Below are 72,089 nucleotides of genomic sequence, written 5' to 3'. Positions count from 1 at the left end.
TATTATTTGTTCTCTCAATAAGCAAGAGGATTAAATAGGAGAAGAAGAGAAGCAGGAAAAAAGAGAAGGGAAGGGGAGGAGAGGAGAAGGATAAGAGGGGAAGGGAGTGACAGGATGGGAAGAGCAGAGGTAGGATTCACATCACATAAGACCCATTAGTGAAATATTTCACAAAGTATGGAAATTGGTTTCGAAAACTTAGCATTCTCCCCGATAGACACAGCTTAATTCTAGGAGGTCTTAGTATTATATTACATAGTTAAAAACTTAACTTGGATGTGTCATATAGAACATGGAGAGGCTTAAAGGAAGAGAAATTCATTAGACTCCCAAGGACTTTTAATATGATAAATAAACTACATCAAGTCTACTTTATGACTGTGTTTTCAAAAGGGTGTGTTTTATTATAATCAGTTTAAAATACTGGGATAGTTATTATTTTCGTACTGATTCTGCCTGCCTGCCGGCCAGCCAACACAGCACCTTCTCTTATCTATTTGTGTATGTGTTTCCATAGAGGAAAAGCCAAGTCCTGTAAATTATCTTATAAGACCTTAGAGTACTTTAGGAACACCGCATTTATGATAATTTATAAATATTAATGACAGCGAGGGCAGAAGAGTTCCTGATTCAAAGGGGAAAAACTAACATTTTCACTTGCATCTCCCAGCAAGATCTCCACGTAACAAAAGCCATCATTGTCCGGAGCTCTCCTGGATGCCCGTATATCAGAATCCCCAGAGGAGATGCCAACTTTTGACTCAGCAGAAAGATTGATCCCTGCTGCTGGATCCTCCCATTTGGAATAATGTTCCAGACGGTTTGTGCTACCACTCCCTCTGCTGAATAAATACATGAATTCGGCTTTAATGATGTGTCAATCATTCCTTAATGTGAAATTCCCAGAAATGTATGATAGAAAGTCTTTGTCATTTTACAAGAACCAAGAGTACTTTACGGCTTTCATTCTTGGAAGACACCTCATGTCTAACATTTCACACGCATAGCCCGTGGGGGTCTCGAGCATGGACAACGAAGTTGCAGAAGGAAATGTGGTTGGGGGAATATGCACCCCAAAGAGTTCCCATGCTTCTTGCTTTAGGCTTTAAACATTCATTTGAGATGGCTGGCTTAAGCTTCAGGATAAAGAGGAAGTACTGGCATGGTTAGGGTTAGTGCCAACCATCATGTTCCTGTTAGGGTGGGGCCTTGAAGAAAACTGTAAAATGTAAAAGAATAACTAATAAGCCAAAAATATCTTGTAATTGTGAATATGTATATGTGTGTATATGTACATCCATGTGTGTATGTACATGCATGCATGTGTGCATGTATATACACATATGTGTGTATGCATATGTATATACGTGTGTGTATGTACATGTATGTGTGTATTTATGTGTGTGTGTATGTGTGTGTTTGTACACATATGTATGTGTATATAAAACTAGAAGTGGCTTTGGTAACAGTCGAAGCATAAGCTGCAGATTGTATTGCTAAGTCATTTGACTGGTACTCAGTGAGTTGCCTTTCTATGAATTCTTCCCCTGTCTTGAAATGACTCCTCATAGTTCGCATCCAATTTAGAGATGCATGCATAGGCCGTGGGTGGGATAATATTAACCACTTGGTTCCTCAGGAATGTGGTGACCCTTGTCTAAACAGACTGACACTTGTACTACGCGGATTTTCATGTCACTGCTGTTGCTCAGACTGCTTTTGGATTCCTCACTAGGGGAAAAACGTATTCCTAATACAGAGCTTCAGCAATCATGTGCTCAGATTAATCTGTCATCACGGCCCTGACACTCGGCAGCAAACGTTTAGAAACTCCGTTTTCCTGGCTCCTGAACAACCTTTGGCTAATGGAAGGAAGGCAGGTAAGGTGAGGCCCCTGGGTTATATATTTCTGAGAAAAAAAATGTAGGTTTATCAGATAACATAAATCAGAGAAAGTTGAAATTATTTTGAGAGAAATATGTTTTGGAAAGTTTTTGTAAGAACAGCATAGAGAGGTCTGTCATCAGCAAGGTGTAAGTCATTCATAATTAGGATTTTCTGAGCGATGACTCACGTCTCCTGGATAGACGAACACAAAAGCAATTAGTAGGGTGTGAATTATTTGGTTTCTAAATGGCCTGACACTTACGACAACCAAATTTAGATTTTTATCTGTCCAGTGCCGATTCAATTAACATTTTTTCTTAGAATCAGTGAGAAACTTAAAAAAAAAGAAACAATTTAAACTTAAAAATTCTTATACATTCTACTCAAAGAAAGAGAACATGATAGAAAGATGTGGTTCTGGGGCAGGCAGAAGGTTCTGTCTGATGCCCAGCACCAATGGAAAAAGCCGAGTTTAGTGGTATATGGAGTTGGAGAGAAATAGAAGAGGATCCTTGGAACTGACGGACCAGCCAGTCTAGCCAAATAGGGGAACTCTGGGCTTAGTGAGAGAAAAAATCAGGTGGAGAGAAATAGAGGAAGAATTCTGACATTGACCTCTGGTCCCTACACGTCTGTATGTGCACAAGGATCCTCATGCACATGCTCACACATAAATGAATACAACACAGACAGACAGACAGACAGACAGACACACACACACATACACACACACACACACACACACACACACACACACACACACACACACATGCACACACGTGGTTTGGATACGAAGCCACCAAATAAGGCATTTGGTTTGAGTATGCACATCTAGTATAATGCTGCACTTCCATCCCTTTGCACTGTGCCCATGCGAAGCAGAGTCCTGGTGAGTTATTTGCTCTGAATTCTGCAGAGATCACTCCACACACTCAAGGTTGTCTCATTTCCTCACTTGAGCAAAATTTATAACCTGAATGCACACACTGACATAAGCATAGAGAACTGAGGACCACGAAGAGATTAAGAAATTAATCACATCCCCGTCCGTGGTTCGGTCCCTTTGATTTATCTGAGAGTTTACCTGCGACAGCGCGTATGACAGACAGCATGCTGTTTAGAAGCAATGTCTTCGGAATGCAAATGAGCAGGATCTCAATACAGACCCTATATACTTGCATTTGGGTGACCTTGTGCTGTTCAATTGTCCCTCTATGCCTCACTCGATTACTTCACAAAGCTCTTGTGTGGATGAAACAAGCACAGGGCTTAACAGATCTTAAACTTGTTGAATTTGTCTTTTGTGTTTTGTTACCAAGTCACGGGTACCCAGCAAACTGTGTGGTGTATCATGGCTGCTTATTGAATGTCTGGTGAATCCTCGCATACAAGGTTTTTCGTGGTTCCCACTATATAGTAAGCAACTATGACAGAGACAATTGCCATATTTAGGGCCTTTGAGAATATCTTTAATGATTTCCCAATGCTTTTGGAATAACTCTCAAATTCCCATAAGGCCTTTCATGATCTGAGTAGTTTCTGTGTTTCTGTGATTATATTTCTATCTTGAGTTAATCTAGTTTGGTGTTCTCTCTCTCTCTCTCTCTCTCTCTCTCTCTCTCTCTCTCTCTCTCTCTTTTCTAATTGCATTGCTCTTTTATATTGTCTCAAGTAAGTGGAACTGCCTCCTACACTGAAGCCATTGAATTGCTGTGTTTTCCCATTCAGTCTCCTAGTCCTTCTACTTAGGAATTCTTTCACAAGAGCTACTTGGTCAAAGGGCCACAAACCTTCCATGAGTTGTACACTAGCCTACTCCATGGCATGGTGGAGCAGGAGGTTATGATTAGCTTCTTGCACACTCAGCTAGTTCACATGGATTGGCATAGTTGAAAGTTTTCTTGTGTCCTGGCTGGCCAGCAGTTGGGGCAAATCTCTCCCACTTGTGTCCCGAAGTAAGCACACAGAGGCTTATGTTAATTATAACTGCCTGGCTATTAGCCCAGGCTTATTACTGACTAGTTCTTATACTTAAATTAACCCATAATTCTTATATATCTTTAGCTACGTGGCTTGGTACCTTTTCTCAGTTCTGCCTTGACATCTTGATTCTTCTGTGTCTGGCTGGCAACTCCTGACTCAGCCTTCCTCTTCCCAGAATTCTACTTGTTTCTTGTCCCGCTTATACTTCTTGCCTAGCTACTGGCCAATCAGCATTTTATTTATCAACAAATCAGAGCAACACATATTCACAGCATACAGAATGACATTCCACAGCAGATTGGGACCTGGCTGGTGACTTTTCTGATACTTTTCAGACCTTCTTCATTCCCACACCTCCCATCTTCATCTATAGGTACATAATTATAATTCCTAGTATAAATCATGTATCATATAATACCACACATATTCTTGCTTTTCTGATTAAACAGTGATTGCTAAAGTTACTAGAAATAAGAAGTGTAAGGACTCTCAGAGTATCAGAAACATAAAGATGAGTATGTGGGGCTCATTCTCATCTTGGAATTAAGGCTTAAATGTTCCTTCCTGTGGCCAGGGACACCAGTAATAACCAAAAAGTTATTTTAATGATCATCTGGGGCTATTGTAATAAAGTACCTAACAGAGAAAAGGATTTTGAATGAACTTAAGACCATTCATAATACATTTTAATAAAAAAAGTGGTTTAGAATGAAATTAATTTCTTGCTTATAACTGTACAAGAAAATATGTGTGTGTGTGGGGGGGTGGTAGTGGTGTTGAGATTCTAAATTACCAAGTAAGCATACTGGATCAAGGTAATAGAGAGCAATGTTTGATCCAGGGGGAGGTGGGAAGAAGGTATGTTTGATTGTACTGAAATTTGTTGGTAAAGGAACATCATGTTCTGGGTTCATGTGCCTATGAGGAGGAAAACTGGCTGTGGTTGGTTAACTGAAGAAGACTAGACTCAAAGATCTCCTACACCAAATCAACTCAAAATTCCACCACTTTCTTTTTATTTCTTTTTTAAAAAATAAAATTCAGTGTGTGTGTGTGTGTGTGTGTGTGTGTGTGTGTGTGTGTGTGTGTGTGTGTATGTGTGTGTGTGTTTACCTGCAGATGCCAGAAGAGGGTACTGGATCCCTTAGAACCAGAGTTGCAGAGTTTGTGGCCCACCTGACATGGGTGCTGGTAAGCAAATGCTGGTCTTCTACAAGAGCAAGTGCTCTTAACCACTAAGCAATCTCTCCAAGCCCACCAGAGGTTTCTTAATGTCCTATGGGTGAAAGTGTCTAAAGGCACAGGGAATGCTAGAATGCTGGAGACATTTGTTATCTAAGATATCTTTTCGTTCATCTCTTTATCTTGAGAAGATCCAGAAGTCACTCCCTTCACTGGCGTGGTGCAGAACTGAAAGAAATATATTAATGAGCCTCCTCAAGGCCGGTGGTGAGAAGCAGATATGATTTGGAGACGATCCCAAAGGTTCATGTGTTAGAAACTTGGTCCAACACGTGATGGTGATACCAAGAGCAGACGGGACATTTAAGAAGATGAGAACCAGGAAAGTCTTGTCTCACCTTTGCCTTGGTTTCCCCTCTCATCATATAACCACTCCCTCCAGTGTGCTGCCATCCACCATTAAACAAACCCTCACCAGAATGGGTATGATGCAGTTTTGTATTTTTAGGCTCTGAAATTATAAGCTGAAAAAGCCTCTTTTCTTTACAAAGTATTTGTCTTCAAGGTTTCCCCATCGAGCTGGAAAACTGACAGTTAACAAGTAAGAATAAACAGGAAAGAAACTCCTCCCTAAAAGTGAACTGCTGGGATCCAGTGGTAATGATGGGAACAGCAGGATGTTACCAGCTGAGCCGCAGCACATGGTGATTACAATGTGTGGATATGATGATTGTATCGGGCAGCAGAACCAGGGCACTCATTAAGATAACTTGACCAACAGAGCTACTGACCTTGGGTAGATAACAATGATATCCCTAGAACTGAAGTCCATTGGCAGACTACTCAAGGCTTAAGTAGATGAATAAATGAAACCCATATTTGATGAAAAACGATCCCAGATCATCCTAATGGAATGTTGGGATCAATGCATCAACTAATTCTGATGAGGGAGGGCAGATTCGGAGAATCTTGAATCAAAGGGAAATCAGATCATGTTGAGGAAGGATCCTGCTATGAGGTTATAATTTATAGAGTGGCTAGCCCCTACTCTTTAGTGTACCCCAAGGGACCTATAATCACAGGATGACAATTCATTAGGGAAGTATAAATAATGAGGTTTTTAGGGAGTATTAAGCACTGTCTTTAAAAATAATATGAATTTCTGGAGTCTGTCAGCAGTGTGGTCCACATTCAGAATAGAGACGTACTGAGGTCTGAGGTCAGGTGATTGATGAGCATTGGCGTGGGCCTTGAGTGTCTGCAAACACTTGCTACGAGTTAAAGAAATTATATAGTCAATATTATTCATATTGGCATGATGATACAAAATGCTGAAGCCAATAGAACTGGTTTTTCAGACAAAAGTAGCAACCCCAAAATAATTCTGCATATGTAGAGGAATTGCAGAGATTATTGGTAGTATCACATGCCTGTATGATACAGAAGTAATGATTCCTCAACTTGTTTGACTCAACTTTTTTAATTCAACTTCCTCATTTAGTCTATGCAAAAAGACAGATGATTTTGGAGGAATGCCCGCCCGTGAACTATGATAAACTTAATTGACTTAACTTCAGTAGTAGCTACTGAACAAAAATGGGATTTTTATTGCTGGAGTAAATGAATGCATTCTCCGTCTTCTATAGACACAGATATTGAAGTGGCGAATGCTTTATCCTCATTCTATATGCTATTCTGCTATCCCTAGAGCAATTTGCATTCCATGGGCAGGGCTACTATTACATCATCATTATCCTGTCTCAGGGCTATAGCAACTCTATAATTCTTGTTTATAATTTTACTGTCAGGGACTTTGATCAGCCCTTTATTCTAGGTGACATCATATTATTAGTCCATTACGTTGATTATATCATCTTGCTTGAATCTGGAGAACATGAAATAGTAGCAATTTAAGACCCTTTCAATTACGAGTGACTTTTTGGTGTGTATGCCAGAAGACAGAAAATTCTTATAAAAATCTAGAGCTCTTCTATGTTGGAGAAAATTTCTAGGGATGTACAGAGAAGTTCAGCAAATGTTGGTTGAATGAGTGATGGTTGCTTTGTATAAAGTGAGCATCTGATTTTGCTGTTATCTCTCATTATACATTTGATTGCCGTTGGTCAGTCCATTAAGCAGCTCTGTGGAGATGAGAAGTAGGAAGGTACTTGTGGAATGTTAGTGTTGGTCCTGAGGTTTCAATGTCCACAGTGAGGCCAGTGAATACTAATAGATACTACTAAATGCCAAACAAATACATTTTGTTCAGTGGATAATATAAAAAGTATAATATAATATACATACAAATCTTAATATCGCTTCTAATCAGTTGGATAGAAGTTAGCTAACAATGAAGATACACTTTTGCCTCAGGTTATAAACATTGAAAAGGGTGGCAGTCATGTGCTTATGATGATCGCAAGGTCAGGAAATGTAGATTTTTTTTGGGGGGGAGGGCAATTTTAGAACTCAGAAAAGATTTGTACAGATAGTGTGAACTGCAGATTTCTACTAGGTAACTATTATATAATAGTGACATTCATATGGGTGCACAAAATATGAGCAAGTATATATGTCATGACATTGTAGTGTTAAGAAATTGTAGCCAGGTCTAGTAGTAATACCAGATACCAGGAGACAAGGCAGGATGATTGCAATTTCAAGACCTATTTGGGTTACAGACTGGATTCATAGTCACCTTGGACCACTTAAATGAAATCCTGTCTCTAAATTTGGAAAAAGTTAAAAAAGAAGAGTCTAGGTGCTACAGTTTCAATGTTCAGTTCTTGCCTGACATAGGCGAGGTCCTAGGCCCGATCTCTGTTACTCCAAAAATAAAAATGGAATCAAATAGCATATCAATAGACATAGTTAATGAATTTATGGGTTACAAATACTATGCATGAGCACTCAGTATCTGTTAGAATGTAGACCATATTTATTTACCGTATATCTTTAAACACACTTATCTCTAAGAACAGAAAAGTTAGTAATGTATACGCAATCATATTCCCTATTTCAAAACATAACACACAAAACGGATGTCTGCAGGAATCTGTAAGGTGTCTTCAACAGTATTAAAGTCTGCCTCCAGGAAGGTGAGCTGCGTGAAGCGTGGCAGTAATGTTTTCATCTTTTTCCATTACCTAGTACCCCCAAAAATCATGTCTGTATTTATTCATTTCATAATGCAAGGATTCAGATCTGAGAAAACAGAACTTCCTGTTGCATGTCCAAATTTGAGATAATGAAAATTTCTCTGTCCCTCCCCTCTTTTGCCTCACTTTCTCTTTCCTTTCTTCCTCTCTTTCTCCTCTCTCTCCTATCTTTCCCTCCTCTCTCTGTCTCTCTCTCTGTCTCTCTGTCTCTCTCTCTCTGTCTCTGTCTCTCTCTGTCTCTGTCTCTCTCTGTCTCTCTGTCTCTGTCTCTCTCTCTCTCTCTCTCTCTCTCTCTCTCTCTCTCTCTCTCTCTCTCTCTCTGAGGTCTCACTCTGGTCTCACTCTGTAACCCTGGCTGGTATAGAATTTATGAACTCACGATTATTCTGCTTCCGTCTACTGGTGGGATTGCAGGCATGCCCCACCACGCTCTTCGACCCTCTAGTTGACTCTTAATACTTCAGTGATAAGATTATTTTCATATGTTTCAATTAAGGGAAAGAAAACAGCGGAAAAGCCGAAGAGAAACTCTTTCTTCCTAAAGTGGTAGTTAATGGATTCTTTTGAAAAATAGAAATGTTTACACTTACATTTCTTTATCTTTTGGTTAAAAGTGACTAGAGAACCCCTGGTGTGATGATTTGAAAAATAAATATCCCCCATAGTCTCAGGCATTTAAACACTGGATCTCCAGTTGGTGGCACAGTTTGGGGAGGCTTAGGAGGCGTGGCCTTGCTGGAGGAAGTAGGTTACAAAGGGTGGGCTTTGAGAGCGTAAGGCCTTGCCTGACTTCTAGGCCCCTCTGTTTTGTTTCTTGCTTGTGGTTCAAGATGTGAGCTCTTCGCTTGCTGTTCTAGCTCCCATGCCTGCTGGTCCAGCTCCCCCACCACTCTATGCCTGCTGTCTGCCTTCATGCTGTCTCTGTTATCATGGACTCTAACGCTTGCAACAGAAATCTCAAATAAATTCTTTCTTTCATAAGTTGCCTTGGTGATGTTTTTTTTTAATCACTGTAATTTAGGAAAATAATTAATACATCTGAGAAAGTGACTTAATGCAGAAAATCCTGCACTAATAAAGTGCCAGTTGCCTGCTCTTATGCAGGATAACCAATAAAGTAGACAGGCAGACAGCTTCTTTAAAGATTTCATTGTTTAAAAGATTACCCTGTTGGAAGAGGGGATGAGGGATAGAAGGATGTGTGTGTGTCGGGGGGGGGGGAAGCGGGAAGAGGGATGAGAGGGGGATCTGTGGTTGGTATGTAAAAATGAATAAAATTTTTTTTTTTAAGATGGCTGAAACTGTGGTCTGGATGTAAAATAAATAAATAAATTTAATTTGAAAAAAGATGGTTGTGTTAAAATGATAGGCAGGATGGTGAGAGAAAAGAAACATGGAAAGGAAGACAGGAAGTTTGTTTCTGGCTCCATGTTCTGCTTTTACCTAACCTTGTAAGACACACCGAGTATCACAGCCTCTGGCTCTTCACCTGAGAGTCGTGTTAATAACCTCTCTCTCTCTCTCTCTCTCTCTCTCTCTCTCTCTCTCTCTCTCTCTCTCTCTCTCTCTCACACACACACACACACACACACACACACACACACACACACACATTCCGCCCTTCCTCGAGAGGTTGACCTTTTAGCTCTGTGAACTTTCACATGAGAAGGCATTTCATAAGCTCTACTAAAAAAGTAAAGCCCAGTATTGTATATTTTCTCCCCACCCTGTGTTTTTCCTTCTTAGTTCTTGAGGCAATGCAGAAATAATAGTAATGAGTTTTGAAAAATATTAGATCAATATTTAATGTCTTCCATCATCTGGGTTATAGATTCCGTGGCAGAAGAGAACATATCTACTTTTTATTCCTGTTAATTTTTCATCACCAAACGTAAAATCTGTTTAATAGGCTGAGTGTGGTGGTGCTGATCTTTAATCTCAGCAGAACTCAGTGAGTTCTAGGCCAGCATGGTTTACATACTGAGTTCCAGGCCAGCTGAGGGTATGTTGTGAGACCTTGTCTCAAGGAACAAAACAAAGAAACAAACAAAAATCTGCTCAGTAAACACATGCATGAGTGAGGGAAGAAATGAAAATCAGTTGTTTTTACTCACGGGAATCTGTGTTTTCAGGTCACATATAAATAAGCTCACTAAACAGATGAGCTTGTGTAAGAAACTCGAAGTCACCAATGCCCCAGATTTGGAGGTGGGTAATTCTTGGATAGTTGAGAATCCTCCCTCTGCCATCTGTGCTCAGGGGACTTCCTAGGATAGAAAGGTCAGAATCCAGTTGCCGCACCTCTGCCAGGCAGTAAAACACTCCCAGGATTAGCTGGCCCGGGAGTCTGATGGGTGGCTGGAGTCAGGATCCTGGCTTCCTGAAGTTCTTAGAATCCACCAGAGTGCTTGAAGGGCTGTTGCCTTTGAAGTAACACAACAGGTGAACAGCCTCTTTTGCAGCCTCAACTTGTTTTGCTAAAACAACAAACATTTAAGTAGCAGTAGGATAATGAGATAGTTTATTAGCAGATCAAATCAAACCATATCCAAAGGGCTTCCCTAGATGTCTATTGATGGAAGGATTTGCAAAAACGTGATCTATTCCTGGGACTGAATTTGGCGTGGTAGGTGTAGTTTGGTCCTCAGTTAACTTGTAGGGAAGTTCTTTAGTGTAAAGGAATCGCTCCAACATGCTGTCATTAGATTCCCTTTACTTCCTAAGCAACTTTCTCTGAACTTCACAGTAAGGGTAAACAGGCAATTCTAAAATTAAACGATAGGAATCCTCTAAACCAGCTTCCAGCTCCAGGTGGTAAAAATCTTAAAAAATATTGGATTTTCTTTTCTTTTTTTTTTTAACAAAGGGGAAGTAATGACTTTTTGAATCTTAAGAGGTAGTGAAAATATCTTCGAAATGTCATAAGCTTCGAGAGTCATTTAAAATGCACCTAGTTCTTTTGCAGAGGATGCACAAACCTGAAATTTCTCAACTGGATATTCTAACAAATCTGTTGAAAGGAAGAAAACTAACTTGGAAAAGACTATTAAAATTAAACATTAATGTGTGTGTGTGTGTGTGTGTGTGTGTGTGTGTGTGTGTGTGTGTGAGAGAGAGAGAGAGAGAGAGAGAGAGAGAGAGAGCCACCTTTCCCTCCCTCCTCCTTCATCCTTTGCATGAAGCCGGTGAGGATTCAGTCAGCCTTGTTTGTGGTTTACATTCATTCTGTCACCAGATGGTGCTGCACTGTACGATGGTGCTGTGCGCAGCCCTCTTCTGGCAATCAAAGAGTTGTGGTCTTTTTAGAACTCACAGTTAAGAGCCTGACAGCTACTAAGTAGAAGGTGGGTTTCCTTTCCCATCAGCCTGTCTATATTTCTACCCCTCTATGCACCATGCTTTATTTTCCCCTCGGTCTTCTAACCTAGCTTCTTTTATTGTCTTCCAATGTATTATTTAACATTATTCCATGATAACAAAAACCACTCAACTGTTTTAAAATTGTTTTATTTTCAAAGCGTGCCAGGTTTCTTTTAATTTTTGCAATCTGCGGGCCTTACCGAGGTGACATTTCTACTTTGTTGGACATGTCATGGCAATTGTGCTAATTTTTGTTGTTATTAAGGTCAAACTCACAAAAGATCATGCTTTCCTAGAGTTTAAATGATCATCAAAGTTTGTTTTAAAGGAATCATTGTCCTGGTAAACTTTGCTAACTTCTTAAAGTACAAAGTACACTCATGAGAGGAAATGGATTGTAAGTGACAAAACACCAACTATCTTTTATTTATAATTTATGAATAAAACTTTTTCAAAGAGACTATTTTAAAACAAATATATGATCTTTTTTATATTCTCCACTTGGTTTGTTTAGTATGTGTATCTGTATGTCTGTGTGTGTCTCTGTGTGTGTCTGCATGCATATGCATGCACATGCATGCAGGTGCCCGCAGAAACCAGATGAAGGTGCTGGATCCTCTGGAACTGGAGTTATACTTAGTTGTGAGATGGCAATGTGGATGCTAGGAACCAAACCCTGGTCCTCTGAAAGAGCAGCAAATGCCCTTAACTACTGAGCCATTTCTCTAGCCCCTCTGTAGGCCTTTCTAAATGTATATTTAAAATACATTACACAAAGTCAGTTTGATCTTTAAACTATTGTAGAAACTAAGTCCTCTCTGCAAGGTTACAAGTCCTGCCCACAGATTCCAGGCATTTTAGTCAATTCTCACATCAGATACCATGCCCCGTTATGACTTACACTGATATATTTAATACACAGTAAACCCACCTCCCCTTCCTTTTTTTTTTTCATCCAGACACCTCAAGAGCAGGTCTTTCCCTTTCTGGCCGAATCTCTTCTCTGATTCTCTACTATTTTCTCTGCAAGGATCCTGAATGCCTACCAAGGAATAGACCCTGTGGCATTACTCACTATAATTGATATTTGATGGTGTAGTTTTCTTTTCTCTTTGTCTTTCACGATTATAAGTAGTTCTTTTTGTGCTGGTGTCCATGCATGTGTGAATGAGTGTATGTGGTGGCCAGAAGACAACCTTAGCTATCACTCTGCATGTGCCCTACACCACCCCTATTTCCTAGAAAAGACTGCTCTCTGGCCTGAGAGTGTAATTTAGACGGATGATTGACAAACCCCTGAGGAGCTACCTGTTTCTGCTTCCTTAGTACTGGGAGTACAAGTGAGCACCGCATGCCTGGCTGCTTGTGTGGCTCAAACTCAGGTCCTCATTTTTACAAGTCAAACACTTTACCAACTGAGTTATTTTCTCAGCCCTGGTCAAAAAAAAAAAAAAAACCTCTGCAGAGAGAGGGGAGCAGGACTCCTAACAATAGTTATGATGTTCTAGTTTTAGTATTAATTGATGACAGGAATATCTGGTAGAGCAATCATCCGAACTTCAATGTGCTCCATGACATATCTCTGGTGATTAGCATTCCATTCCCTTGCATATGTCTGGTGACTAGCATTCCATTCCCTACTGCAGGGTTGGCGTACGGGTTTCCATCAATGAGTGAGAACATATGGCATGTGTCTTTCTGTGTCTGGCTTGTTTCTCCCACCATAATATTCTCCAACTTTTACTGAAAGCTTTTATTGCAATGTGTTCAAATATTGAAAATATTAAAATGACATAAGTAGTAACTTCTGTCTAATTTTCCTGTTTGGGAGAGAGGGTTATTTACTTTGAGTAGTCCCTGAGGATCACAATATGTTCTAGGATGATTTGCATAGCAATGGTTTATGTAGTACTTAAAATTACCTCTTTTGGGGTACATTTATTTTTTTATCATTTTCAATAGAACATAGGGGTGACAGAAAGCTTCATGATGTTGCCTACGGAGAGACTGAATACAGCAGAATATATGTTTGCAGTAGAATGTACATAGATCACTTGTGGAAGACATAATTAAAACAATTAGGCTTAAAAGATAAGACAGTTTTCTAGGGATTAATGACGTAGACAAGCTGCTGGTGGTGAAGACAAAAGAAAAATCTGCAGCCCTCACGGCTTTCTTCTGAATTGCTTATCAGTCGGATATATTACTTGAAGGGTGGTGCTTTGGAGAGAGGGTGTGGCTTGAGGTATATCCTTCCAACAGATAAGAAATTTAAGACACCAATGGAGTCATCCTCAGATTCACAGTAGATGAGTAAAGGATCCTATGAGGTCATTGTTAGTTATTTGGCGGCGCTCTTACCCTGTGAGGAAATGTCACGAAACACAACAGAATCCACTAGTAAGAGTTTTATTAAGATAAGAGAGAGAGAGAGACAGGTGTGCTCAGGCCTGCGGAAAGACACGTGCATAAGGAGAGAAGCCGGGAATATGGCGCCGGCTTATAAAGGCTGGGCTGCACCTGTGTACACAGGCTCATGTGACTACTCCATGCATGCACATAGATCGCATGGTTGCGCTGTGTGCTTTACGCAACCATGCAAAGCCACGGGGTCCTGGTAACCTGAGATGTTTTGACCTGGAAATGGCTATTTTGACCTGGAAATAGCTAGGTGGAAGTGTCTAGGTCCACCGGGCATGCCCAACTGTGGGGGCATGTTGTAAATCTATCAGTCATACCATGGGAAAACATACAGGCATGACTAGATTTCTACAACCCATCTACCTCCAAACAAAGACAACCTGAATACATTGCAAATAAGGCCACGATCCTATGATAAACATACATTCAAGTATTCTACAGACGTGAACTTCATGTGGAGTTCATGAAAATCTACTACCAGGGAAGCGAGGGGAGAAGGAGTCAGTCAAGTCTGCTGCCAGTTTAGTTCAGCATCCAATTTTACGGTTTCTTACCTCGGTCAGTTGGAGAGCTGTCTTCAGCAGTTAGAGGGACTCAGCCCTTTCAGGGGACTGAGGTCAGTTTTTCCGCACTCACGACAAGAGGCTCACTATCACTTGTAACCTCACCTCCAGGGGGATCTGATGCCCTCTTCTAATGAAATTTTCCCAAGTCCCGGCCCTGAGAAAATTCCTCCCAGAGTCCTGGGGAAGACGCTACGTCCAGTGTGAGGTTATCTGAGGGGAAAGAATCTACGTACACCATGCTCTTTGCCCGTTTACTTTTTATTCCTCTATGACAAAATTCTATCTATCCAGTTTCCGTTCTGCCCTGAGTCTCAGTTCCTCTCTGTACCTACTTTTCCTGTCCCCTCACAGCCCTGGTAATAACTAAGCCCTTATGCTTTTGATCTCATCTTTGTCCTCTGTTCCTTTGACCTCCATCTTTCCTTCCTCTTCTCCTCTCCCAACCTGATTCACCTACAATCTACAAGAAACTATCCCTTGCTCCTCACTCCCCAGCCTGAGCCATTCTGCTTTATTATCTACAGAAACTCTCCTTGTTCTTTCTTTCCTGGCCATACGACTCTCTGCCTCCCTCTGGAATTCTGCTCCAGTCCTACTGCACCTGGTTATGCACCTGGTTATTGTCTTTTCTCAATTGCTCTGGAATGCCATTTTCCTGTCTGGGGAAGGGAGGTCTGAGCTTCATTTGCACAAGAAGCAAAGCTGTGCATCTACAGCCTGCCTGTTTCCTAGGCTCTGTGGAGGGTGGTGGTGGTGGTGTTCATGTTCGTGTTTCCTAGTAGATCAGCAGGTCTGAGAAGCTGAACTGTTTGCCAATATGGTTTAGCAGTATATGGCCCACAAGAATTTCATAGCAGAAGACAGCTGAAATATTAAAAGCTAAGTAACACCAAATATTCCATGATACATGGCTTCCTCTAGAAAAATGCCTTGAAATTTCTAGGTATAGCTCTAATGTGGTGATATTTTATTTGTGATGAAATGTGATATTTTATTTGTATCTTAATGAATAAAGTTGCCTGAAGATCAGTGGTCAAATAGCCATTAAGGAGAAGTCTGGTGGTGGTAGCACACGCCCTTAATCCAATCACATGGCAGGCAGAGTCTCTGTGTGGTCAAGGACACAGTCAAGCATGGTGACATGAGTCTTTAATCCCAGTACCAACCATAGAGACCTGGAGGTCTGTATAGACAGGCAGTGACGAGGAAGTCATGTGGCTGGGCTTAGAGTCAATCAATGAGAAGGCAGAACAGAAAGGCAATAAAAACACAAGTCAGGCAGGAAAAAAGTCTCTCTGGGGAAGCTACTGCTGGTGGTAAGCTAAAGCTAGTCATGGCTATTGCTCTGATCTCTTTGACTATTTCCTCTGTATTTGGCTCTGTGTTTCTTACTTACTAAGATTGTTTAGAATTTCGGCTATAGCTGAATCTCTATAATATATTCTTACGGCCTGCAAAACTCTTCTAAACTCAGTTAGCACGTGTGCATGCACATGTACGAGCATGTGTGCACATGCACACACACACACACACACACACACACACAATTTGCTACCAATTCAGATATCAACTTGTAAACACTGAAAGAAAGAAAAGGGGGGTGGGGAGAACGTAGCATCATTTGTTGATCAAATCTCTACCTGATCATTCATTTCCCAAAGTATTTTCTTTCTTTATTTCTCTCTCTCTCTCTCTCTCTCTCTCTCTCTCTTTCTTTTTTCTTTTTTTTGAGTTGATAAATCCCAAAAGCATTGTTTTGTGTACATGAAGACAAGGATCAAATTTTCCTGGTATGGCAAGATGTCTTCAACATCTGTGTTTATCTTAAATATCATACAGCACTATGGGGGACAGAGTGAAAATGAGTTGAATTCTGACACAACCAATTTCATCCCACTTCACTGTATAACACAGCTGATCATTCGCAAGAACCTTAGCTATATGTATTCTACTTTTTAGTTCTATATTTCAAGGTAACACAGTAACTATTTTTGTGAGTTGTCAACATTATCTATAGTCGTCTAGTTGTGAAAAAAGATAATTAGCTCTATATCCTTTCTCTGTCATTCCTTACATACTTAGACTCTTTTTAATTTTTCCTATTCCCTAAACAGCCTAAGAGGTGTTTACCACATGGATTAAAAAAACTCACATTTATATTATCATTATTATTTATAAAATGTTATTTAAATATCATCAGTATAGTGATTTTGTATATTGTTGATTTGGAGATTTTAGTTCTGCCTGCACTTTCTACTTTCCTGACATTTTAGTTTCTTATAACCATCATTGGCTTATCTTCTAATTCTCGGAGGACCCAAATTCCCCATCTAATACATTTGTAAAATAGATGCCACATTGTTCTTTGAGTTCTGTCTCTTGGAGCCTTGCATGCTCCAGCTCCATGAGACTTTTCATTTCTAGGACTTTCGTTGCTGTTTCCTCTGAGGCAACTTCTTCTTTTTCCTTCAGTTTTAGAGTGTACGTATAATTACATCATTTCTGCCTTCCCTTTCTTCCCGCCCACCCTTCCCATCTCCCTCCTTTACTTCTTCTCAAGTTCATGGCCTCTTTTTCTTTAATTGTTATCGTTATACATATCACACATATATATGCAAAAATACATAAATCCAACGTGCTGAGTCCGTTTAGTATTGCTTATATGTATATGATTTCAGTGCCAGTCACTTGTTATTATGTAATCTGTTAGGGGGCTCATCCCTGGGAAAGATTAATTATCCCTCTCTTAGCGGCCGTTAGTTATCTGTAGGTCTTTGTTTAGGGATGGGGCCATGTCCCTTCCACACCAGCATGTCTATCAACGTCGTTATTCTTTAGGTCTTATTAGGCAGACATGCTATTTAGGTATGATGGGTGTAGCTTCCCTAAATTTCTAGAAGACTCAATCTCACAGCAGACTTCCTAGTTCTGGCTCTCTCTCTCTCTCTCTCTCTCTCTCTCTCTCTCTCTCTCTCTCTCTCCCTCCCTCTCTCTCTCCATATATATATGCATTTTTTATGAAGTAAAATTTTTTATTCATTTTACATACCAATCAAAGATCCCCCTCTTCCCTCCTCCCGTCCCTCCAGCTTCTTGGTCCCAACGCACCCCCTATTCCCTCCTACAAGAAGGTGAGGCCTCCCATGGGGAGGTACATTTACTAGAGGCAGGTCCAAGCCCCTCCCCCGGCCTCAAGGTTGTGCGAAGTGTCCCATCATAGCAAGTGGGCTCCAGAAAGCCTACTCATGCACCAGGGATGGATTCTGATCCTGCTGCGGGGGTGGGGGGCTTAAGCAGATCAAGGTACACAACTGTCTCGCTATGCAGAGGGCCTAGTTCAGTCCCATGCAGGCTCCACAGCTGTTGGTCTAAATTTCTTGTTTTCTCACTAGCTTGGTTTGGTTGTCTCTGTAGATTTCCCCATCACGATCTTGGTGCCCCTTGTTCATAGAATCCCTCTTCTCTTTCTTCGCCTGGACTCCTGGAGCTTGGCCTGGTGCTTGGCTGTGGATCTCTACATCTGCTTCCATCAGTTACTGGAGAAAGGCTCTGTGTTGACAGTTAGGGTGTTCACCAATCTGATTACTGGGGTAAGCCAGTTCAGGCACCCTCTCCACTGTTGCTAGTGGTCATCCTTGGGGATTCCCGGGAACTTCCCTAGCACCCGGTTTTTCTCCGTCCTCATGATGTCTCCCTCTATCAGGGTATCTCTTTCATTGCTCTCCCACTCCATCCCTGTTCCAGCTCGACCATCCCGTTCCTTTACGTTCTCATCCCCCATGTCCTCTGGCTCTTACAGCTCTCTTTTATCTTCTGTAGTGTTACCTGAGCCCTAGGCACAGGAGTTGTGTGTAGATGTATCGGTTGTGTGTAGATGTGTCCGTTGAGGCTGGGAACCCTACGATCAGTTAGTTGTTCTCTGCACGTTGACCAGTTGTGGTTTTCTGCAATGGTCTCTGCTGTTGAAGCTTCTTTGACGAAGGGTGAGAGCTAAGCTCATCTGTGGTGTGAGGACCCATTTAGAATGCAGTGAGAAATTAGGCTCACCTAGTTAAGTGTCAGCAGCAGGTTCTCCTCTAAGATCCATGACCTCACTAGCCTCAGGGGTAGTTGATTCGTTTTCTAGTACCAAGAACGAGTTTCCTCTTTTTTTTTTTTTTGAGCGGACCTTGAGTTCAATTAGATCGCTGTTGGTTACTGCCAAGATAGGGCACCTTTAGAGGTAATTGGCCAAGCTGGCCATTGCTGTGGTGTACACAGCTCGTAGGTGTCACACTGGGTAGGACTATTGATTGCCTCCCTTCCTCGGCAGCTTGCATAGAACCTCTGGTACTATAAAAGGAGGAGGCTTTGGGGTGAGATTCAGCTTGATTCTCAGGATTCCTGTGTCCAAAGTACGTGGTATCTTCAGCAACAGAGGTTTACTTCAGCCTCTGGGAAGAAACCAAGAGCAACAGCTGCAGACGCTATTGGTTTGGGAGACTCTACTCTGCTCAACAGCTGGAAAGGAGGTTCCTCATGCCTGGTACTGACTGGGCTTTTGTTATATGGGCTTCTTAATAAAGGACCTCAGCCGCCCTTCACTTCTGTTCTGAATCTCCATGCTCCAGTTTTTGAACAGAATCTTGATATAGAACCTTGGCTGAAATGGAATGCACTATGTAGGTCAGGATTTCTGCTTCTGTCTTAGAGTGTGGGATTCCAGGTGTTTGCTTCCGCACCCAGGTTTTCCTCATTTTGGTGGGAAATAGTGTGCAATAAGTTCCAGTTCCAGAAGGAAAAGAAAAGAATAGTTCACAAGATGAATATGTTGAGCCCAAGCCCAAAACATGCTTACTTTCTCCTGTCATATTGAGATTAATAACAAATAGATGGGCTGAGTACAGATTTATATGTGGGAATTGGTTTTTCTTTAAGACCTGTAAGCCACTGCGTGACGGGCTTTACCTTCCAGCTGCAGTCAACGATTTTTTTTTTTTTTTTTTGGTTTTTCGAGACAGGGTTTCTCTGTGTAGTGTTGCGCCTTTCCTGGAACTCACTCTGTAGTCCAGGCTGGCCTCGAACTCACAGAGATCCACCTGGCTCTGTCTCCCGAGTGCTGGGATTAAAGGCGTGCGCCATCACCGCCCGGCTTGCAGTCAACGATTTTATGTGGTATATTGTCTAACTTTCTTTCCTGGCTAAAGTTTTTAGGAATTTTCTTTGTCTATGGTGTTCAGTCATCTCACAGTGAGGTCCTTAGTGTGGGTCACTTAGAAAAATCAACATATGCACCCTTGGAAGTACCCCCAACTTAATAATTCAAAATTTCAGTTCTGGTCAAATTTCTTGTCTGTAGTTTTAATTTGTTCTCTCTCTCTTTAAAATCTGTCTTCAAAAAATCATATTTCTTATCTAATTTTCTTATTGTTTTCCCTTGTGGTCTGTCTTTTTTGTGCCATAATATTTGAAATTTCCATATACTGTCTCAAGGGAGACAAATAAATATCTATTCACCACCAGGAGGCCACAAGTGACAGATGAAGTAATTCCCACCAAGTCTACCTGGCTGAACCAATGAGTTCAATTAATGTTACTTGCAGGAGTGTGAACAACTTTCAGACAGCAGCAATCATTAACTGCTTATCTATCCTTGGGAAGGGGTTGTTCCATGACAGAGCATCCATGGGCCTAATCTTGTTCAGATTTCAGGTGGGTAATCATGACTGCTGAGAGGTCAAGAGGGTAATAACTATTTCGTATTCTGGGCACATTGTTCCGTAACACCATAACTTTATATGCATAAACTTTTAATTTATGCTGTCATAATTTCCATTTTCAATGTTTATCCAATGATCTTGGGCTGTTTCTTTAGAAATGTTAAGATTTTGCTCTCATTTGATGAATGCAATCTGTGATGATTTCTTAGTCAATTTTCTCCAGATTCTATTTTATCTTTTCCTCCTCTCCTCCACATCTTTCTCTTCTTTAGGACTATGCATTTCACCTTTGAGACTTTGGTGGTTCATAGGAAATTGCTATAATGGTTAAATGATTGAAATTACACATTTTTAAGTGACCAATGTAACAAAACACTGAAACACTTGATATAGAAGACAGATCCTGAAACTTGAATCCTTTACTACCTAGACCCCTAATTAGCCCCTTGGTGCCCATCTTTACCTCAATTGTCCTTTTAAAAAAGTTTTTAAAGATATATCTTACTTTATGTCTAGGGTTTTTTGTCTGCATCTGTTTCTGTGTACTGAATTGATGCCTGGTGCCCTTAGATCCTCTGTAACTGGAGTTGCAGACAGTTGTTAACTGACATGTGGATGTTGGGAATCGAACTCAGGTCCTCTGGAAGACTAGTCAGTGTTCTTAACCTCTGAGCCATTTCTCCAGCCCCTATCTGGTTGTTCTTAAACACTTAATTATGGGCCTTTACTTGTCTTGGAGTAAATAATGATTAAGGCCTAAGAAGGCAGATAAGGGAAGAACATCTAGGAACAGAGCGGTTTGCTTAGAACTCCCAGGCAACCCCAGCTCTCATCTATCCCACAGGTTAGAAGGACAGGCAGTTCCTAAGCCCTCTCCAATGTTCTGTGCACGCATTAGCTTGCTGCTTTTCCTCTTTGCCTGAACTCACCTGTATGTGTCTAGATCATGAATTCTACTTTGCCGAATGTTGACTTTTGTTGTTTTCTGTTCCATGTTGTGCTATATGCTCTTGTAACCTTCTACTTCTTTACAGTTTTATTACCGTAGCTCATTTTTGAGGCAGAGACTTATGCATGTGTTCCATTCTCTATATTGATGCTAATTAGTTAACACAAACCCCCAGGGCAATGGTTTACCTAAGCTATCCAAGAACTTGCAGATTCAGAACTAGACTCCTTTTTCTCCAGCCTCGGTATAGTTTCTGCTATAACGTTAGTTCCCAGATTAAGTCCTTAATTCACAAATAACTGAATTTTTATTCAAAACTTACCTCTACCTCCTTAAATAATTCAATATTCAAAAGATGACAGCAAGTTAATTCCTTGGTATAATGTTTATCTAAAGTGTTTTTTTTTTTTTGATAGTGGAGAAAATAGATGATTTTGTTACATCAAAGACAAGTGTTTTTCCCTTTAGACACTTATGAGAACACAGCATGTGAGCCTTGTGATTGGTAGGATCTCTTTTCCATCTCTTCTTCACGATATCTCCCTGTATTACAATAATATCATATTATCATAACAATAACTTGAGACTGTTTACCATAATAAAATGAATTCTGTAACTAAAATCAATAAATACAGAAAATATCAGAAGAACGACTCTTAATACTAAAACAGATGTAGCCATGGTTGCCATGGTTTCATGTATCTTTTAGGGCTATACAGAGAAAGATGGAAGGGAGTGAGTAGAAGGAATTTGCAAAAATAATTTTATAACAACAGAATATTTAGAGAAAATGTATTTTATTTAATTATACTTGAAAGGAATATAATAGACAAAAGGGGGGAATCTTACTTGTTTTTGAACTTCAGCTAAACCATGGCCTCCCTTACCACACAGAGGAAGCATTAAGAAGGAGCCTTTTAAACTCTTGTTTCAATTTTACTCACTGAGAACTGATTCTCTTCTACAACATTTCTCATCCCCTTTAAAGACCTGCTTGGGAATAATGTTCAAAAGTTGCGGATCCTAAGACCAAACTGCTGTAATCAAGTCGTTTCTCCACCATGCATCAGTTGTAGGAAATTGGGCACAATGCTTAAACACCTCATCTTCCGGGTCTCTCGTCTGCGTCGGGAGACTAATAATGCTCAGGCACTCAAAAGTGCATTGTGGGAACCCAGTGGGTTCTCAGAACACTTAAGGGGAAAAAAGCTAGTGGGTTTTCATCTAGTGATGCATGCTCTCATTCACTCTTCTTCAGGCTCTTTCAACTTTTTTCTCGTCAGCTGTCTTAGTTTGGGGGCTAGCATATCGTACAATGTTCATTAACTCTTTAGAACCCTTGAAACTCACCTTACATTTTCTAGTTGTTTGACTTGTGGGTCTATGTGTAAATTCAATCTGCATGGCCAATTCTTCTGCCACCGCCCTTTCATTTCTTAATTCTTTGATTTGTTTCATGAAGGCTTGGTTTCTTTAACCCTTTCATGTCTCAGAATCCCTCTCCCAGCTAAGTCATCAAGTATCATCTCGATCATCCAGCTCCTGGCAAGATCTTCACCTCTACCTGCCCTTTCTTAGCATTTTCAGAATGTTCATCTTTCCTATCTGACCTTGCCTGCTTCAGTCTACCCTGAATACAATCAGAACATTTTTATCCTCTGATGTAAACTTATTTTTACTTCATGAGGATCCTGACTCTTTCCTCCAGAAATATGTTGTTGGGTGAGGCTGTGAAGTGTTTTTGAAGTTATAATGTTCAGGAAGTATGTAATGGAATGTGGAGATGATCTCTAGGCTGAATTTCTTCTTCACCCAAAACCCATTTTCTAGCTAGGAAATATTATGTCCTTTCTACACCAGGAAACAACTTCTCTGCTTGTCTTTTCAAAATGTAAAGTGTATTTTAGAAACACTTTCCTACTTGTATGAAGGTTTGAAGATCTGGAACTCTGTAAATGAATGGCTTTGAGCTGGAAATTTAATTTAGATTCTTAGATAATCGAGTTTTAAAAAATATAACGGTATTGCTGGAATCATTTTTGTTTCTTGAGAAATAAGTGCCATTCATTTCTACCATGCACTGTTATTCTTGGCCCTTTCAACTGACAAGGAAAGAAAAAGGGTAAAGCATAAGGAAAGGAAAGGGAAAGAAGGAATAGATAAAGGAGAGATGGAGAAAGGAAGGGGAAAAAAATTTAACACACGCAAAACACCCTCAGTAGAAAGCAAGAACAGTTAATATCCTGCTCATCATATGAGCGCTTCTCCTTACCTTGTTACTCATAGAATAATGGCAGCAACTACAGCTATTTGTTGAATTCTTTCTGTTTTCCAGACACAGAACAAAACATCCTGTAAGCATCAGCTCATCTAACATCCATATTGGAGTTGAACACGTAACAAGATATCACGTGACTTGCCCCATTTACCCAGGCAGTAGGTATCACAACCAAATCTCGAACCCGAGTATTATACCTGATACTCTCATCCTCTCCACTCCTCCACAAGATCTCCCATCTCTTGCCATTAAATAGCGAATTCAAATGCAACAATATCCTTCCAAGATGAGTTAAGAAACGGTAAATATTTGTGGTTATGGTTCTTATTTCCTCCATTGAAAAACAGACTGTGTTTCACAGTTTTAAATCACAACCACTCCATTAGTACTCAGGTTCTGCAGTGGGAGGGTTTGGAGTTTTGCCACCAAACACCCTCTAAAGTAAAAGTTCTAGCCTAAGAGCAATGGTAGGACACAATCAATCAATTAGCATGAAGCTGCCAGTCTTGAGTGGTGTAGGAAACATAATACATACTGCTGACTACACAAATTCTGAATTATTTTTAACACTGACAAAGCCCCGAGTTTTCATATTTAGAAGTGTTCACAAATAGTCTCTCTAATTTCTTTCACTTCTTTTGCAAACAGGCAATAATGCTATCACCTGACAAACCACAGCCAGAAGGTGTTTGCTCTAGATCCCCTCATTTTCTACCCAGTCCAAATTTATGGGAATTCGGGGGTAGACAGTATGTCCCCTGGACTGAAACTTATAGACTCACTGCATTCTTGGGGATTTAGGGCCCCTGGCTATAAATGTCGAAACTCTGTGGAGCTTAACTACAAAGTGAATTTACTGATTTGTGCATATGTAAATATTTAGGGCACTGGCACCCAGGTATGTCTGGATCTGTATAATCCAGGAATGCAATCAGGAAGCTATTCAGGTCAGGTAGCAACTTTATTTTCTCTGTGTTCTTTGAGTCCCTGGCAGGCAATATTTAAGTTGGCCAAGGGGATTTAGATTTACGGTATGTATTTAGCTTAGTAACACCGTAACATCAAATGTGCCACTTCAGCTGATGTCCCTAGATGCCCATCATTGCCACCTTTTGTTCAGGAATCCATCCCTAAGTCAGTGTAACTGAATACCCTGAAAGGTGACACAGGGATGTCACTTCAACTGAAGAGGTATGTCTTATTCCACCACTGTGTTGATGCTACGACATCAACAATTTCACTTTCAAAGTCTTCTTGGAGTGGGGGATTTCAATCACTCTCACCCAAACCCCGTGTTGGGTGTCATGGTTAGTTTTCATTGTTAACTTGACATAACCTGGAATCACCTGTGAAAAAAGCCTGAGTGAGGAATTATTCACCTCAGGTTGGCTTAGAGACAGGCCTGTGAGTAGGGAGATTGTGTTGAGTTCCTTAATGGATGTAGTGGTGTTTGCTCCACCCATGACTGTGGGCTATATGGCCCAAAGGAGGTGGTGCTTCCTGACCTTGTACTGACCTCTTATAAGAAGGGGGGTCATATCGTCTCTTCTCCCTGCTGCCTTCTCCCATTTATTGATTTATTGATTTATTTAATCCTAGCATGATCAGATTGCAGATGACCTTGGAATTGAACCTGGTTCCTCTGGAACACAAGTCAGTGCTCTTAACCACCGAGTCACCTCTCTCCTCTCTCTTAATTTTTTCTTTTAACATATAAGAGGTCACATACAATGGCAGGAAGTACCGCCTCCTTTGGGACGTGTAGCCCAAGGTCACGGGTGGAGCAAATAGCACCATAAATGGATGTGGGAAGACTTACCTTCAATGTGGGCAGTGATGTGGGATATCCTTCTGTATGTTGTGAATATGTGTTGCTCTCATTGGTTGATGGATAAAGCTGCTGTGGACTATGGAAAGGCAGGATAGAGTCAGGAGAGAAATCCAAACAGGAGAAGGAGGGTAGAGTCTGGGAGAAGTCAGCCAGTGACCCAAGGAGCAAGATGTCAGCAGACTGGTAATGCCATGGCCACTTGGCAATACATAGATTAATAGGAATGGGTTAATTTAAGTTGTAAGAGCTAGTTAGTAATAAGCCTGAGCCATAGGCCAAACATTTATAATTAATATAAGCCTCTGAGTGATTATTTACAAACAGCCAGCCATGGGACAGGGCAGGACAGAAAAGCCTCCATTTACAGGGTAGCACCTCTGGTAGCAGCCCAGATTTAAAAAAACAAACCAAAACAAAACAAAAACATGGAAGACAGAAAGCTCTTCTTTTTTGATGGCTTGATCTTGCTTCTCACTGGTGAGTTCTATATCCTATCATTGCTGATTCCTTTGCTGATGTTAGAAGCAGATTCTTTGCACTGAACTATTAAATACCAGCAGCTCTCCATGAGCATTCTGGTCTGTGTAATTACTGGTTCTTGACCTCACCAGTGTGAGACAGACATGGTTGGGCTACTCCAACTCTACTGTATAAACCAACCTAATAACCCTCTTGTAATATATATTCGTTTTGTCAGTTCTGTTTCTAGAGAATTTGGATGAATAGGCAAAGTAGAAGAGATGATTTCTATTTTACCAGCGTTGGTCAAATAAAACAAGTTTAACACAACGGGACTTCTGTTTAAACCAAGTGACAGAGACATACAGTAATGTCGCCAACCTCTCATTTTATTGACATAATAATACCAGATTACCTTTGATCAATTTATTTTAAGTTTACTTTTCAATGCCTCATCATTTTCAGGTGCAAGCGTAGCTGGTATTAATAATTTCTCTCGGCTATATTTGGGGACAGAATTTAAATCACCATAGAAATTGGAGATAAAGTCACTTTGCAGTAGGGATTAAGCTGTCTAGGGGAGACTTAGGAAATCTAAGAAATATCATGGCCAACTTTATGCATCTTCTATTCCCTTCCCAGTTAGTGGTGAGGGCCCATGTCTCTTGGAGTTGACTGGTTGTTTGATGGAAACAACCTGTGTGCTTCGTATATGTCAACAGGGAATTCAAACCATTAGCAACTGAGCCAAGCGCGGTCTATGGCAAGCACCAGCTACTCTGTTTCTGGTACAATAGTGAAAAGTAGGAGATGAGAATAAATGAATATAAATCATAAACCCAGAAGGATAGCAAACATTTATCTAAAGTAATAAGACACAAAGAGCAATTTTAGCATGCATGGTCTATGCAGCCAAGAACCGTGTATCAGTGAAAATCAAATAGAAATTGTGGAGAAGAAAATTCTTCAATGCCTAAAATAAGGAAGGAAATGCAAATGCAAATGACTTCTGCCATGCTTATCTTCACTAAGTAGGAATAATAGTCTCCAACTTGTATGGCTGTTGGGAGTATTAAATGAGACGACACTCTCTTATGCCAGGCTCAAAAAGTCCTCAATAATTCTGAGATAATGTATAGCATTTAAATGTCCTCTTATGCTGATTTATGTGTGTGAAAGTAAACAAACAAGAGAAAAACTCTCATGACTGTACCCAGGACCTTGTCACCAAACTTTAATTTTCCCAGAAAGTTCTAGTTATTCAATCACACGTGTGCCAGCGCAAGTGTTTCCCATACCCATTTGATGAAGCTGGCGAGGATAGAGCACTGACAGCATTCTGTGTCCCAGGGGAAACTGTAGGTAAGTGTTCCCAGGTTAACCAGAGTCCTGGGGGTTGAGGGCAACAAGGGAAGGGAGCATGTCCGTGATGCCACAGTACTGCAGCTCTGCCTAGATCCCCGTCAGATGCCAGAGGGTAGCCTGCCAACTCCTGTGGCACTTGAACACTTTACAAAGCTGCTGTGGGTGACTAGAGGGATACCTGCGTTTAGGGAAAACACCCTCTTAGCAGCTACCCTCCTAGGAGCCTCCGCTCCTCCCTGCCTCTGTCCCCATTCCAAGCCGCCATTAGTAGTCCTGTAGCCATTCACCTGTCTAAGATACATTTTCTGAAGGTCTTGATTGATGCTCTTTCTGTGTAAACAAGAAAAAAAAAGTCATGCAAGGAAGTTTAGCTTGCCCCTTCCTATTTCTTACCCTCTGCACCCCACCAGACCTGAGTAAATGCTAGGTTGTCTCTGTGTGCCTTGCTTCTATGAGCCAGGTGCAGGCCCTTGTAGCATCAACCTCTAGGACCCCCAGAAGTGGGGTTTTTATTACTTCTATTTGCCTCTTCACTTCTGGCCCGGCTCTCCTCGACAGCACAATGAGAGAAACTTCAGCAAGGTAAATCTGGCATTTCACTTCACGGCTCACACTGTTTAGCCGCTCCCCCTGAGCTACAAATTCAACGTATAATCCTTCCAATGGCCTCCGATAATCTGAGCGACGTCTCCCACTAAGCCAACTTCAGTTCTTGGGCCCCATCTTCACACCAGTTGGACCTTGAACTTCCAGTCACTTAGTTTCACACAGTTCTGCCATTCTCTCTGTCCTCTGAACTTACATCTCCTTCCCCTCCTGTGAGGACCCTCTCCTCTTGCATTCCTACAAAACATAGGTTCAGCTGAAATGCTCCTGTGTGTGTGTGTGTGTGTGTGTGTGTGTGTGTGTGTGTGTGTGTGTGAAAGCTTTCTAGATTTTGAAGGTTTTTAATCAGTTATCTCAATTATTTAGTGAAGGCATTCATTTATGCCTTAGTTCAATATTTGTTGAGTCTCTAGTAGGGACTGGGCCCTCAAATGTTCCTTCCATTTTGTTCCCAAAGAACTTTCTTATTCATTATAGCAGTGTCCTTATGATGCTGTGATTTGTTTGTTTTGAATCTATTAAAAAAATAAACTTGAATTCTCCAGAGGTCAAGAGCTATCTAAATCTTTTTATCTAATCCCCATGACCTAGAAGAGTGCCCGGCACACACTTGATTCAAACTCAATAAATACCTGCAGAGGAAAGGGCCTGAGAAGGAGAGGAAATGGGAGGCACCTATGTTAGGCTGTGGGAACAGGGATCCGTAATGGAAGTCACCTGCACTGATTCCGCCAAGCACTGACTTCTGCTCTCTGTTCCTGCCCCCTTGCAGAGGAGCACCCGGTCGCTCTGACCTTCTCTTTCCTCATTTCCCCTCCAGCTTCTGCATCCAATAGCTCTTCCCTCTATTTGATTGACATTGCTCATGTAACATGCAGAAGAACGAATGTACTAACTCTATTGAATCGCTTATTACTTAGGAGAGATTTGGAGTGAAATAAAATCATAAAATATCAAGCTCTAGTTCACAGGTCTACAAGACTTTAGAGAGCCATTTTTTTTCTTCCTTTTAAGGAAGACTTAAGTCACTTTCTACATTATCCTTGTCCTTCCCCCAAGCAGTAAGTGGCTAACTGCCTTCCATGATGACTGATGACTAACGTTATCTCTTGGTTATGTAGGTTTGTGAGAAGATGGCTAGGTCGATTGTGTATTCTGAAGAAGGTGAGCTAGACACCAACATTTCTCACTCTCTGCAGCCATACCTCTCTTATAATAATGGAATGTCCTCTTAAATCTGGAGCCCAGGTTAGTCCTTCCTCCCTTAGCTTACTTTTGTTGGGCCTTTGGTCTCAATAATGGAGGAAAATAACTACCAGAGACTTTAACATAGGTGTCTCCTTATGGGACATTAAAAATTCTTTGTAAGAAATGGTTATATAGTTGCTTTAGTAGGATAAAATTTTCCTAGTTGAGCTGACTACCTGTAAATATTTAAAATATATAGTAAAGGGGGCTGAAGAGGTGGCTCAGACATTATGGCATTTGATGCTCTTCCAGAGGACCTTAATCCCATTCCCAGCACTCCTACTGGGTGGCTCACAACTGTTGGGTGCATGTGTCTCCAGTGCCAGGGGATCTGACACCCTCTTCTGGCCTCCATGGGCCCTCAGATGCACATACACATAACACACTCACACATAAATAAAAATACATCTTTGAAGACTTATTAGATAATAAATAATAGAAGTCAAATGATATTTTTTTGAAAACCGAGCCATAATATAAAAAAATTTAAGAACAAAGAAAAAATGCAGGCCTTGGGATTTAGCTTACTGGTAGAGCACCTGCTTAGCATGTGTAAGGACCTGGGTTCAATTGCCAGGGCCATTAGGAGTATTTTGTAAATATAAGAATGGGTGTTTTGATGTTCTCAAGAAAATTAAAATTACAATACAATTTTATGTACAACACATTAGAAAGTTTAAATGCATTAGCTGTTGTACATTAGTATTTGCATAGTGGTACATTTATGCATTTAAAATAACAGTGTGTATTGTTACAAACATTTGGGAAAATGATCACATGTTAAAAATTTGAATTTTTATTCAGTAATCTCAGCTTTAGAAAATGTCCCCACAAATTAAGAGTAGATTAGATCAATTTTGTGTGAATTTTTTGTTTTGTTTTGTTTTTGTATTCATAAAGTCCTTGGAGTAAAACAAACAAATAAACAAACAAACACAACAACAACAAAAACCCATACCCTGGAATATCATGCAGCCTCTAAAAAGAATGAATAAGAACTATAGTTATTTATGGAGAATTTTCATCATCGGACACAATTGTAACAGTATTGTTGTTTTTATTAAACACAAATTCCCTATGTTTTAAACTCAACATTTGATGTGCTTCTGAAACTGGACTGGTGCCTGTTAACCATCCTGAGAAGATGACTGTGTGATTATAATGTCACAGAGAGAGGATTGTGCCTCTAAATCATACCTAGACATTTTGGTGTCATTGTGGGCGATGTGAGCTAAAAGAGAAGATGGTAGCACATAGGTGAAGGAGAGACCAAGAAGACAGTGGAGAGAAAACACCTGCCTCCAGATGCAAAATATACCACCTTGTTATAGGAAAAGTTTAATGTGAGTGCAGGTGAGGGATACTATTTTTTCATTTAGTCCTTATGGAAAAATCTAATTAATTTCTACATATTTTGGGGTAGCCACTATACTTTGTTAATTGAGAAAAAGGACCCCCAAGTAATGTGTAGGATATGATGCTTTTTGGTTGTATATCTGTGTGTCCACATGTATGGAAGCATGTGCATGTGTTAGTACATAAAGGGAATTAAATGAGAGAAGAAAGCAATAAAAAACAAGTGTAATTACACTTATTTATTTTGTGTGTGCACAAGTATGTGTGTGTGTGTGTGTGTGGTGTGTATGTATATGTGTGTGTATGTATATATGTGTGTATGTGTGGTGTGTGTATGGTGTGTGTGTGTGTGTATGGTGTGTGTGTGTGTGGTATGGTGTGTATGTGTGTGTGTGTTTATGTGTGTGTATGTATGTGTATGTGTGTGTGGTGTGTATGCGTGTGTGTGTGGTGTGTGTGTGTGTGTGTGTGTGTGTGTGTGTGTGTGTGTGTATGTGGGGGTCAGAGGACAACTTTCAGGAGTCAGTTCTCTCCTTCTACCATGTAGGTCCTGGTGTGGAACTCAGGTCCTCAGGCTCACAGTGTATAATATCAAGAAAAGATCAGTGCAGTTTGAACCCATAATAAAACATCTGTAGCACTCACAAATAGTTGGTTCTGCAGTTGTAACCAACCACTGGGCCACTTCCATAGGTCTCTTCCTGTAATTAATATCAAATATTTGTTAATATTTTGAAATACACAATGGATGATTCACCTCTGCTGTTAAAAACTCTCTTCTTGCCGGGCGGTGGTGGCGCACGCCTTTAATCCCAGCACTCGGGAGGCAGAGCCAGGCGGATCTCTGTGAGTTCGAGGCCAGCCTGGGCTACCAAGTGAGTTCCAGAAAGGCGCAAAGCTACACAGAAAAACCCTGTTTCGAAAAACCAAAATAAAAATAAAAAAAAAAAAAACCTCTCTTCTTACAGTTAAGATACCATTAATTTTTGAGGTTGTGTGAGAATGTCATGTTATCGATAATTTGTATTTCAGGAGAACAAAAGGAGAGCACAAATGATTGTTATAAGAAAATGCAGACCCTGACAGGATGGGGAGCACTCCAGCGAGGAGAGGGAGCAGCAAAGAAAGAGCCAAGGTTCCACAGCCCCTGACTACCTCTCATTTTGTCACAAACAAATATGTAGAGGGTTGGCCTGTGTAACATGAATCTTAAAAAGTCTTATAATGTGATGATATTTTATTTGTGCTGAAATGTGGTGATATTTTATTTGTGCTTTAATAAATAAAGTTTACCTGGAGATCAGAGGAAATAGCAAGCCATTTTAAGTAAACAAAGAAGTCAGTCAGCGGTAGCACATGCCCTTAATCCGATCACTTAGCAGACAGGATCTCTGTGTGTTCAAGGCTACATTAGGGAACAGAGCCAAGGTTGGTGACACACACCTTTAATCCTAGTACCAACCATAGAGTTCTGAGGCATGTACAGACAGACAGAAAGTGACAGAGATGGCCAGGAAGAGGAAGTGATGTAGCTAGACAGAGAGCAAATCAGATGGCAGAACAGCAAGGTATATAAGCCTGGGTAGACAGGAAGTCACTCGCGTTTGGAAGCTGCAGAGTTGGTGAGGTAAGGTTGGCTGGTGGCTTTCCCTATTTCCCTGATCTCTCTAAGGCTTTCACCCTATATTTGGCTCCATGTTTTTTATTTAATAAGACCATTCAGAAATTCATCTACATTATAATAAAACCCAGAGTCAGATATTGGGGTAAAAGCTGAAAGATCAGAGAAGAAGAACAGCCAGCCACTAGCTTACCTCTACAAAATCCTCAGCCTAAAGAGAGTGAGTTCCTGTTTCCTCACACTTTATATACCTTTCTCTGCCCTGCCATATTACTCCCTGGGATTAAAGGCATGTGTGCTTCCCAAGTAAAGGCATGAGATCTCAAGTGCTGGGATTAAAGGTGTGTGCCACCACTGCCTGACCTCTATGTCTAATCTAGTGGTTGGCTCTGTCCTCTGATCCTCAGGCAAGTTTATGAGGGTACACAATACATCACCAAGGCCTCACCACCCAGTGGCATGTTTCCTGGTCCTGTGGTGGTAACAGAACACAAAAATCTCTGCTATGATCTGACCCAGTCTTTGGGCAGGAAGGGAACCCAAAATAAACCCACTGTGGGATTACCCCACCTTCTCTAGTTCTTCCGCAACATCAAGGTAGGGAGAGAAGGGCGGCGCCACAGGGCCAACTGAGAGCCTTACTTGAGTCCAACAAACTGTCTCCTAGTAGGGTGATCTCTCCTTATTTTTCACCTACTTTGCATACCCGACAATGAGAGCCCACCTAAACCTACTAAAAACCTTAAACTCAGCATCATTACTGGCAAACCACTAGATTCGCTTTTGGGATTTTCCTTTTTGGTGGCAAAGAGTTTTCAGTTTCACTCAACACATCCTTTTTTTTTTTTTTTTTTTGCTTATTTTATTTTTTTATTTTGCAATACAATTCAGTTCTACATATCAGCCATGGATTCCCTTGTTCTCCCCCCTCCTACCCCCCTCACCTTCCCCCCAGCACCGCCCCCCCCTTCCCACCTCCTACAGGGCAAAGCGTCCCCTGAGGACTGAGATCAACCTGGTAGACTCAGTCCAGGCAGGTCCAGTCCCCTCTTCCCAGGCAGAGCCAAGCGACCCTGCATAGGCCCCAGGTTTCAAACAGCCAACTCATGCAATGAGCACAGGACCCGGTCCCACTGCCTGGATGCCTCCCAAACAGATCAAGCCAATCAACTGTCTCACCCATTCAGAGGGCCTGATCCAGTTGGGGACCCCTCAGCCATTGGTTCATAGTTCATGTGTTTGCTAAGAATGATGTCTGGTCTCTGTCACTTCTTCTATCATGAAGTCATACAGAGCTCATCAAGGAGCTGTTCCCTTGAAATCAAAACATTTCCTCCTAGAAAGAGGTAGTCGTAGGACTAAGGAAGCTCAAAGAGTTACAAGACTCTAGAAGCTGGCTCCCCATGTTATACAAGTCGTAAACCATAGCTGGGAAGAGGAGATTCTTTTCCAGGGAGCTGCCTACAGTTTGGACACTGAGTTCCAAAGGCACAGCTTTCATGAGTTGTCACTCAGGCTGAAGGTGGGCGTGGTGGTGTTTGGTAATGTAGCTGCCTTTGAGTCACTTATGTTCCCGTAATTGACCCCATGTGAACTCATTGGTTTGCCAAGTTAAGACTTGAGTGGAACCCTTGCTTTATTCTATTGTCAATGGCATAACTGGGGTGAAGAGACATTTGTTCACATCTACCCAGGAAATATCAAACAACATCTCTGAGCACCAGGAGGGAGGGAACTATGAGGTCAGATGTTTTACCTGAAGAACTAAGTATTTGCAGGAAAGTACTGTTGGGGATGTTAAGTTGTCTGAGTTGCCTGGGTTGGATTGTCTATTCATTTTCACTTCTCTACCACAGAGGATCTGATCACCTAGCTGAAAAAATTACAGGCCTATGTGATTTTAATTATTAAATGGGTTAAAAGCAGCGTTGTAGCCTGGCTGTAAGTATAAGTATTGTTGAGATACTCCTTTGGGGTTTTTGATAAAGGAAAGATTTAGGAGGTTACCAAGTGAAGAGGTTGGAGTATAATCTCAAAAGGGGGAAAGAGACAGGGAAAGGGGAATTTCCAGATATATGCCAAGTATTTCCACTTGACAGTTTTGCCTGGGGCATATCCTGTGTGTCCTTATCTGGGCTCAGATAACTGGACGCTCAGGCCAAAAGGCTTGTCTTTTGTTCTGCATGATGGAGCCCAGGCTGCCCTAAGAAAGACTTCTGAGAGTTCATTGAGGAGAAAAAAGCAAGTAGAGAGAGGCTGCTCTACCAACATGATCCCTTACAAAATCTTTCTTCTTAATTTTGTTTCTCAGATATAGTTTCATTGTGTTTATGAGTTCCTTTAAAGTGTTTTCATTATCTCTCCTTTCTTCTTTCTTGCTCTAAGCATTCTTGTTTTTATTGATTTTGGACTTTAACCACCCTGCATTTTGTGGGAAATGGAGAGAGTTATAAGAATTAGTCAATAAATTCCTTGCTAGGACAAAGGAAAGACATTCAGCAGAAGGTTATGGCCAACCCATTTGCCTCCATTCTCAATTTACTGTGCTCTAGATTTGGTTTAAGTAGTGGATAAAGGTTTTTAATGGTTTTAGGAATGCATATATATAGATACTTATCACAGGAATGTTGACATTCTAAGGGAGGATTTTATTTATTCATTCAGCAAGTATTTATCAAGTAATGAGTATTGTTAGGTGCTAGGGAAACTGTAGTGAAAAGACAGAAAAAAATGCAAAAATGTAGATACCCTAACCAGTCCCAGGCACCATTAATTTTATGTGGGAAAGAGGAAGAATAAATGAATAAACAAACCATATATTGAACATCATAGGGGAGAAGAGAAGATGAAATGGATTAGATAGTGGCTGTCATGTAGGAAAAAAGGGTGTATACATTTACATCTGGAAGAAAATCTGAATGCAACAGGGAGCCAGGCAGCGTGATATTTAGAAGAGTCCCTTTGTAGATAGAGAGATCAGCAAGGACCAAGGACCTGGAGGTCTGAGCGTGCCTGAAATAAGTGCATGGAGAGCTAGTGGCTGGGTGGCTGGGGCAATGCGATCAGAGAGGGGTCAATGTACGACCTTGAGAGTCACCGGAGGGATTTTTGTTTTTTCTGAATGACAGTAGGAGGCCATGGAGTTGTGTTGAGCAAGGCTGTGACATCATCTACTTCGACTACATCAGTTTGGCTGCCTTGAGAAGAGATTAACAGAGAAAACCCAAAAGGAAAAGAGGTAAAGAAGAAGGCAACAGAGTGGAAACAGACACCTAAGAGGCTGAGACTATAAATGTTCCAAGCAATGCTCAACCGTGTCAAGAGGTTGCCACAAGGGTGGATGAGTTTGCCTTCTTGGCAGAGAGGAGAAGGTGATGCTCTGACAGAGACCGTTTTCAAGAAGATGGGACTTGACAGATTGGGTGAGGTCTTTTCAGGAAATACTGGGATGGAAGGAAATAGAGCAAGTAGTATAGCACAATTTTAAAGTATCAGTTTGGTATAAATGAGCAGGTAAGGAGAGTAAAGGCAGAGTAGAGCGGCAGGGGGATGGGGATCTGAAATCAAGCAAAGTGCTTTGATTTGCTTGTTTCATGGAAAAAATTTGTGACATGTTCCTTGGAAATAGGAGATAAGTGATGATTCAAAAACCATTGGGGCAAACTGTTAAATAAGGTAGATGGAATGGGGTCTAGTGCATACACTTGGAGAAAGAAGTATAATTGGAATTAGGTGAGAAAAACAATCCGTTACAAAATAGAAATGCAAAGTACTTGGTAGAGAAACACTAGTAAGGAGATATGGACATTGTTTTATTGCAAAAATATCAACAGTGAAATCTGAGGTAAGGGGGCTGGGCAGAAAATACAGAGAAGTGTATGAAAGATGTTGAGACTTGGAGGAGAAAGGTTAAGTGTTAAGATGGTGTTTGTTTTCAGTAAGGGGGAGGTAAGTTGAATGGAAATGCATGCTGGGATTTGATGAGTACATGCTAGGCCTACTCTCCCAATATGGTAATCATGCATTTTAAGTACAACAGATCAACTCTGTTGCGTGTCTTGTCAAGTCACACCTGGGCTGCTCTGAGTCAGGCAAAGAATAGGAAGAAGCTGTCATCAGGATAAACAATGGATGGGACAATGACAGACAGGCAGTAATATTGTCAGGGGAATGTGTGAGATCATGAAAAAGAGGATAGTTCATATCTGTTAGACTGGGTAAGGAGGGAAATGGAACTGTGAAGATAGAAGATGAGTAAATGTTGGCACGATTGATCTCCCAGTGCAAATGAATATTTTTTTGCAAGCATTATTAAAGAGATTAACAAAGAGGGGTGGTCACAACCCACAACCCAGGCATTTCAAGAGGAGGTTATTGATATCTAGCATTAAGGCAATAAGAGGATCTTCTACCTGACTTGGGACCAGACGGAAGAGGGAGATGAGGATAAAATCTTTGTACTCATGGAAGTTAAGGACTAAGAACAAAGACAATGAGAGAATATTCAGTCATGGGAGTCTACACAGATACAGAGCTACATGGATCACCAATCTTGGAACAACTGCAGAATAGTGTTGGTATCAGAGAGCAACTTGCTACACTTTCACTTAATGAGAGCCAATGGCCTTAGGTTTTGCAAATGACTAGAATGAGGGTAGTGGGTATTCTGTTGGGAAGTTGTCAAATGGCATGAACTTCAAAGGAGCTGGTATTCTTTTTTAAGGAAAGTGGATCTAGTTTCATGGAAATGCCAACACGAAACATCACAATACTATGTGTAAATTAGATTTACAAGATGTAAGAGAAACAAAATGCTACCCTCTGAAGTGCAAAAGGGAGGTAGTGTTCACAAGTAGAAGCAGGCATTAGCCCAAACAGGAAAGTAAGGGGAACAGTCATAAGGAAGAAGGAAGATCAAGTGAATGAGTTATCAGGAATTCCAGAGGGTGTGTTGGCAGGATTTGAGGGAGAAGGGAGGAGTGGAAGATTGTTCCAGATTAGAGGCTGTTCAAAGGGCTATGGAGATGGGAGAGCTCCAGTGATGAGAGATGACTTGTGGTTTTCAGGATTGACTGAAGTAAAAAGGAATGTAGGGCATGATGGGATTAGCCCAGAACAAAGCTTTTGGTATCTTTGTGAGTGATTACTCAGCTTTCACATCACTTTGGGAAACATTAGGAAAGCTTGGAAGGGTGAGAAGCAGGGTGTAAGCGGTTGTGATAAGCATGCCTAACTATTTAGCAGGAAACTGCGTCTTCAGCATTGCCCCACAGAACACTGGAGTGATAGTCTAAAACAGTCTAGCAGAATTATTATGACCACTGCTTCATCACTGATGATTGAGCTCTTACTTTGGATATTTATTGTGGTAAATGATTTATATCTATTATAACACTGTAAGTTGATATGGAAGTAGTAACTTCCATTTTATAGTTATAAAGTCACCTACAATTTGGACTGAGAATTCTTTGACTCCAAAGTGAATGATAAATGGTGAGAATACAGAGTTTTGAAAGGTTGAGGTTGAGAGGGGAAGGCAAAGTCTGGTCCCAACAGTAGTTCAATGCCACAGATAGCAAGTGTCTACATTCCAACATCACACTAGGCCAGGGCTCAAAAGCCTTGAGAAAAACTAACTCATTATCCTGGAAAAGCTCAACTGGATATGATGTATTCACCAAGTAACACTCAGTTATAAGAAATGCAACTATTAAAGTGCCCATGTCCAGACACAGTAGCACATGGTGATGAGAAGTGATGAGCCCTGTATCTATGAGGAAGGTAGTAAAGGACCAATCAGAGTTTGCCAGGGAGACAAAGGGCAAGGCATAAGACATTCTAGAAGCGGCAACATGAGTAAAGACACAAATGAATCAGGCCAATAATTTTCTGAGGGTGTAAGGAAAGAGATAAGGACAATAAAATCTACAGATACATGTCTGTGTGGCAAGGTCAATGAGAAGGGAAGCTAAGGAAGTGCTCCTTGTTTTTTAAAGTTGTTCTCACTAAGTTAGAAAGTTTAACAAGAAAAAGATTAAAAATTGCCAGAGTGACACATTAATATCCATAAGCATGTCTTATTCCCATTATACAGGTGAGAAGGAAAAAGAGAGAAGTCTAAATGTATTTGACACAAAAATCCATAGACCACACACCAAGATGACACCAAACACGTATAAGCCATTTAGCCAACATACAATTGTGCCAAGAGATGAAGCTGGAAGGGAAAATAAAAACCAAATCGAGGGGGCAAGAGAGATGGCTCAGAGGTTAAAAGCACTGGCTGCACTTCCAGAGGTCCTGAGTTCAATTCCTAGCAACCACATGGTGGCTCACAACCACCTGTAGTAAGATGGATGCCCTCTTCTGGTGTGCAGAAGTACATGCAGATAGAGCACTTGTATGCATAAAATAAATCTTAACAACAATAAAAAACCCAAATCAAAGAGTGGCATAACAGTACATTTTTTCCCAGTAAAAATATAGATTGCTAAAAGAATTCTTATCCACGTAAGACTATTCATGAATAGTCTAATATATAATTTCCAAGAACACCTTGTGTTAGAAATAGTTTACATGTATAAAAGCCATTTATTCACTAATTGATTGCTTTTTGGTGCAGCACACATATGTTTAGGAGTTAATGTGTGCTGGATATTTCTCTGGTCATGCTTAGATATAAAAACAAATCTCTGCCTTGTATGAAGTCAGAGTTAAGTGAAAGAAGCATAAGTAATCAATCAATGTATGGGCATTGTTATAAGAAAACTCATAGCTTGAGAAGCATTCTCTATGACATTCAAGGAAAAAATGAATGTGAGTTTTCTGTTACATGGTAGATGGTTGAAAATGATAGATACATAGTGTTCAGTGGATGTAAATGGAATAAAGAGTATCAGGTGATTTGTTGGTTTCTGATTTTTGGTCTATGGGACTAAAATGTCACAGAAGAAGAATATGGGCCCCAGATGTTTATTTGAAGAAACAAATTTGGGAAGCATGAGTTAAGACTTCTTTTGTTTGTTTGTTTTTTTTTTTTTTTTTTTTTTGAGACAGGGTCTCCTGTGTCCCAGGTTACTCTGTAACTTACCATGTAGCCAAGGATGACCTTGAACTTTTGATCTTTCTGTCTCTGTTTTCCTGAGTGTGTTCCTTTGTGCCCAGCTTATACAGTACTAAGGACTGAACCCAGGGCTTCACACATGCTGGGCAAGCATGCTCCTAAGCAAATCACACTGCCAGTCTCAGAACAGTGGATTTTAACTACCAGTAAACATGGGAATTATTGAAGGAGATTAAAACACTGCTACAATTCATTTAGTCCAGTTCTGGTAGAATCACAAGGTGGATTTCAGGTGCTAATGTCTTTAAAGCACTTCCCAGGTAATTCTTCTGTCCAAAAAGCATAGAAAACATGGAGGAAGTTGCAGAGAGAGTGGGCTAACATACAGGGTGAGAAAAGTGAAGTGGAACAGCTGCCCGACAGATAAGAGGAGATGCAAGAAAAGTCATGTAGCAACCACAGAAACCTGACCTCAAGAAACAGAGATGTGGTCAGTTCTAATATGCCACGGACACAGTAACACGCTGTGGTGGTTTGAGTAAGAATGCCTCCATAGGCGCATATATTCGAATGCTTGGGGTGGTGGTGGCACTATTTGAAAGGATTAGAAGGATTGGGAGGTGTGGCCTTGTTAAGGTAGGTGTGGCTTTGTTGGAGGAGGCGTGTCACTGGAGGTGGGACTTAAGGTTTCAAAAGCCCAAGCCAGGCCTAGTGTTACCTTCTCTCTCAGCCTGGGGATCAACATGTAGCTCTCAGCTAGTGTTCCAGGTCTGTGTGTGCTGCCATGCTCCCTGCCTTGATGATAATGGGCTAAGCCTCAGAAACTCTCAGCAAGCCCTCAAGTCAATGTCTTTGTGTTTGTTTTTATAAGCATTGCCTTGGTCATAGTGTCTTTCCCCAGCAAGGGAAGAGTGACTAAGACAGAAGCTGGGACCAGGGACTGGAGTATTACTGTGACAGGCCTGACCATGCTGCTTGCTGGCAGAATGGGGACTTCGGGACTTTGGATTAGGAAAGAAAGCAGTTGAATACTTTAAGTGGGGCTTAGTTGATCATACTAGAAGGAGAGGATGATCTAGTAGATCATACTAGTAGACAGTGGTGTTGAAAGTAATGCAGATTATGGCATCCTGGCTCCGGAGGACAAGAGTATTAGTAAGTGTCCTAGCGGCCATTCTTGTGATATTTTAGCAAAGAATGTGGCTTTTTTTTTTCTGCCCTTGTCCAAAAAAATCTGCCTGAGGCTAAACTGCAGAGGTTTGGATTCATGGCATCAGAGGAGGTGATTTTTAAGACGGCCTAGTATGGACTCTGTTGTGCAGTTATTAGTGGTCACTCTTATGAGGATCTATAATGAAGAGAAACAAGCTGAGCAGATTTAGGAGAAAAGGAGCACCAGGAAGTGTAAGGGAACTAAGTCCATAACCATAGGTGCCGCCATGCTCCTTGCCATGACGATGATAGACTAACCTTCAGAAACTGCCGGCAAGCCCCCGATTGAATGCTTTCTTGTATAAGAATCACACTGGTCATTGTGTCTCTTCACAGCAACGGAACAGTGACTCAGACATACAGTCACTGGGTTTGATTAATGCAAGGTGACTAGTGAATCCGATCAGAACAGATTTCAAGGATAGAGGGGCAGACGCTAGAATATAATAGCTTGAGGGATAAGGAGTGTAAGTAAAGGCAGAGGATGTATGTGCAGATTATCAATTTGAAAAACTTACTCTGAAAGGAAGTAATCGTTGCAGGGGCTGGAAAAATGTTTCGGTGGTGAAGACTGCTCACTGCTTCTCCAGTGGACACCAGTTCCAACGCCCACTTCCAGCTGCTCAACACCTCCAGGGAATCTGATGTCCTCTTCTGGCCTCTATGAGTAGCTACACACATGTGGCATACACACAGATATGAACACTGTGCTGGCTAGTTTTATGCCAACTTGACACAAGCTAAAGCCATCTGAAAGAAGGGAACCTCAGTTAGGAAAATGCCTCCATAAGATCAGGTTGTAGGTAAGCCTGAAGGGTATTCTCCTAATCAGTGATTGGTGGGTCATAAGATCAGGCTGTAGGTAAGCCTGCAGGGTGTTTTCCTAATCAGTGACTGATGGGGGAGGGCAATTGTGGGTGGTACCATACCTGGGCTGGTGGTCCTGAGTTCTGTAAGAAAGCAGGCTGATCAAGCCATGAGGAGCAAGCCAGTGGGCACTCCTCCATCAGCTCCTGCTTCCAGATTCCTGCCCTGCTTGAGTTCCTGTCCTGACTTCCTTTGATGATGAACTGTTATATTGAGCTGTGAAGGAAATAATCCCTTTCCTCCCCAGGTTGCTTTGGTCATGGCGTTTTACCACAGCAATAGTAACCCTGACTAAGACACACACAGACCCATAAATAATAACAGAGTACTAAAAAAAATTAACAAGCAGTACAGAAAGGATAACAAGGTTGAGAAAGCCTGGGACCTGGACCACCATAGAATTAGCAGGGAAAATTAAGCTCTGCTAGGAAAAGTTTAAGGATTGGTGTGGCTATGGACAGGGGTGCACCTTTGATAGCAGAAGGAAAAGAAAGCTCGTTTTTACTGACTGATTCTGTCAAAAAAAGGCATAGACAGAGAAACTGGGGAGAACGGGACCAAGAAAGAGATTTAAGAGGTAGACAATTCCATTAACGAAATTTCCTTCAAACAGAATCTGTCTTGCTTTGGCTTTTATTCATCAAGGATGCAGAAGTTACAGAGTCTGAATGCAGGAGCCAAACAATAAATAAATGTGTTTATTTAGCATACATGAGTTACGGGAAAGTGGAGCCGTGCTTAGACCCACCAGCATCCTTCTCTTACAATACTAAGAGCGAGCAGAAGTGGTCCTCAAGGACCACACTGCAGGAGGGAAAAGCTTCCTGGGAAAATAGTGCATTGACGAGAGTGCTTTTAATTAGTGGCTTAACGAAAAAGAGTGAAGATATTGGCATAATTTAAAGGCAATGATACAGAGACTGTAAATGCATCAGCTGGGATGGACACAGTGGTCAGATGGCCTGAAGTGGTGGATTTAGTAGCGTGGAAGATAACGTTTAGGCAAAACCCGTTTGTGAACAAACAGTCTTAGGTCTGAGAATAGAGTCACTGCCTTCTGTGATTACCAGGGAGTCACTGGTAGTTTGAAGATGGCTAATTTGCTACCCACATGGTGTGCCTTCCAAGACTGTTGTGCTTAAATGTCGGTCTTTCACTCTTGGTTTTTCTCTAGTGAGCTTTGGTATTTTTTTTTTTTTTTTTTTTTTTTGGTTTTTTTCGATTTTTTCGAGACAGGGTTTCTCTGTGTAGCTTTGCGCCTTTCCTGGAACTCACTTGGTAGCCCAGGCTGGCCTCGAACTCACAGCGATCCACCTGGCTCTGCCTCCCGAGTGCTGGGATTAAAGGCGTGCGCCACCACCGCCCGGCTTGAGCTTTGGTATTTTATGCTCTCCTCTCCTTCCTCAAGCAGTCACCCCAGCACCTCTGTGGTCCTGGTTCTCATGCTATCATCAGATGTTCCCCGGGTTTTATTCTTTTTGCTTTCTATACCTCAAGCTACAGCTCTGGAACTTTCTGTAGTGTGGCACTGGTTCTGCTTCTGCCTTTAATCTATGAGACTATTCTTTTTCTTTCCTTTTTTAAAAAGATTTATTTTTTTTATTTTATGTTTGAGGGCTCTATCTGCATGTACACCTTTTTATTCCAGAAGAGGGCATCATATCACACTACAGATGGTTGTGAACCGCTATGTGCCTACTGGGAATTGAACTCAGGACCTCCAGAGAGCAGCCAGTGCTCTTAACCACTGAGCCATCTCTCCAGGCCCTCTTTTCCTCCATTTCCCCCCACCACATTAATGCAAGTATCAGTGTGGTCCCTCGGTTCCCCTTTCTATGGCTTAACCTTTACTTCCACACATCCAGACAACCAATGTAGGTATCCTGAGTCCTAGACCCACATTTTAAATTTCCCATTATAAATCTTCACAAGGCATTCCCCAGGTACCTCAACCTGTGCATCTCAAAAACAGGACTATCATATTTCCCCACAAAAGTACTATGTTTTACCTCTAAGTTAAAAAAAAATATACCTTCTAATAATATCTATGTAGGTTATTGTGGCTTGTTTAATTGGCCAGATTCTGGGGGGTTTGTTTTGTTGTTGCTCCTTTGATTTGAGTAACTTATCTTGGAATAAGAAACAAAGTTTTTCTTTATAGTCACACCCAACCCTTCTGTGACTAAATTGTGTAAATATATTCCACACCAAGTCTCCAATTCTCTGAAGATGCCGACAGGGTATTCCATAATCCAATCCAGTTCGGAGGTGACCAAGAGATACTGAACAGCCCACAATTTAAAATCTAAGTCCCACCAGGTGGCTCCCACTTGAGATGCCAAAGGCAATCTGTTGAGTCGGGAGGGTATTACAACTTTTGACCAGCCCTATACTGGCCAGGACATTCCTGAAATCCTTGCCTTACGTCTGGTAACTTGCTAGAGTTTCTCACAGAACCCTACAAGAGTTACTTACTACTGCAGATTTAGTGCAAAGGGCATGGTAAGGGATACAATTAAAATCAAGAGGACTGGAGAGGTAGAACATAGACATACATACACATAGAGATGTGTATGTAACCCTTCACTCCCCTGCAGCCCAGGAGAGCTATGAATATGACCTAGTACTTAGTCAAAAACTGACTTAAAACATTATGAGATTTCTTTTTCTGATTTTTTTTTTTTTTTTTTTTGGTGTGACTTGACTTTTGTGGTTCTCAAGCATTTGACGATGTCGAAAGTTTGGATGTGTCTCTAGACTCTGTGATTTCTAAATGCAGGAGTTTTGATTGCCATAGAATTAAGTGTGTGGCAGGTGGTGGTGGCACATCCCTTTAATCCCAGTACTTGGGAGGCAGAGGCAGGAGGATTTCATTGAGTTTAAGGCCAGCACGATCTACAAAGTAAGTTCTAGGATGGCCAGAGATATTATACAGAGAAACACTGTCTTGAAAAACCAAAAATAAAACCAAAGGTGTGTACCCTTCACACCAGGTTGGAATGTTCCTCAGCCTGAGAACTTTCTGAAACTTGCAGTCCAGTTTCCCTGAGACTTCACCATGCAGATAAATCAATTACTAATTCAACCCCCATCTACCTTCTCTTCCCTAGAGACAGGAAGAATGGAGTTAAAACTTTCAAGCTTTGAATCATGTTTCAGTCTTTCTCATGACCAGATCCTCTGTTGGGGTCCACCCAATATGCATTAGCTCCAAAGATCCCCCTGTCATCTGAAATCAAAGGGGTCAGAGTGTAGTGTCAAGAATTGAGGCCAAGACCAAAGATTAGGACAATAAATGTCCCTAGCACACCTGTCACTTAAGAAATAACCAAGGTTCGCCGGGCGGTGGTGGCGCACGCCTTTAATCCCAACACTCGGGAGGCAGAGCCAGGCGGATCTCTGTGAGTTCGAGGCCAGCCTGGTCTCCAAAGCGAGTTCCAGGAAAGGCGCAAAGCTACACAGAGAAACCCTGTCTCGAAAAATCAAAAAAAAAAAAAAAAAAAAAGAAATAACCAAGGTTCAAGGAGATCTAAGGGGATACTCGTGATGTCACTCACAGCCTTGGTCATTCAAGCTTTCTGAATTAAAGTATCACTCATACTGTACAGTGGGTCATATCCTTAATCTTCCTGGTCTCTCGGGCTTCTGTTGATCCTTCATTGTCATGGATAGAAATGGTCCAGCAACTACCTAACCTCTGTCTACATTTCCGGTCTTCATTTGGCTTGCATTTTAGCAATATCTGCACAGCTTCTTCCTTAAGTTCCCTGTCTTAGCTCCCACCTTGACTTTGTGTGTGTGTGTGTGTGTGTGTGTGTGTGTGTGTGTGTGTGTGTGTGTGTTTTTCAACATCTACCATATTCTAACGGGATGCCCAGTGCTTCACATTTGATCATTTATAGACCTCGTGGTTTTCTCTGTGGACTGCAATTATAAGGGGCTCCGTTCTTACACTCAACTTCCAAACACAATTGCTCCTGGAGCAATGAGAACTGAAATTTGAACTCAGTTTTAAAGTGTGGACGTTCTTTGACTTACAGGAAGGATCTGATTAGGGAGATATGCTCCATTCACACCTTTCAGACCGCTTCCCTGCCCTTTTACAGCCCTTCTTGATGAGCACTCTGAGGCAGGCATCTGCATCACTGCTGCCTTATGTGACTCACTGGAGTCGTCTCCTAATCCATTGGTCTTTTTAGTGATCCATAAAAATATTAAGAGAAAGATTTATGGAAAACCAAAGTATAGCTGGGTGGTAGTGGTGCACGCCCTTAATCTCAGCACTCAGGAAGCTGAGTCAGGTGGATCTCTGTGTTCGAGGCCAGCCTGGTCTACAGAGCAAGTTCTAGGACAGCCACTAACACAGAGAAACCCTGTCTTGAAAAACCAAACCAAAACAAAACCAAGTATAGCTTTTAGAGTACAGCTATGGGAGACCTCTCTCAAAGTAACCCTATGCTACTGACTTAGGCTCAGGCTGACAAGAACTTGAGGGCCCTATTATTCTCATCACCAGTTTATTATATGTGGGAATGATAAAAGTAGACTATCGGCTTTCCATTTTCTAATGTTCATTTCAAGAATCATTGTGTCTACCCATCTCACTCCCTTTGACCCATCTTGTTCTGGTATTATAAGTTCCTTGAAAGGCATGTGGGCATGCTGCTTTCCCCCTCTTAGTAGAAAGATGTCAGGGTTTACTTATTAATGGGATGATAACATCTCAGACAGAAAGAATTAAGTTTTAGTCTTCTCCAGAGCATTTTTACTGCCTTCATCACATCTAGGTTTTTAGACCATATCCATAGGAAAATGGGCATTCATACCTGATCCTAGAGCACTGCCATTCTTGTGATTCTAGTTCCTGGACCTTTGGAGACAAGTGAGATTATATCATATATTCTCAGCCATCAGATGCTGCACTAAAATAATGAAGGCTTAAGGCAATGTTGTATGCCTGGTTCAATTTGCAAAACAGCGCCCCGTTAGAAGTTGTTGGAAAAGGTGAGTAGCCTTAGTACTGGGAACTTCCAATGCTTAGGATGTTCATGAGGACTTCGGAGAGCTGAACCTGGTCCTGGTTTATTCCTTATGAAATCATAAAGTGTCAGGACAATGGCTTAAAGGAAGTGACTCTTGCATATTTCTTTAACCAAGGAGACAAAAACCATGCTGACTCCTTCTTCCTGCCTTGGAACTTGGGAAGCAGAAAGGCATCACACAGAGCATGGAGGAGTCTCAGCTGCAAAAGAGATCAGTTTGAAGGAAAATAGGTTTGAAGAAAAAGTTCAATTTCACAGGAATCCAGAAAGACAGGAGTAGGGGCATTACAGCTCAGTCAGAGTATTTGGCTAGCATATATGAGGCTTTAATCCCCAGTGCTGGGGGTAGGGGAACCTTAGGGAGGGAAGGAGAGGGCATTTTATCCAGAATACCGTTTTAGCAGCTTAGTTGAGATTGGCAACAAAGTGGGCTGCCCGAGGACAAGGAAGTGTTCTTTATGGATTCAGAGCAGACAAGTGACGTCTCAGGTCAGCTCTGGAGTGCTGCCTCTGATGAGACTTTGGACAGATGCCATTCTCCTTTGGTAAATGGCATTGGTTATGGCTTTGTGGAGTGGGGTATACACAGCTATTATAGCCCAGTGGAGCTTCTGGAGGAACATGGTCTCTGAAGTTATGGAGTTCAAAAATTATTTCAGCTAGAAACAAAACGAATGAATATACCCCAGGTTCTAATGTTTACCCCAGAACTCCCATGAATTCTATTAATTCATGTTTTTAATTTTTATTCATTCTTTTAAAATCACATTTTAAATTCTTACTGTTTGGTTTTATGTAGGTTTGAAGAGTCAATGCTTTCATTGTCTCTCAGAAAGAGATAGTAAGTAAAAATAAAATGTGCTCATAAAATAGTAAAGAAAAATGAGTTTACCTACATGGAATTCTACTTCATGTCCAAATTACATGGGAACAAATTTATAAAAAAAATTTTTTTTGTGGTGTAGGTCCGTGTATATTTGCTTCCCTGTCCCTGTGCATATGAAGCCACAGGTTGACTTCAGCTATCTCCTTTTATTACTCTCTGCCTGATTTCTTGAGACAGGGTCATCAAGAATTCGTTTTGTTTCGTGCATGTGCTGAAAAGTTGTGTGGGGCCATGGTCCTCTGAAAAACTAAACATTACTTTGTGGAAGCAAAACTAAAATTATACAATAACCATTTGTAAGATTCTAGTTGTTCGGGGAGGCGGGGGACAATAAATCATGCCCCCCTTCTTTTTCTTCCCATCCCACAAGCAGTCTGTCAGCAAAGCCTGAGGCTCTCACCTCAGGCTCTTCCACGTCAGATTTCCACCACTACTGTCTTTGCCCAGGCCTTGAAAGGAAGTTGGTATTTGCAATGGTCTCTTAATTTATCTTCCTAATTCTAACCTTCCTTTTCCACATTCTTAAACCATGGCCTTCCTTTTCCACATTTTAAAACCATGGTCAGAATAGTCTGTTTAAAGTGAGATGCTACCATGCTATTTGCCCTGTATTCCTTACCTGGCTTAAGATGAAAACAAAAGAAAACAAAACACAGTACTTATTACAGTCTACAGAGCTGTGCTAAACCTCAGAGCCCTCAACAGCTGCCACACCCCAACTTTATCCTTCACCCCCTTACTACTCACTGACTATGATAGGCTTCCTTGGAACATTCCTCCAACCATCTGCAAGGCTCGGTCTTGCCCTTTATTGAGAATTATAATTTCTACAATATCTTTCACACTTGTTCGATCTCATTCTATTTCTTTCTTCCCAAAGGCAGACACTGTCCATTCCATTGTAGCACGTAACCAGCCTTCTGCTTCACTTGCTCGCCCCGAGTTATACAGACTCATTGACGTATCCCTGGAGTTAGCCTACTGCCTGCCACGCTGTTTTAGGGGATATTTGTGTCCTGACATCTGTGTTCTGTCTCGCCTCTGTATTTTGGGATATATGTATATGAGAATAAGGGTGAAACCTCCTTCTGATTTTTTGGCAGAAAGGAAGTATTTGGATCAAATCCAAAAAAGCAAAATAATTTGGATACATAATTTTCAATGACCATTTTTCTTGTAGCATTCGAAGAAAGGGCTCACACTAAGTGTTTTCTCAAGCCTCTTGGGACTTTCCGTTTTAGATATTTTCTGTCTATCATGCTACATTTGCTTAAAATTTTATTTGGGCTCCACATAGTATTCATTGGGCAACAACTATGGACTGTTTTTTCAGGAATACAGTGGTTACTCAGACAGTATCTCTACCCAGGGAGCATAGCATTTCTGGGATGTTTTGCTTTGGGACACATCTTCCAAAAGCCTTCTGGAGCCATGAGAACACATCAGTCTAACATGAACAAATAAATGCCAGCTCATTTCTGGATTCGGCTCTGAGTCAACAACCTGCCCTTATTTGACCCCATATGGATCTTAGTGACGTCAGTGGGAGTTTTAAGGGTGTGTCTGAGAAAGACTTTAGAACACGGCTTGGGTTACTTCTAAATTTAAGCGCATGTAACCAAGAAGTATGGTGCTTATGTGTTCTTCAGTTTTCTACACGATGGCCATTTAGTGCTGTGGAATAGGTAGGAATAATTGTGTCATATAGATCCTCAGAACAGGAGATGGGGATAGCAAGAACTTAAAAATTATTAGACCTCACAGTAATCTGTGGCAATTATCCAGCCACCAGATTCTAGAATCTATCTAAAACCATAAATGTTACAATGGCATTCCATTGACAAGGATATATGTATGTGTGTGTATATAATTTTATATATAATTTAAATAATATATACAATACACACACATTATTTAGGGAAATTCTTTGATTTATCTATACCAAGGGTCACTCGGATGGTTAGTAATTTAGCCAGGACTTAGAGTTGAGCCTTCTTTTACTGCTGCTCGACATACTTGTGAAGTGTCTGGTTTGGTTTTCAAACAAATAATATGGTGAGCTATTTGTGTGGCAAGTCTCAGGATTGCAATGCACTTTTTAAAATTTAATTAATTAATACAGTGAGTGGAGGTAGGCATACACCACAGCGCATATTTGGAGGTCAGAGGACAACGCTCACAGGTCAGTTCACTTCTTCCACCACGTAGGTCCAGGGGATCAAATTCATGTTGTCAAGCTTGGTGGCAAGATCCTCTTTCCACTGAGCCACCTTGCTGGCCAAGCAATATGATGCTCTTTAAGGCCAGGCAGAGTTGATAGAGAACCAGGAAAATGATTGAATTTTACATGAGAAAGAATTGTGATTCTTCTAACCTCAGGGAATTCCTTCCCCCCTTCTCCAGGGCAAACTGCATCTGTTGTTGACAAATGCTGTGTAAAGTTCTTGAGAATTAGTCACTCTTGTATTTGGTCACTGCCTTAGGTTCCTCTCTGCAGTCCTGCCCTTGAGAATAGAGGAAAAGAGGCAGGCATTAATAACAGCCAATAGGTAAGCTACTCATCTGCAATTATGCTATAGAGACATAATATACGACTATGTTATTGTGTCTTTTGCACAGTTCATTATTATACGTCCAAGTGACATTATACACAAACAGAACCTACAGAATTGCCAGTGAGGAGGGAACCTTAGAGACCATTAAGTGAGAAGCTGACAGAATGGACACTGGCTGAAAAGCATCCCTGTAGGAAGATAAGATGCTAATTTTTAGAGGCACTCAGCAGTTGGAAAATCAATTTTTCTTAACGTTGAGAATTATTGAGTGGCTAGAAAAGCATCTTACTCGATGAAATATGGTCACTGTTTAGTGCCTTTCCATTTTATTTACTATTTAAAGCATACAACAGCTAGTTAACCAACTACTTATAAAATATATTTAATGTTTAGAGGCACTCAGTGTGGTTATAAAATGATTTTAAGGGTATACAAAAATGGTACGTTAACCACATTTCATGAACTATGGTTCCCTCTGGAAAAACAAAAACATTTTCCCTGGCATCCTGCGGCATCTCATCCTGAAGTTTGTAAATGGCCTATGCTGCTCAAACCGGCTGCCTCACTGGCTTTTGATGCCAGCCACTTTAGAGCACACACCAGAAAGATCAATATAACCCGTACGTAAGTGATGAAGTACCATGCACTCAAAGGCTGTTAGAATCTCCAGTAAAGAATGCCTTTGACAGATGCAGTGAAATTAAGCAGCATGCACAAAACCCCAGCAAAGAGGGGCTATGGCCGTAGTCTTTTCTCTGTACATGGTGGATTGATGGGTGCATTGTGACATAAGATGCATCAAGATGAGGCCTGGCCCCTGCCACGTGTATGCATTAGTGAGTTTATGGTCTATGAAAATGTGGGGAAGAGTCTAACAAGGGTGTCATAAGGAGGGAGCCTTTTTCCAAATGGAGAATTATGACAAGTTAGACACAAGGAGACTCAATGTCAACTTAAGGGCAAAGTGATGCTCAAATATATTTATTCCCAGAGAGTATCCCAGTTCCTGAACATGCCCCACCACAATTCACTACTACCGATTTTCACCACCGAAGTTGCACGGCCTTGATTATTGAGGAAAAGCGATGGAACCTGCTTTCAAGTCCAGCTCACATACTACAGTTGGACTTGATGACGTTTGCTTTGGTTTTTTTGTTGTTGTTCTAGTCTGCTTCATGTGGCTTGACAGAGGCCATCTAGCCCAAGACTTTGCTGTGCTTACGCCAGGAAAAGGATGCAAAGATGGACCGAGAGAAACCTTGTGCAATATCATTCTTTAGTTCATTATATACTTAGTTAGGGGGAACCTCTGTGGGGATCTTTGTGGGGACCAGTTCCAGGGAAGAAAAACTAAATTCTAGGTGGCTGATTGCTTGAGGCTCATTCCATACAAATGTGAAGGCCAAAACCTTCAGAGAGTAAGGCTCGGTGGTGAGTTCTGCTCCTATGATTTTCAAGCTTTACTTCCCGGAGACTTATCCGGTGGTCAAAGTAGAGATGGGGGAAAGGTTCGCTTAGGCTTCTGTCAGGAAGAGCAAAGAGCAGCCACTTTGGTATTTGCCAAGATCTTCCAAAGCCTGCCCCAAACAAACAAAGCTGTCTTAGCAGTACCTAATCCATCACGGGGTTTTCATAAAAGCCTGACTAACAAACAGGAAATGCTGACTCCAGGCTCCTGGGGCCATCAAGTCCTCCCTAAGTTGGAAAGACATTGGGAAGCCCTTGAAGGTCACAGCCTGGTGGCACAGTCCCACGTACCACAGATGGAATCCGAGGACTCAAGACTGCTTCTCTTCCCACCATACCTCGGCAACTTAACAGTAGCAGTCAACTTACCACAGTTCCTTTAACTAGTACGCCGCGTTCTGCTTTCACCAAAACATTCAAAGGTACACTAAAAGCAAGCAAACACACGAAACCACGGCTTGGAAAGACAAAGCAAGCATCAGGCAGACACAAATAGGGTAGGAATGCTGGGAATGCCAGTTCAGGATTTTAAGGAATAATGCTTAATATTCTAAGGCTCTAACTGGAAAACGAACGGAGACAGCAGGGCTGGGGAGATGGCTCAGTGGGTAGTGCCTGCCATGTAACTTCGAGGACCCAACTTCATATCCCAGCAACACATACGGAAGCCAGGTGGGAATGGTAGCCCACATGTATCCCAGCAGTCAGGGTGGAGGGACAGAGAATTCCAGGAGCAAGCTGCTTAGCCGGCCTCCCTGAAGAGAGGAGCTGCTGGCTCAGCAGGACACTCAGCCTCAACACAGAAGGTGGAGAGCCACTGAGGCAGGTGCCCAGTGTCTACTTCAGGCCTCCACATGGGTATGTGCACTCGCCCACATATCTGGTTACATATGTGAACACCTAAACACAGACACACACACACACACACACACACACACACACACACACACACACACACACACACACACACACACTTGCAGAAAAAAAAATATAGACCGTGCAGAAATAGATGAGTAGGGTTGGGGATTTAGCTCAGTGGTAGAGTGCTTGCCTAGCAAGCACAAGGCCCTGGGTTCGGTCTTCAGCTCCGGAAAAAAAAAAAAGAAAGAAAGAAGAGAAATAGATGAGTAATAGAAAGAGAAAGAAGGAATTCTAATGAAGAACCTTTAAAAACAAAACAAAACAAAACAAACAAAAAACCCCAAATACTGCAGAAGTTAAAACATGGTAACAAAAATCCACTAAGACCAGGGCTGATTGTGGTAGATCAGATGAGCTAAGAAATCATGGGCAAGCCTGTCGAACTAAGTTAAAACCCTTGAACTTGTAAAAGCGGAAGCAGAGTCAACACCGTAAGCTGTCAGACCCCACATGTGCTACGACACACGTCATGTGCCCTACGATAATAATACTTCTTTAAAACAGACAAAAAGAATGGCAAAATTATATATATATATATGTATATATATATACATATACCTATATATATATACACACCTATATATCACAGAGAAACAACAACAAAACATCTGCAACATAAGTTTAATGGGAACACCATGAAAGGAGAAAGAGAAAGGGAAGTGGGAATAAGTTAGAAATAGATTGAGAATTTATCTCATTAATATCAGATACTATACCAAAGATCTACGGTTCTCAGAAAACAATACGCAGGATAAAGTAAAGAAGTCTATATGCAGCCATATTATATTTAACTTCCAACAAATCAGAGATGAAAGGGGAAATATCTCAAGCCAGGAGAAAGGAAATATGCTAACTTAAAAAGGAGAAAAGGAAAGAAAAAACACCAGACTTCTCCTCAGAAATTACGCAAGCAAACAGAAAATGATACAAAACAATTGTTGGTAGAAGAGGGAAAATATCCTAGATTATTTCTTATCCACTTAACTTACATGTCAGTGTAAAAAAGAAATAATTCCTTCAGCAAAAAATGTAGAGATTTGGTTGCTAGTAAAACCTTATTGCCAAAAATATTTAAAGAGGTTCTCCATATGTAGAAAATGGAGAAAAAAAGAAGAAAAAGAGAAGGGGTACATGAAGGTAAAGGTTTTATTTTTAATTCCTGCCTAAACACCTAAAAGTTTAAGACAGTAATAACAACCATGTTTTATTTGATGACTAACTTATTGATAACCTTGAACCAACTGGGAAGCAATATGGTATCATTTGAAAATAGACTTGTATTAGTCACAAATGTATGCTGAAACTTCAGGGGAATAATCAAAAAGTAAATAAAAAATGATTGAGGTGCTGAAATAGAGAAAAAATAAAAATCACAGAATGCTCAGTTAGAAACCACAGGAGGGGCTGGCACAGTGGCACAGCAGATAAAAGGGCTTGCAGCCAAGCCTGACAGCAGGAGTTCTATCCCTGGGCCCCACACGGGGGAAGAAAAGAGCAAACTTTCACAGTTTGTTTCCTGACCTCTAAACATGCACTGTGGCACTCCCCCTTCTTTCACACACACAAAAATCAACATAATAAAAACAACTAAAACTACAAGAGGCAGAGAAGAGTGGAAGACCAGAAAAAATAAATAAAACCACAAAGACAATGAATAGAAAACAGCAATTATAGGAGATATTAATCTAACAGTATCAATAATCACTTTAAATACCAATGGTATAAATATACCACCTAAAACACACTGTCAGAATGAATCATAAGATGAACTCTATTGTACAAGACACTCTAAGTGTCTTGAAAGGCATATAGAGTAAATGTAAAGAGATCAAGGTAGATCAAAAGAAAGCTAAACAGCTCCATTAATTTTAACCAGAGCAAACTTCAAAGCAATGTATAGTATCAGACACAGCAAGGAGCATTTCATGATAGGGGACCAGCTGTTCAAGGAGATGTACAATCCCTCGTGTGTTCTGTATCCCAAAAACTGAGCATTGTGATACAGGAGGCAAAACATGGTAGTGCTCCAAAAAGAAACATGAAGCCACCATTTGAGTTTCAACACCCTCTGTAAGTGACAGACACCCAGGTGGCTGAAAAACCGGGAAGGAGTTAGTTAAGTCACAAGCACTATCAATCAGCCGATATGAAGGACACTGCTGGAATACACCATCTAAGAGGAGCAGAACACGTGCGTCTTCAGCTCATGTGGGATATTTGTCAAGAGAGTCTGCATTCTACTGCTGTCATATGGATCTAAACACATTAAAGAACAGAAATCATGAAGTGCTTGCTGTTAGTAGGCAGTGACATTAAAACAGAAATCAGTGACAGAGAAAGATGAAAAATCCCCCGGGTACCTGGAGATTACACACTCCATTTGGAAACCATGCACGTGTACAACTCACACATGTAAATAAGGAAATATTTGGTCAAAATGAAAATGCAGCTCACTATAATTTGTGTGAGGCAACCAAAGCCGTCTCTTGAGAGAAATGTATAGCACTGGGGTGCATGTATTGGGAAAGAATAAAGGTCTGAACTCATTACTCTAAACCTTCCCCTATGAAGTAAAAAGAAAAAAAAAAGGAAAATAAATCTAATGGAGAAAAGAAATAATAAAAAATAAATAGTAAAAAGAACTTGGCAACAGGAACTCAGCAGGAAAAAAAAAAATCAACTAAACCAAAAATTGGTTCTTTGGATCAACAAGAATCTAACCAGGATGTTAGCCGGGCAGTGGTGGCGCACACCTTTAATCCCAGCACTCGGGAGGCAGAGCCAGGCGGATCTCTGTGAGTTCGAGGCCAGCCTGGACTACCAAGTGAGTTCCAGGAAAGGCGCAAAGCTACACAGAGAAACCCTGTCTCGAAAAACCAAAAAAAAAAAAAAAAAAAAAGAATCTAACCAGGATGCCTAAGTAAAAATGAGAGGATTAATATCCATAAAAGCTATGATCTTATGGACATTACAAGGAGACTTTAGGAATATGTTTTTAGCAACTCTACCCACATATGTGATAACTAAGATGGAATCGACCAATTCTTTATAAGGACCAAATCTTCAGAACTCACACAGTTTATCAATAATTTAAAAACCGTCTTGAACACTAGGGGTAGAGCATATGCTTAACCTCTAGGAAGCCTCATGTTCAAGCCACAGCAGCAAAATCAAAAGACAAAAACAAAAAGACCAAAGAAACAAACAAAAAGAACCCATCAGACAAAAACTTCTAACGCAGATGCCATCAAGGCCAGATGGAGTCACTGACTAATTCTGTTGAACATTTAAGCAAGAACTTGTATCATTTCTTCATCATCCCTGCCCCCATCCCCATCCCAGAAGCCAGAAGCAGAAGGACATTCCTTCCTCCTTCTACGAGGCTAATGTCACCCCAGTAGAAATACAGACAAGGTGTTACAAGGAACAGACTACATAGACTAATACCTCTCAAAATGATAGAAGTAAAAAGTCAAATCCAATAATGTCTAGAAGTAATTTTTTTACTATGATTAATTGGGACTTATTACGCTTTTACAAGGCTGATTCAATATTTAAAACCCAATTAATGCAGTCTGTCACACCAGCAAGCTAAAATCAGATGGTCAGAGTTGGATGCAGAAAGTCTTTTACAAAATTCAATACACACTCACCAAAGACTTGCAGAAAATTAGAACCGGAGTGGAACTTCCTCAACCTGAAGAAAAAGTTTCCAAACCTTGTGACATGCTGTAGGTAGTATCTTTCTGAGATGAGGAAGGCATCTGTATCCTCTCACTATACACTTTCAACATCCTATTGGAGGTTCTGGCCACCTCAACACAAAGACAAAAACCAGGTATACAGGTATGAAATGGTTAAAACTCTCCTAGTTCATAGACAACAGAAGAGCAAGTACAAAATCCAAATGAATCAATGAAAAATATTGGAACTGGTAAGTGATTTGAGCAAAGCTGAAGGATACAAATGCCCTTTGCTTGTTTCTATTCATTTATTTGTGTGTGTGGTGGGGGTGGGGGCTGGAGGGGAGGAAGGGAGCTATCTCAAGATGAATCTCAAGCGGGCATGTACTTGTCCCAGCCAGAGTGCAAAGGACAGAAGGTAACTTCCTGGAATTGGTTCTCTCCCTCCACCTTGTGGCTTCCAGGGATCATCCAGGTCCAAGGCTTTGCATAGGGCATGCTTTAACCCCTGAGCTACTTCCCTGGCTCCGTTTTCTTGTATACCAGCACTCAACAATTAAGAGTTTTGATTTCCAAATACGCCACCATTTACAGCAGCATACCCCCAAATGAAATGCTTAGGCACAAATTTAACAAAATACCTTTAAGACGTATATGAGGATCCCTACTCCCAAATTAAAGAACTAAATGAATAAGAGTCTATGTTCATGGGTAAAAAAAATTCCATATTGTCAATATATTCTACATTGGTCTATAGATTCACTGTAGTCCACTGCACATTGTAGTAAGCACTAAGGCAACTCTCACTTTCTCTCACTGTGTGTGTGTGTATGTGGTATGTATGTGTATGTATATGGTGTGTGTATGTGTATATGTGGTAAGTATGTGTGTGTGTGTGTGTGTGTGTGTGTGTGTGTGTGTGTGTGTGTGTATCTGCATGGGGAAACCAGAGAACAATACCCAAAACATCCAGTGTTGTTACTCAGGCACTGATCCCCTACCTTTTTCTTTCTTTTTTCCTTTTTTTTTTTTTTTTTTCTGAGACAGAGTTGTCACTAGCTTAGGACTTAAACTCACCAAGTAGTCTCTACTGGCTGGCTAGCAAGTCCCAGGGATCTGCCTGTCTCTGCCTCCCCAGTGTCGGGGTTACAAGTGTGCACCATTACTTCCGGCCTTGCTTTTCTTCCCCCCTCCCCTCCTTTGTCCTTCCTTCCTTCCTTCCTTCCTTCCTTCCTTCCTTCCTTCCTTCCTTCCTTCTTTCCTTTCTTTCTCTTTCTCTTTATTTTTCTTCTTCTTTTTTTTAATCTTTGGCCCTCAAGCACTTTACAGATTTAGCTATCACGAAAACTCTCAAGACCAAGTCTTAAATTTTACATAGAGAAATAACTAGGGTAGCCAACACAGTGTTTAGGAACTATGGGAGATTGCTTGATAACACTAGTCTTCTAGAATTAAACTAAAACTGCAGCCATCAAGACAGTGTGATATGGCTGGGCGGTGATGGCGATCCCAGCACTCAAGAGGCAGAGCCAGGTTGATCTTTGTGAGTTTGAGGCCAACCTGGTCTACAGAGTGAGATTCAGGACAGGTACCAAAACTACACGAAGAAACTCTGTCTTGAAAAACCAAAAAAAAAAAAAAAAAAAAAAAAAAGACTGTGATACATATGAAAGAACATTTAGGCCAATGGAACAGAACGGAGGGTCCAGAAATAGTAGTTACACATCTTGTCAAATTATTATTTGGTAAAACAACAAGATAATACAATGGAGAAAATAATGTTTGCAATAAATGGTGCTAAAGTGGACACGCATGTGCACAGATATTTTACAATCCTTGGAAAAACTCTCTCAGTACTGATAACAGCAAATGCTTGAACGGACCAGAGCAACAGAGCAAAAATTCCTTGTCAACTGGAATGAGAAAATGTGTGGTAATCTTAGACAGTTGGCTAGGTTTCTCTTGTTTGTTTTGCAGCGTTGGGGACTACACCTCTGGTCTCATGCATCCTAGGAATGCATCCCATGGCTAAGCTATGTTCTCAGGCAGGCAGTCTCTTACAAAACCTACCATAGCTACCATGCCACACTTCAGCAACAGCATCCTCAGCACTTACTCAGACGAACTGAAAACTTACATCCACACAAAAACCCACACACTTGCACACAGATATTTATAACAATATTTATTCATAATTTCCCCAACTGGGAAGCAACCAAGATTTTCTTCAGCAAGGGAAATGGAAAAAACAACAGTGGAACATCAAGTGAATACAATTTTATCCAGTGCTAAAAATAAATGAGTTATCAGGCCATGAAAAGACATGTGGGAAACATACATACACATTACTATTGTCAAATATGCCAACGAGAAAGGTTATATCCCGTATGAATCGATGAAACAGTCTATGTACATAATTATGGAAACAGTTGTGGATCCTTGGTTCCCCGAGATTTGGAAGAGGGAATGATAAAAAGATAAGAGTGAAATGATTTTTTTTAAGACAGTGATTATCATGGTAGACCCAGGAAATATTTGCCCAGACCTAAGGGATGCACATGACCAAGACCAAACGCTAAAGCAGACAGGGTTGAAGTGATAATGACTTCATGACATAAATTCACCAGTTACAACAGACGGCCATGTGGTGTGTGATGATGGCAATGGAGAGGCTGGTGCTGTGCCTACGTGGATTCAGGGAGTTTGCCTGAAACCTCTCTGTATTTCCCATGCCAGTTTATGGAAAACCCAAAATTGTTCCAGAACACCTGCTGCAAGCAAACATCACACACAAAATAAAACAAAAACGACAGGAATGTAGGTGTGGGACTATTTGGGGGGAAGTTGTTGAGTGGGGAGGAGAATGAGTGGGTAATAGGGGATGCGGAAGAATACCTTCTCCAAAATACGTTCCTATGAACGTATGGAACTTCTGAGAAAGAAAACTAGAGAACAAAAGATTTTAGGCATTTGATGAACTTAAAAAAATGGAGATTATAATATTTTAGCAAACATCTCTTATATATACATTAATTTTTAAAGGACAGTGCTATTTTTCAAACTGACAGATACAACCACAGAATCTCCAATGCAACTTACTGTGAACGACTGGAAATTAAGTTCTATTAACACATGCTGGAACCGATGGTAAGGACGAAGTCCATGGAGTTTTGAATCAACATTTTTACTTTTGCTCAAGGAAAAATGTCCACAGAGATTAGTGCTTTAAGATTTAATTTATGTCTATGCCTTCTCTCTTTCTAATGAGAGGGGTGCTTTTTCATGTGGACTAGTTCCAAACAAATGCTAACGGGTGTAAGTGCCTGGTGAGGTATTCCAGATCTGGGCTTCCTCCTCAAGAAATGGCCAAGAAAACTAAATTGCCTTCAGGTAAGGGATGCTGAAAGCCGTGTGACAGAATCAGGTAGCTTTAAGGCCCCTGCTGGCAGACAAACCTGGGTCTAGCTCTGGAGACCTTGCCTCTCCGCATGTGCTTAGGTCCGTCGATGACTGTGCCTTCGATGGGATCTGTGTGGCTCTCTGTGGTGCCGGGAAGGGTAAGGGGAAGACTCACTGTTTTGGTGATGGGTATAGATTCTGCGGATGGGGCCTGGCCTCGGTTCACGATCTGTCGAGTCGGTTTCCCTGCCACATCCATACCTGTGCCTCCGGGAATCGCTGTGGAATGGCTGCTGCTGGGAGGATGGAGAGGACCTGGGGTCATCTACGCGGCTCAGCAGGCGTCCAGTGTGAGAGGAAGATCTCCAAGAGCTGTGGCGGCGGCGGCGGTACCTGGGAGAGGAAGAGCGCCTGGACACGGGGGGTTCACGCTGCTCCCATCTCTGGTGGTCTCGAGGCTGCCTTCTCTCTGCCCTTCTCTCTGCCCTTCTCTCTGCCCGGTCTGGCTGTCCTTCGGCTGGCACATCCCTGATCCACCTGCCCACGGGGTTGTGCGCGGGGAGGACCACGCCCCAGGCGTCGGCCACGTGCGCCAGCAGCAGCTGCGTGAGGTAGCGGTGGGCACGCTCGTCCCAGTGCACCCCATCACTCAGCCGGTGCTGCCCCGCGTGGCGGAAGTGGAAATGGAGGTCGAGCACATCGAAGCCACGCCTCACCGCCTCGGCCGAGCTGTAGAAGTTGGCCTCGATCACATCTTCCCGCATGCGTGATGGGCAGGCGGGCGCATCAGGCAGCATGAAGCCCCCGGATATGACCTCGGCCACGGGCATGGTGGTATTCCACACCAGGAGGCAGGAGGCTGGCAGCACCTGATCCAGCCGTCGGAACAGCCTCTCCAGGTCCTCTCGGTAGCTCCTGCGGAAGTTGTGCCCGTACCTGGACAGGTCCCAGAGGCACGAGTTCATGACCACCAGGTCCGGGGTGTAGTCGCCCCAGCGCAGCTGCTGCAGGATGTCCTCGACGTAAGGCGAGTAGACGCGCGTGAGGAAGTAGAAGCGCACCAGATGGTGACCCGAGCAGAACTGGCGCACCTCGCGGTAGTGGGTCCCGTTGTGCATGGGTCCCCACCTCCCGCCCTCCAGGAGCACGTCGTGTTCGAAGCTCAGCTCACCCTTGCTCTTCAGCTGGCTGGAAGACAGCAGGCAGTCCTTCTGGAGCAGGAGCACCAGGTCCTTGTACACGGCGCGCTGGATGGAGTCCCCCAGGATGACGACGAACTTGTTATGCAGCAGCTGCTGGACTTCGTGAGCTCGGAGGTGGGGCATGATGGCTTTCTCAAGGAAGTCTCCGACGACGGAGCTCCGGGAGAAGCTGGGAAGCTCACAGAAGGGCGCTGGGTGCGGTCTTCGGGCGGCGGTGGGGCGAAGGACAGCGAGCTCGAACTCCCCTGGCCAGAGGCTGCCTCAGCCGGTTTGCCACAGCCCACGGCGTGACCTCTGAACCCTGGAAAGTATTGCGTGAGTCCAGGCTCCACCTGGTGGAGGAGAGGTGCACCACTCCAACCAGGAAACCTTGACCCCCCAGCTTGGATAGTGGAGGCGGATGTTTCAGGAGTGTCCCCAGCTCCTTCTGGATTGCCTTCAGGATGCTCACTTTCGCCGCTCTCTTTACCGCGATCCTCACTTTAGTTGCTAATTTTTTTTTTTTTCTTTATGATTCCATTGTGGGGAGAGTCCGTTCTGGAGTGGAGAGCCCAGCCCGGCAGTCACTGATCTACTGCCGTGACTCTGCAAGCCACGAGCGGATCGGCAGAACACGCGGTGCGTTGTAAGAAAATAGAGATTCACCACGTACCTTTTACCAGCTTTCCCGTAACCATGAAACCTTTGAGGACTTTGGTATCTTTGTACCGAGGCATACAGGCTGTTTCCTCCCTTCGCGATTCGTTTGTGCCTCTGTTACCTTCTGGCTCCTTCGCTGTCTCATTCCCTAACTCCTGGTAACCACTTCAGCTAATCTCCACTTGCACAATTTATCATTTCAGGAATTCTATGCGGGTGGAATTGAACAGTGTGTGACCTTGAGGCATCTCCCCCACCCCTCCCCCACCCCACCCCCACCCCACCCCCACCCCCACCCCACCCCCACCCCACCCCCACCCCCCGCATTGTCCTCTGGATTTCTGAACTTTCTAAAGTCTGTACATGTTTTCTGAACGTGTACAGAGTGTACTGGTGATGGGAATGTCAGTGTTTTGTTCTTTTTTCTTACCACTCCCTGAAAGCCATCCATTGAAAGGACAACTGGGTTGTTTGCCTGTTTTGTCTGTCACTAAACAGCACGGCTAAGCATCCTGTGCCGGTTTTGAGTAGGTCCGCATTTTCTTTGTTTGAAATAAGCCCAATCTTGTCATTGTAAGGCTGTAGGATGGTTGTACAGCCAACGCCTTAAGAAAGGTCCTTGCTTATCTGGTATAGCTCATGTGATATAGTCCTAACATTCAGGAGGAAGAGACGGGGGAATAGTGAGTTTGGGGCCAGCCTGGGCTACTTAACATATCGTGAGACTTCGTATCAAAAGAGTAAGGAAAACAAAAATCTCAAATTGTTTCAAGTTGTTTTCTGGAGTGACTGGACCCATTCGCATTGGTGTGAATAATGTTTTTTGTTTGTGAATAATGTTTTTTTAATTCTTTTTAGGTTGTCATATGCAAAGCCTGAATATGTGAAACCTCAAATCTTTCATATACTTCCTCAAGCAGGTCTAACCCTAAGGAGTCAAAAAAAAAAAAAAAAAAAAAAAGACTTACTTTTTCTTCCCTGGGTGCCCTTGTGGATGCTATTAAATCCCATGGAATTTGCTTTGAATTTCCCTATTCACTGGGTTATCTTAGACCCTTTAACAGATGTTTGGGAAACCCAGTGGGATAGTGTTTCATTTGGGAACCAAGAGAAACCAGAGATTTAGGGCACAAACCTGGGCAGGTCCGTGAAGAACTGTTAGTTTTGGTTCTGAAGTCCAAAGTCGAAGTCTGAAATCACCATTGACTCTGTGCCAGGATGGAAGGAAGTCAGAGGAAGAGTTCTTTCCTTTCCAGTGTGGTTCTGTGAGTGAAACTGTCCTGATAGTTTTGCATAGTATACATGTTGTTTTAGGCAAGTAGAACCTGTGGGGTTCTCCTCACACCTTCTAAGGTATTCTGAGCTATGCTTTCCTGCTCTGTTTTCTCCAATAAGCCAGTTGCTCTTTCTCTTCTAGTATTTTATCAAACTGTCATGGAAAAAAAATCTCCTTAGTTTTTAGCACTAATTTTTTTCTTTTAAAACTGTGTCTATGATTTCAGTATAGCCAGGAACAGCAAAGAATTGTGCTTGTCTTCCATCTGTAAGTGACTCTATTTGCTTAATATTTTACTATAAAGACAAATATCTTGCACATTTAATTTCACTTTGCTAAAATTGTTTCTCTCAGGTGGTTGTTGGTAGTTTAGGAAACAGGGAAAGAAACAATTTCTAAGGTAATTTTCACATTGTGGCAATGCATGACTTTATGAATCTGTGAGTAGAAAGTTGAAACAATACCTTTTGACATGTTATTTTTGTAGAATATGGAAAATGACTTCTTATTCTAGTAATCTTTTAAAATGACCTTTGTACTTTGGCTAAGCATACACATTAAAAAATAAAAAAAAGAGTAAAGAAAAATTATGTCCATAAGCTATTTGTGTTTGTGTATAATTTGGATCTATAGTCCAATTAGTTTGTCTTCCTCTTAGCTTTGAGGAGTCTGCTATAACAATACTTACTTATTTTTCCCCCAAAGCAGATTTGGTCAAATGTTAATATCAGTATATTTTGACTCCCATACAGTGAAATGTAAATTTCAAATTTTTTCACTAAATAAAGGGGATGGCATCTCCAGTTGGTGAGATAAAGCTTTCTTGAGATGGACAGGAAATATAGATGAATAAGTATGTCCCCTCTACTTAAATAAATAACCTAAGATCATAAAAACAGATCCAAAACCAAGAGGAGAGAGAACAGTGTATGGGGAGAGGCACACCCATACACATTAGCCACACCCATGTAGGGTCTAAGCCAAGAGTGGCTAGCAGAGTCCGATTTTAAATTTCACTGTAATAGTTTCACTCTTAAGTTCTTCTGAGTGTAGTACATCTTTCTGGTTGTAAGAGTTCAGAGTTCATTATGTTGATGGTAAGAAATGTGTGAAAGAAAAATAAGAACCTAAGAGGGCACAAGGACTGAAAATGTAGATATGGTTAATGAAGAGATGCCCTCCTTGGCCAGAGAGGCCTTTGCTGATGGTCCTTGTCCTGTCCTCTTCCCCTCTTGCCAACAGTTTCTATAGCCTGCTTTATTTTCCTTCACTGCTACATGACATTTGATTGTTACTATTTTATTATTATATTAGCATTTTCTTATTCCATCAGATTTAAACCCTACGAGAAAACGACTTGTTTCCATTTATTCTTGTTTCCTCAGTTTTTACAATGAGTTTGACTGATAGCCAATAAGTCAATAAATGTTTGTGTGATGAAAACAATAAGCCGAGGAAATTCATTATTGGAAGAACTCTTTAAAAACCTGCCCCAAACACCCGTCTAAGGCTTGTGCTGCCTAAGTAATGCTTCTGGTGTGGGGTCGTCCAGTCTGTGTTCTTACGCTCATCCATGTGTCCGAGTAGTGGGGAACATCTTTCCCTGAGAGTTTGTTCCGTCCTCAGGAAACATCAGCTGAGTATGCCTGTGCTCCTAGAATGTGCACTCAAGATCCTGTCTTGAAAAAAAGAAAGGGAGGAAGGGAAGAAGGAAGGAGAGGGAGATGAAAAGAAGGAAGAGAAGAGAAAAAGGGAGGGAAGGGAAAGAAAACTGGACTATTAAAAGTCTCTGATTTGGGGCCATGTCTGGGTCCATGGTCCTTCTGCAGTCTGTGTTGATGTCCATGGCCAGTGTTACCACCAAAGGCCATGTGGATGTCCATGGCTCATGCTGTCTCCAGAAACCATGTGTGTAAGTCCATGGTCCATGCTCACATTGACTGTAAAGGGCAAGGAAGCTACTTTTGCCATGGTATTGATGACTGCAGACTCACAGTTGAGAAAGAGGGATGTAGAAGGCTTCTGTGACAACCCCTCCCCCAGGGTGGGGGGGAAACAGCCTAGACAGAAAGCCATCAAAGAGAGCTCTTAAAAATTGTGATAAGGATGCTGAAGTGTAGGTCTCCACAACTGATGGCTTCTGGCGGAGGTGAAGGTAGGAAAGACTCAGTTTTCTTTAAGGGGCTGGCCACTAGGAGTTGGTCCAAGCTTCAGTGAGTATATGGACAACACCGATTGGAGTATTTTTTCCCTTGCAGAGAGTCCCAAGTGTTGGGGGGCAGAGCTGGAAGGACTGGCAAGTGAGTGTGCTTGGGGGTCCATGATATGAAATTCCTAAATCAATAAAATATTATGAAAAAAAGTCTGAGTTTTAATACCCTGTTTTATATCTTGATATCCTCATTGTGTGTTAATGCATGGCTATATACTCCATGAGCCCAATGGCAGGTAACTCAGAAGTATGTCAACATGCAGCAGCAAAAACTGCTATGTGTGGTCATAGTGTGAGTCCTTGTGAGACAATGTCCCTTTTCTCTCCCAAAAGGACTGAGTTTTGACCCAGATTCTCTGTCCTGCACATTTGGGGGTGGGGATGAGTAGGTAGGCAAGCATATTTTTCACTGCCTGTGTGTCCCTTATTCTTATTTGGCTTGTTGATTGAACAGTAATAGCAAAACCTTCATATTCAAGTTGTCCTTTTACCAGTTACTAAAGCCAGGCCAGCGTTTGGGGTTGGTTCTAATGAAAAGATCTCTTCTGTTTCTAATTACTCGTCTCAGAATGCGTCACAACACATCTGTGGCCTTCAAAAGCAAATCCAGTCTTCCAGGTGTGGTTTAATCAACACAATTCCAGATTTGGATTACTACCTCTTTTGTTAAATGAATGCTGCCTAACATCTAATCTGCTTTTTTGGATAATCCACCGCTCCCATGACTCATTTTTGCCTTTGCCCTTCCACACTATACTGTCTGAGTCATTTTAATACATGATAAATAGTAACTTCCTTGTCCTGAGTCTATGCCTCTGGCCTTTTACTTTGGGGAACAAATATAAAGACTTTTTACTGTTAAGCTTACTCCGCTGTTCCTGTTTGTCAAGACCTTTTATTCCATTGCTGTCACTGTTGTCGTCGTTTGGGGTTCTAACTTTGCCATCCTGGCTGCCCAGTGCCCTTCTTGGGAATGTGCAAACCATGCTTGATAACCAGCTCTTCTTGAGTCAATAGTAAATAATTGTACTAGAGAGGGCGGACGGTGGTGCACGTTTGCCTCCCTTCCAGTTTACATTTTACCCAGCTTTCAGTACCTGTGGACACCATGGTTTTAACCCATTCTTGACCTTTGCCTCTAGCACACACTTTTCTACCTTTTCCAAGACAAACATTTTTGTGACTAGCACATGCCTTTGTAAAGTCTTTATAGACTAGACGTACAGGTTTCATAGATTTGGCAGGGCGACCTCACAAAGAGATGCAGGACGTCCTCCCTGCTTCTCCCAGTCCACTCTGCCCTGCTTTGTGCTCCTGGACGCTGTTCTCTTTGTACTGCATTAGCTGGATTCCTTTGTCCTGAATTCACTGGAGACTGCAGGAGCGTTAAAGAGGTTGAAACTGTGGCCTGCATTTCATCAGATTCCTTTCTTACAGCCACACATACTATAGTGTGTTTACCATAGGATAAGTGGCTTAGTTCTCCCAAAGGCTTGCAAGTCCCTCCAATGAACTCTCTCCCTTGCCTAAAGAGATAAAACTGGGACACTATGCAGGCTCTCAGATACCCCTGCAACCCTGCCGCTTGACATCTAAGGGTCAGAGACTTCTTGCCTGTATGACCATATAGGGCTCTGCGGTTCCTATTTTGAAATTCATAGTCTCTTTTGAAAGCAGCCCTACAAGTTATGTAGCCAGTTCTGCTGCGGGTGGTGCTGGCTTCCCCCGTCCCCTTACCATCCGGGGGTATGCCTTGACACTGCCCCAGACCTGTATGGTACACACTTTCTTGTATGTGCCATCTGCTCCCTGCCAGAGGAGCTCTGACTCACGCAGAAGGCACTGTGATGAGTCAAATTTGTTCTTGTGAGGCTCTGTTGACTCCTAGGGATCATCGGTTCTTGATGTTCTCCACACCTATTCCTTTGTGTAAAAAATTCGAAAATCTTAGCTGAAGTCAATAGAACACTTCGCACTAATTTGCGACGGCCCCGTTTGTCTCATTTTTTTCAAGACTGGTGAGTATTTTCCGGCATATGATTTTCTTCCCCACTGCTGTTTTGAGCTCTTCAAAGGCCACTGGCAATGTTTAATGATCTAATTTACAGGCTCTTTAGAAACCTCTACAGAAAATTCAGATTCAGCTAACACTCCAGGTTCCCCTTATCAATACACTTTGCCTTTTTCATCCACAGAGAGGAGAGGCATGGTTTCTCTGTCATCATTGAAGATATTAATGTCAAACAAAGCGTCTTTCTTTAGTGTCTTTGTGAACTGATAAGACTTAAAAAAAAAAAAAAAAAAAAACTTCCGCCATTTAGTACCACAAACTTCCTAAATTTGTCAATTCCATGCCACATTCTTACATGAATTCTCCCCTGGCTGCGGTTTTTGTTTTGCCCTCTGACTTTTTGAATCCCTGGAGCAGGCTAAGATACTAACGAAGCACGAGTTCAGTTTATATTCCACTCCCTTCTAGCTCTAAGGAAACATATTATTCCTGGGTTTTTTGGTAGCTGTTTTTATGCCACTCTGATTGGGGTCCTCAGAACTCCAAAGACATTAGTTTTTCAATAATAATAATAATAATAATAATAATAATAATAATAATAAAAAAAAAAAAAAAAAGCCTAGAGCAAGATGTGGGAATAGGGACCAAATTTGGAGTATGAATCAAAAGCGTGTTAGGGAAGACTTAGACGATGAACAAAGAGAAGCTGTACCCGGTCTTAATACATATGAGTGTTCTGGAGATGTCTGTGTGAGTTTCTACTCACAGCTTTCTTGGTGGTTACCGAGTTGCCTGTATTTGCCTGCTCAGGCTAGCAGAAGGGCCAGAGAAGCTGAGACCCTCTATGTGTCCGTCCCTTCGGACTCTGAGCTCAGCAACCACATTGGTTTCTTTTAACTGCCTGACCCCTTTCTTCCTCTGTGGCTTCATTATTGGTAGTTGTGCTGTGAGAATTACATTTGTGTGAACTTCTGAAATCATCTTCCATCTCCCTGTTTCCTGGCACAAACCCCAAGTTTACCTTTTATTTTTAAAATAAAAATAAATCTTGTTCACTATTCTTCAGCCTCATCTGTGGAATATAGTTCTAGTGGGTCTTTATTCAGATGAATAAAATAAATGTTTTGTGATAAATATTTAGAAAAGGCTGTTTCTATTGTCTTAATCCATTTAGGGTCAGCTAATACTCACCTTCTAACTTATTAATATGGTTTTGTTGTTAGCTCTGTGTGATGTTTTTCTTTTCTTTGTCATTGTGCTGGTATAACAAAATACATGAGACTGGGAAATTTATAAAGCACAGAAGTTCAAGGTTGAGGGGCTAGGATTCATTGGGGGGATTCCTTGTTTTTCTTTTTCCTTTTATTGAAAATATATTTTCCCCTCACATGACATATCCTGATGACTTATAGTTTTCCCTCCCTCTACTCCTCCCAATCCCTCCCCCACCTCCCTCCAATCAGATCCACCCCATTTCTGTCTCTCATTGGGAAACAGGCTTCTAAGTGATAATAATAAAATATAACCACATAAAATATAATATAAAACAAAAACTATCACATCGAAGTTGGACAAGACAAACTGACAGAAGGAAAAGAGCCCAAGAGAAGGCACAAGAATCAGAGACCCACTCCTTCCCACACTCAGGAGTCCCATAAACACACTAAACTGGAAGCCATGATATGTGCACAGAAGGCCTGGTGAAGACCCATGTGGGCCCTGTGCCTGCTGCCTCAGACTCTGCGAGTTCCCAGGAGCTTTCATCATGTTGATTTAAAGGACTTTGTTTTCTTGGTGTGCCCCATCCTCTCTGGCTCTTACACTCTTTCTACCTCCTCTTCCTTGGGGTCCCCTGAGCCCTGAGGGGAAGGATTTGATGGAGACATCCCATTTAGGGCTGAGTGTTCCAAGGTCTCTCTCTCTCTCTCTCTCTCTCTCTCTCTCTCTCTGTATTGTCTGGCTGTGGGTCTCTGTATTTGTTTTTATCTGCTGTAGAAGCTTCTCATTGAGGTATTTCTTGCTGTATCATCCCACAGTAGAAAGTAATAATTTAACAGGGGCCAAGCTGTTGGGCAGTAGCCTCCAGCTGTTAGATAATTAGCATTAATCCTCATGGGATTCCAAGAGGCCATATTCCCTACACTGAAGTTGTGGGGATTAAGTTTCTGACACATGTTATTGGGATGACATATTCAAATCATAACTTTCCTTACTGGCTTCACAAATTTATAATCTTCTAACATACGAAACATATTCACTATGGCCAGAGCACTCCAGAATATTAATGCATCCCAGACACAGCTAAAAGTGTAAAGTCCTGAGTCTTGTGAGAATCACTTATGAATGTGAGATTCAAGGCACAATTTGCCATAAGGCAGATTTTCTTTCTTTCTTTCTTTCTTTCTTTCTTTCTTTCTTTCTTTCTTTCTCTCTCTCTCTCTCTCTCTCTCTCTCTCTCTCTCTCTCTCTCTGTCTCTCTCTCTTTCTCTGTGTGTGTCTCTCTCTCTGTCTCTCTCTGTCTGTATGTAAAATTAAAATCTACTTGTTTCTAAAATACAAGAGTGAGATAGCCATGGGCAAACAAGTGGAATAAGTGGATTCAAGTGAAACCGAACTCTAGCTGAAAAATAACAGTAAGCCTTAAATCTTCAGAGTAATCTCTTTTGACCTCATGTCTTCTAATTTGGATCCACTGGCATGGGAATCGGGCCTCTGAGGTTTCAGACGATCTCTCCCATGATACTGGGCTCAGTGTACTTAGCAACTCTTACCAATTTGTTCTTCCAAAACTGGAGTTGCATACCATACTCCCATGAGTCTGTGCTCTCGGAGGCTGCCCTTGCAATGGTTCTACTTGCAATGCACTTGGGAGGGCTCTCTGGGGATTGTTTCCCTGTGGTAACACCATCTTTCCTGGCATCCTGTGACATCCATTGAAGTCTCTTTTCTGGGGCTATCACAGTGTCCCTATCACAAGCTGGAGCTTCAATTCAAGAGTTGCCCAGATCAGACTGGCCTGTGAGCACGTCTGTTGGGGACTGTCTTGATCTTTACTTAGGGTAGGATGACCCGCCCCACTGTGGGCAGCACCATCCTTAGGCACGAGATCCAGAACTAGATGAGGAAGTTAGCTGGGTAGAAGCCAGTTTGTAAGGGAGTCAGATAGCAGCATTCCTGCATGCTTTCTGCTGTACTTTTTTTGGCTGTGAGTTCCTCGGTTGGAGGTAATGCCATCTAGAAGAACGAGCAGGCCTGGCTTGAGCTCCTGCTTTGATTCGCTCAGTGATGGAATGGGAACTGGAATTTTAAGTAGAATGAAGCCTTTTGTCCTCTAAGTTTTATCAAATGTTTTAATCAAAAGGACAGAAATAAAACCGAAAACATGGCCCCACAGTTCCTGGATTTGTTTGCCCAAAGTATTGGCATGACATGGTTGTTCCCACAGTTCATGGCTAGAGCCACCAGGACCAGTAAGCTGAGGCCCATGTGGCTTACCTGAACCAAGGCCAGGATGGTGAGACACTACTGGAATTTGGTGCTGAGATCTTATGGATCTGAAAACCTTGGACTCGGGGCCCTAGTTTGCCTTGGAGAACTCTTAAAATCCTTGGGGGGGGGTGGTTCTTCCATTACCTGCTCTCCCTCTGGATCGATCTCTGTAGCAAATGGTTACTTGGTCACTCCCTTAGTGTCCACCTAACTTTTTATTTTCCATGAAAAGACTTCAACGTCTCTAAGTTTCCATTCCTTTCCCCTTTGAATCTCGCATTCCAACTTTGAAAACATTTTTCCCTTCCTTTACTACAAGCAGCTGGAGTCAACCATGGATCACCCTGAACCATTTGCAGCTTAAAGGCTTGTTCTCCAGATACCCCAGCTCATAGCTGTTTTCAGCACCTTCTATGTAGTTTAGCAAAATGTTTGAAGACTAGAGGGCTGGCTCGGTATCATGCTTGCTGGTCAAGCACGTGGACCTGAGTTTTGATCTCCAGCACCTACCGAAAAAGCTGCCTGTGCCCATGTCATCCCAATGATGGGGAAGGAGAGACGGGAAGATGCCTGGAAACTTCTGGCTGGCCAAATCAGTGAGCTCCAGGCTCAATGAGAGACTTTGTTTCAAATAATGGGGTGGAAGCCCAGCAGTGGTGATGCACACCTTTAATGCCAGCAATGTGGAGGCAGAGGCAGGCAGAGCTTTGTGAGTCTAAGGAAGGCCTGATCTACAGACTGAGTGAGTTCCAGGACAGCCAGGGCTATACAGAGAAATCCTGTCTGGAGAAAACAAAAAAACAACAAAACAAAAATGGAATGGAGATCAACTGAGGAAGACACTTGATATGGACCTCTGGCCTCCACATATGGATATACACGGGTACACATACCTGCACACACATGAACAGGAATACATGTGTGCTTTTCTCTGACCATATTTTCAAATATGGTCACACACACACACACACACACACACACACACACACACACACACATACACACATGCACACACACACACACACACACACACACACACACACACACACACATATCCACACATGCACACACAAAGATAAGTGACTGAGATAAGGTACTCCCAAAGAAAAAACTCATCCCATGGTGGATAGCATCACATAGCAGACCTGCTGTGTGGGGAGATGGAGGGGGAGGAACAAAGGGGAGAGAAGGGGGAAGATGGAAAGGAGGGGTGGGGAAAGAGGAGGAGAGGGCAGCATTGGGGAGGGAAGAGGGTGTCTTATTTTTCATAGCAGTTGTTCTTACAGAAACTTATTCACTCTTATAAGATTTGCATTAATCCCTTAATAAGAGCAGTCACGACCTCGTCACCTAATTACTTTCCACCTTACCCTTTCTAGAAGGTTCTGTGACCTCTTATTGCTACACTGGAGATGAAGCTTACAAACAAACATTGGGCTTTAAGAGCCAAACCACATCCAAACTGTAGCAGTTTGATACCTACAGATGTTTTGTCCATGCTCCATGGTAACATGCCTCTACTATTTTGTCTGTATTCACATAATTTATTCAGCAAATTTATTTGAAATGAAAGGTGCTCGAGGAAGCTAGAAGAGAGCTCTAAATAACCTGGAACTAGAGTTACAGATGTTATGAGCTACCATGTGGCTGCAGGGAACTGAACCCATCTCCCTTGCAAGAACAGCAAGGGTTCTTAACCACCAAGCCTTGAAGTAGCTTTCTTAAACTATATGTGTGGTGTGTTAAAAATGTGAAGCTTGCTGGGTGGTGGTGGCACATGCCTTTAATCCCAGCACTCGGGAGGCAGAGCCAGGCGGATCTCTGTGAGTTCGAGGCCAGCCTGGTCTACAGAGCGAGATCCAGGAAAGGCGCAAAGCTACACAGAGAAACCCTGTCTCAAAAAAAAAAAAAAAAAAAAAAGTGAAGCTTATATATCATTAAATGTCCACAGTATTCATCACAATTCCTTCCTGAAAGACTTAGCTTTAATCAGATCCCTCAAACCTCATGAATATTTTTATTTTAATCTCCCCTCTAAAATTGGTCACTTTATCAATTTCATCAGCCCATCTCCTTTACAGCTGATAATCAAAATCAGTGTTGCCCCATCAGCAGATTACTTTAGGGGCACCAATATTTGAAAATATGGTCAGAGAAAGGCCAATCAATTTTTTTTTGTTCAAACTTCCTAATATT

The 72,089-nt window shown here is 41.7% G+C and overlaps 1 protein-coding gene across 1 annotated transcript; it reads right to left on the bottom strand.

Moving 5' to 3' along the window:
* Nucleotides 1-59,159: 59,159 nt before the first annotated feature.
* Nucleotides 59,160-60,389, bottom strand: LOC128118019 (PC-esterase domain-containing protein 1B-like). Its single transcript, XM_052750601.1, has one exon. It carries the CDS (start codon nt 60,387-60,389, stop codon nt 59,160-59,162), a length of 1,230 nt encoding a protein of 409 aa, XP_052606561.1.
* Nucleotides 60,390-72,089: the final 11,700 nt, after the last annotated feature.

Source organism: Peromyscus californicus, unplaced genomic scaffold, assembly GCF_007827085.1.
Source record: "Peromyscus californicus insignis strain IS unplaced genomic scaffold, ASM782708v3 Scaffold_21__1_contigs__length_65335640, whole genome shotgun sequence".
In the NCBI taxonomy this organism is placed as follows: Eukaryota; Metazoa; Chordata; class Mammalia; order Rodentia; family Cricetidae; genus Peromyscus; species Peromyscus californicus.
Note: the sequence above shows the minus strand (reverse complement) of the source record. Positions and strands in the feature narration are given on the sequence as shown.

Excerpts from the sequence above, each read along its gene's own strand:
- LOC128118019 (XM_052750601.1), bottom strand. The coding sequence starts at position 60,389 with ATGCCCCACCTCCGAGCTCACGAAGTCCAGCAGCTGCTGCATAACAAG.